This window comes from Gastrolobium bilobum, unplaced genomic scaffold (assembly GCF_033153095.1).
Source record: "Gastrolobium bilobum isolate Gb01-03AN ecotype WA unplaced genomic scaffold, APGP_CSIRO_Gbil_v1 utg23328, whole genome shotgun sequence".
Classification (NCBI taxonomy): domain Eukaryota; kingdom Viridiplantae; phylum Streptophyta; class Magnoliopsida; order Fabales; family Fabaceae; genus Gastrolobium; species Gastrolobium bilobum.
This window is the reverse complement of record NW_026899626.1, coordinates 22,604-88,205: the sequence shown is the minus strand read 5'-3', so window position 1 is coordinate 88,205 and position 65,602 is coordinate 22,604. Positions and strand designations below refer to the sequence as shown.

General features: G+C 38.9%; 1 protein-coding gene across 1 annotated transcript; it reads right to left on the bottom strand.

The window, feature by feature from the left end:
* Positions 1-22,322: 22,322 nt before the first annotated feature.
* On the bottom strand, positions 22,323-37,475 carry LOC133292092 (uncharacterized). Its single transcript, XM_061490466.1, has 2 exons — positions 37,419-37,475; positions 22,323-22,691 (listed from the first exon to the last, which is right to left on the bottom strand). The coding sequence occupies exons 1-2, from the start codon at positions 37,473-37,475 to the stop codon at positions 22,323-22,325; spliced, it is 426 nt and encodes a 141-aa protein (XP_061346450.1).
* Between the last annotated feature and the right edge of the window lie 28,127 nt (positions 37,476-65,602).

Here is a 65,602-nt window from a genome sequence, read left to right as displayed (position 1 = left end):
TGTTCCCAGCATTTATATAAACATTATTTCTATTTCTTGTTTAGAACAAGATAGTTTTTCTTTAACTATTAAGGATGGTACATTTTCTATCATTTTGAATGATATTGTTTTTGGTACTGCTTCTTTAATAAATGGCTTATATGTTTTGGAAATGGGAACTGAAGTGCTCAATGTAGATGTGAAACGACCTAAGACAGATAATCAATCTTATCTTTAGCGCTGTAGACTAGGGCACATAAACGAAACAAGATTGTCTAGGATGCATCATGCAAATGGATACCTAGGTTCCCCATGGATTTGGAATCCTATGGACAATGTGAATCTTGTCTAGCTGGGAAAATGACTCGTCACAAGCCCAAAGGGTTTGATAGTCATAGGGCTAGTGAGTTATTAGAACTCATTCACTCTGATGTTTGTGGCCCAATGTCTATAGAGGCTAGAGGAGGATACTCCTATTTCATTAGATTTACTGATGATAAATCGAGATTTGGGTACGTGTACCTAATGAGATATAAATCCGAAGCTTTTGAAAAATTCAAAGAGTTTAGAAATGAAGTAGAGAAACAACGTGGCAAGATGATTAAGACATTGCGATCAGATCATGGTGGTGAATATCTGAGCCATGAGTTTCAGGATTATCTGAGAGAAAATGGAATTCTCTCGCAGTTTACTGCACCTTACACACCACACCAAAATGGTGTCTCCAAAAGGAGAAACAGGACCTTGTTAGACATGGTCAGGTCTATGATGAGTGAGACTCAACTTCCAAAATCATTTTGGGGATATGCCTTAGACACAGCGGCATACCTTCTAAATAGGGTACCGTCTAAATTTGTTCAGACCACACCATATGAGATATGGAATGGTAAGAGACCCAACCTGAGTTACCTCAGGGTATGGGGATCGCCAGCATATGTCAAAGCATTGGCATCAGACAAGCTTAGTGCTAAGAGTACTAAATGTCTATTTGTGGGGTATCCCAAAGGTACTAAAGGATACTACTTTTACTCCATGGATGAACACAAGGTGTTTGTGTCCAAGAATACTGAGTTCCTTGAGAAGGATTTGATCTCTCAAGGAGCCAGTGAGAGTAAGATTGAACTTGAAGAAGTTCAAGGACCACAAGAACAGATTGAGGAACCCGATTCTGCTCCGCAGACGACGTCCTCCAATGGAGAAGTAAACACACAACTCCGTAGGTCTACTAGGGCCATCCATCCACCTGAGAGGTATGAGTTTGTGATTGAGAATCAACAAACCGTCGAGGATGATGAACCTAGTAACTATGAGGAGGCGGTCAAGGATGTTGACTCCTCTAAATGGCTTGAAGCCATGGAATCTGAAATAGATTCGATGCATCAAAACAAGGTATGGACCTTGGTTCCTAAACCGCAAGGAATAGTTCCTATCGGAAATAAATGGGTCTTTAAGAGAAAGACTGATGCAAATGACAACGTTCAAACCTACAAAGCTAGGTTGGTTGCAAAAGGGTATCGTCAAAGACAAGGAGTTGACTATGATGAGACTTTCTCACCAATTTCCATGATCTAATATGTTAGGATTGTGATATGCTGCTATTGCAAGCATCAAGGAGTTGGAATATTCATTTTGATGAAGTGGTTAGGAGTAACGGTTTCATCAAGAACGAGGATGAACCTTGTGTTTACAAGAAGGTTAGTGGGAGTAATGTCGTCTTCCTGGACTTTATGTAAATGACATATTGCTAATAGGAAATGACATCCCCACATTACAAACAACGAAAGACTGGCTTTCAGAAAGCTTTACCATGAAGGATTTGGGAGAAACAACCTTTATACTTGGTATAAAGATCTATAGAGATAGATCCAAGAGGCTGCTGGGTTTATCTCAATCCACATATGTTGACAAGATGCTAATGAGGTTTAGCATGGAAGGGTCGAAAAGGGGTTTTCTTTCCGTCAGTCATGGGGTACATCTTTCAAAGGCTATATGTCCTAAGTCACAGCCTGAAAAGGATCGCATGAGTGGAATTCCATACGCTTCGGCTATTGGATCCATCATGTATGCCATGATATGTACGAGACCAGATGTCTCATATGCTTTGAGCATTGCGAGCAGATACTAGTCTGACCCAAGAAGGGTCACTGGACAGCAATCAAGACCATCCTTAAGTACTTGAGAAGAACTAAGGATGTGTTTCTGATCTATGTTAGGGTTGATGAGCTTTCAGTGAAAGGATTCACTGATGCCAGCTTTCAGAGTGACAAAGATGACTACAAGTCACAATCAGAGTTCGTATTCACCTTAAATGGTGGGGCAGTATCTTGGAAATATTCCAAGCATGAGACTACAGCAGATTCAACGACAGAAGCTGAATACATAGCTGCTTCAGAAGCGGCTAAGGAGGCTGTGTGGATCAAGAAGTTCATATATGAACTAAGGGTGGTTCCAAGCATGGATGAGCCCATACAGTTGCTTTGCGACAACACTGGAGCCATTGCGCAGTCAAAGGAACCTAGGTCTCGTCAAAGATCTAAGCACGCGCTCCGCAGATATCACCTGATTAGAGTAATCATTGATAGGATGGATGTAAAGATGAATTATGTTCCCACAGATGATAACCTAGCCGATTATCTGACAAAGGCTGTTTCTCAGAGAAAACATGATAGTCATTATGAGGCTTTGGGTATAAGACTTAGGTCAGAATGGCTCTAGGCCAAGTGGGAGCTTGTTAGTATATGGATGTCCTAGATACAATCTTTTGATTAGATTAGGACATATACAGACCTTTTTATATTGTCACAAATAAATAATAAGCACTCTTTATCTTGTTTCATATTTTGTCTCAATATTATTGTTAATATATTATGAGTAACTGGATAAACCCCTTGGAATAAAATAGGTATCTATTGAGTATCTGTGATGAGATCACGATCATGAGGAGTTAAGGATACCAGATGTTTATTCTTAATTTTATGTTCCTAGTCTAGAGACACTGAGAATGGGGATCAGTAATCTCGGGTAAGACTAGCACGACTTATCTACTTGTATTCGGATACAAGGTAAAGACCTCATGAGCTACAGATATGGAGATGTCTTAGCTAAAGTCGTGGGTGGACCTATAAGGGTATAGCTCGCACGGAACAGAACCACAAAGAGAGTCTATGAAGAAATCTTATAAAAGTATCATTGGAGCAGTCTCTTAATATTTGGGTATGTCTTTCCTTAGACCATAAGTTGTCAGCTAGACTGTGTTCTAGAAGGCATGTTTTGATTGTATACCTCATCTGCCTGAAACATGGAGACTCATAGGTATACTTTTGGGCATGTCCTGAAAGAGCAGAGGCCTAGGGTGATAAGCTGGACGAATTCGTCAAATCTCTGTAAGGGATTAGGTTATTTGTAAACCAGAGAAATCGGGATGACATTTACAAGACTCGAGAATCTATGCATAGTAAAAGAGATCATGAGATGATCTGCCTTTAGAGTCCGTAAATTGAAGATTCCCTATTTCGAATTAAAGCTTACCCTAAACCGCAAGGGTTGATACGTAACCTCACCTTAGGTTTAATGGGAAGGTAACCGAGACGAAAGGAAATGCATACGGCAACCAAATATGTGTAATAGGATGATCAAGTCATTAATCTAACTAGTTCTGGGGCAATAAAACATTGTTAGTGCTCTGTGTTGTCATTAAATGGGTTGTGGGCTTGTTGGGTCTGAGTCTATTTATGCCAGTGGCTATATTGGACCTAATGGGTCACACACTAACACCTTATTGTCATGATGATCTAGCATTAAAGGTATTGGGCCTAATAATGGTTGTTAGCCCAAGAAAAAGTTTGGAAGCCCACCTAAAAGGGAAAAAGGCGCATGGATCGTGTAATGGGCTTGGATGGTCCAAGACATTACTAATTAATTTAATTAGTTAAATTAATTATCAAATATTTAAATTTTGAATTTTGAATTTGAAATTTGAATTTTGAAATTTGAAATTTGAATTTGAATTTTGAATTTTGAATTTTGAAGTTGAAATTTGAAATTTGAAATTTGAATTTAAATTTAGAATTTGAATTTAGTATTTAAAGATTTGAACGTTTGAATTTAAATGTTTGAATTTGAATTTGAATTGGCTATGAAAAGTTGTTTCATAACAAAAGGATAAGATAAGATCTTGTTGGAACAAATCCCTTGTATCAAGAGGAGATCTTTGGAGATCACCAAGAGCTGTTTGGGGCGCTGATTTGGTGTGATTATAAGTGTCATCTAGTCAACCAAATAAGCTCCAATCAGATTTGGTTGGTTTAGAGAATCAGTGAGTGAATTGGTTCAAATTTGAATGCAACTGCTCAACGTATTTGGACCCCTTTTGGGGCTGAATAGGGCGCATAGATGGCTGGCCATATGATGGCCATTAGGTCAGAATTTTGACTAGATAAAGATCTAGTCTCATGAGGATTGAATAGTAGGTTGTTGGGAATTTTGAATTGCAACAACTCCACCCTTTCTCTCCCTTTATGTGTGCCATTTGTGATCAGAATTTGGGGTAGAAAATCTGATTGCATCCTTGCTTCCTCTCATCATTTTGGTGCGCCACTTTTGTTAGGTTTTTCCTTAAGTGTTTTTGGAATTAACCTAGCCTTTTCTAAGAGCATCCATGCCCCACTTTTGTGAAGTTTTCATGCTGAAGACTTCATTCTTCTAAACACCTTTACCTATCCTTCACACATTGGACGCCTAGCAAGCTTTTGTGGTGATCAATTGGTGGCTTTTCAAGAAGAGTTCTTGCATCTTGACGTGGGGTGGTGTGGATCAACGTTAGAGGGTTTGAACCCTTCAAACCTGACACTGATCTCCTTGGTGTTTGAATCACAAACAAAGGTAACATCATGCTGTCTTAAAGCATGAATCTTGATTGCATGTGTTATTCCGCTTGAAAAATTTTGTTTTTCCCTCTCACATGCTTCGACCTTCAAGGTCATTTTTCTATCACAGTAATATGTCAAATGGGATATAATATGTGCGACGTCCTGAGAAGGTATTTTGAGGTATGATTTCAGAGCACTCGGTGGTGTGCATATGCATGTACCAAGTGTGGTGACGTGGATTTTGGGTTTCACGAAAATTGTGAAGTTGGTCGGGGGTTCTTGCCCTATGGGAAAGGATAACAAGTTGTAAATACTGATGATTGAGTAAATGTTTTGCTAGGAGGACTAGTGAGAAAGAAAAGTGGATTTAAGATGGTGGCCTGATGGTCCTTTCATAAGAAGTTAGTTGTGATGTAATTAGGTGAAAATGTTTAATAAGGATCAGTAACTTAAATGGTGATGACTAAAGAAATGTTGATAACTCAATGGAGTGACTTAGAGCACGGTATGTGATACATGCTAGGTGAGAGATATATATCCTTTGGAGATACACGGTATTGATAAAATTTTAGAAAATTGTTTAACGATGAAAGTAGTTCCAGGTGATAGAACGATTCTGTTTGGAAATTACCAATGTGAGGAGACTTATATGTGAGGATTACGATATAGTAAATTAAGTTGGACATCCATGATGAAAATATCGATAATGAGGAAATGGAGGTATAAATGAATGAAAAACATGTTGAATCTATACTATTATTACAGAATGATGAGTAAAAATGGTTAGTTGGTGAAAATCTTAGGCATAAGACCTTTGATGCAGAAGTCATTGATGGATTTTGTGTTTAGACTTGGAGATGGCTAATTTGATAGATAGACGAACAACCGGTGAAAATTTTTGATATGACGTTGTAGGTGGAAAATTTCATGAATGAGTTTGTGGTTGAAGGCCTTAAATGGCTAATCGAAAAAATAAACTATTATGAGAGTTGTTATTTTCGTATCACAAAGAGGAAAATATAGTTGAGAGAGCTAAGAAGAGGTGAAGACACGTGACAAAGTAAAGTAGATTATGTAGATATGGAAATTAATGTGAGTTGGGATTATAGGGTACTGTAAAGTGCCATTGAAACTAGAAGGTATGCGCTTGTGTGCAAGCTAAGGAAATATAACACCTCACAATTTTAAATTTAGTGTTTAAATTATTAAGTGTGTAATTAAGTGGAGATTCAGTGAAAATCCTAAAGATTAGGCCAAAATACAAAGAAAGGGCAAAACGGTAATTAGCCAACACGCAACCCTACGAAGATAAAAATTGAGTAGAAGGTCTCAGATGTTGAAAATAACCCTGGAAATGGATTCAGAACGAAGAATTTAGTGGACAAGCAAGTTTCAGAAAAATCAGTGAATAGTGTTTTTCGCGGGTAAAAATACTGCGGTACGATTGCACCGTAAAACGTGCCGATTGAGTTTTGAGCTCTAGGTTTCAAATATGAGTTATAAATGGTTTATTGAGTTAGGAAATATGATTTTTGATAAAATCTGATGGAATTAAGTCAGTTTGGGGAAGCGTTCTAACGGCGCGCGCAATAGCTTAAAACAGTGTTTTCTCCGAATGACCGGAAAACTCCGGATTCATCTGATCAAGTATAATTAAGGGAGAATGGTTAATGTTAAAAATTAGAGTTTCTAAATAGTTTTTGAATTTATGAACGTTTAGTGGAATCAGAGGGGAATTCAAATGAGTTTGAAATCGCGTGAGGTGGCGATGAGACCCACCCCACTTAAACCACTTAAGCCACATCACCCTACCACTATTCACCATCACTTTGCCTTCCCTTTTTCTTGCCAAAACCGTGAGCCCCTCCCCTTTTAGACATTTTAGGTTCAAATCTTCATTCCTTGATAAATCCTTCATTTCTCAACCGAATTGAGTGATTTTTGTGTTGAAATTTGTTGGAAACAACCTTCCAAACACATTGGTAGTATCCATTCACCTTGAAACCCTCTATTTGGTGAGATATTTTCCATTTACAGCCACGAAATTTTGGAGAAAAATGGATGTTCATGGAGCTTTTTGAGCTTCCATTGCTTGGAGGAGTCTTGGGGTAGCTTCTAGCCTTTGTTGTGAGTATGTTTCCATCCTATTTACATGGTTTAATTGTGATTGAATTTTTGGAAACCTAAAGCTTGATTTGATGATGTGTTGAGTTAGGGAGCTCAATTGGAAAATGTGTATTAGATGATAATGTGTTAGAATGATGTGTTAGAGCTAGAAATACGATGAAATTTATTGGTGAAAAATATGAATTTATAACTTAGAAATTTTGAGGATTGTTACGACTTGGATTTTTGGAAATGTGTTAGGATTGATTAATGAGTTGTTGTATGATCGTATGATGATAAAATAAGATGATAGAAGGTGTGGAATGGTTGAAATTGATTGGAAACTCCTTGGAGTGTCATAGGACACAATTCGACCCTTTGAGGAAAATGAGTGAATTGATGTTGAAAAATGATTTGAATGATGAATTGTGTAGTTATATGGTACTTAGATGGGTTGTGTGGTGGTTAGAAAGTGTTAGAATCAATGGAAAATAATAACTTGTGTTTAGGGACATAAATGAACCTAGAGTGAATTATTTAGCAAAACGATGAGTAAAAGACGTAAAACGGAAAAACGACACTTGAATTGGCCTCTTGGCAACCTAAGGAAGCATAATAAAATGAGAAAGAAAATTTAGAAAAATAAATCCTAAAATAACACTACAAGGGCCGAACCATCATGGTGATGGGAAGGATTTTTGTGTTTTTTCGCGTTTTGACGTAAATTGACGTATACTGACGGCTGTACATGGTTGTATAGGTTGCCGTACGTCGACTTGAATCCTGAACAGTGAATCAGTGCATTGCCCTTGGTCCTGGACCAAGTGGATTGAGGTAAGTGATTGTATTATGCATGTGAAATTGAGATTTGGCATGCATTTTGTGAACTTTGAGTAAGTGGGAACGTCCTATGTGTAGGCGTTCTGTTGAGTAGCAGACTTGGAACTTAAGCTGCTGCGGAGCTAAATGAGAAAACTATTTAAGGTAACCTCTTGGTACTGGGGCTTGTTCCCCTTTTCTGTTCCACCTTGCCAGTTGATGGCAACGGTAGGAAGTGGATATGAGTAGTGTAGAACACATGAGCATGCATGCATTATTACAGTGGTTACTTATGTACCGAGTCTCTGGCCAGTAGACAGTTTTTCTTAGCCTTCGGGCAGTTTTGGACTTCCACTGGATAGGTCTCCGAGAGGGAGTTCCAGTTGACCGAGGGTCATGGTGTGTGATCCGGGTAGGAGCACACTAGGAATGTCTCTGGCGTTTTGGATGGTTGGGGCATCATGGTTGTGGTTTTTGGAACGCACCTTGGATGATACCCATAGGCTTATATATGCCCAGGGCGTGCGTGGTATTGGTAGCTACCATCCCGTATCGTTGTAGTTTGTATCTCTATATTCTCCGTTTCTCTAAAACCCTTGCTATATCCCGTTTTAAAAAGTGGTTGTTGTATTCTATTCATATGCATCGAAGTGAACCATTGGGCGGAGTTTTCTCCAGAACCTCTGGGTTACTGAGATATATTCGTATATCTCACCCCGTCTCGGAGCATTTATTTCAGGATGTACCTGTGGCGTTGGAGCAGCAGGCAAGAGGCTCGCAGAGTGATAGAGGAGCATTTTCAGTATTTGACATATTGTTCATGTTGGCATGCCTAAGTCTAGTAGTTTGTATCATTTGAACTTATGTTTGAATTTGTAATTGAAGTAGTAATATTGTAAAGGGTAATTTGAAGTTGAAGTTGTAAGTTGTAATATTTAAGTATATGTTGTAAATGTAAAAGAGATGCATGATGTACCAGGATGGAAGGACTTTAGGCCTATGTTAGAGTTATGATTATATGCTTATATTGTGAAATTACATGTAAAGGGGACCTTTGTGATTGAAACAAGCAAGGATTATAATGTGAGTTATATAGTATAAACTGTGTAATAAATATAAACTGGATTGGGTTGTAAGTGCCCCAAGGCGTTGTTGGTCCTTGTGTGTGCCACCCATTGGATTATTACTATATTATTGTTGGATTATTAGGTACTTTGAGGCATTAGTGAGCTTGTACAAATTTGGGGATTATTGGAAAAACAAAGGAAATTCTGGCGAATTTTCTGTAGAATTGGCAGATTTTAGGCGAATTCGGGAGAACATATCTCCCTCTATAGAGATCCAATAGGGACGTGCCATACGCCATTTCGAAGCTTGAGATGTGCCCTATATGGTATTAAAATATGAGCTAGTTCTGGGTTGTACGTAGCCTGTGGAATTTATTGAGTTCGGACTGTCCAGGGACCTCTGATGCAGGGGCTGTTCTGGCCAGTTTTTGGGAATTTGATTCCCACTTCGTCTCTCAGTCAAATTGAGCGTGTGATACACCAAAATGAATTTTGAGATGTCTAGCTTGTAGGATAAAAATTTGAGAGCAATTGGATGAGTGGATTGTGCGCAGTAATTCGAGAAGTGTAAGTGGTTTTGGTGCTGTTTTGGGGTTGGTTGGCTGTTTTGCTTATCCAACTTCAAACGGCGATAACCGGAGCAAATGAGCTCCGAATTGAGCGTGTGATGGCTTGTTGAAAAGAAAATTAAGTAAGACAAAGATATAATCTGAAAAGAAGGTATGGTTGTGAGCGGTGTGTTCGCAGAAAATTGATGAGTGAACCATGTTCGAAAAGGTAAAAACGTAAAGTTTGGTAATTGGCTAAGTGGGTTTATGGGAATCCCTTAGTAACTTGTAATAAGTAAAGTAAGTTATAAAAATAGTTTAAATAAGTCTTCCGCAAGAGTTTACGGTTACGGTCACAACTTTAATTGTTACGCGTTTTATTGTTTTAAATGCTCGCGTAATAATCGGAAAAAGTTTATTCGTATTTTTATAAATGAATTGCTGTGATTGTAACTGCGCTTAATATCATAATTAATGTTAACAATACCGGTACGTAATGGGCTGTTACAGGAAACAACGAAATGGTAAGATAAGTAACATTAATGGAAAGGACTGGTATGTTGGGGAATTTTTGAAACAGTGGGGAAAACGAAAAGACTGAAGTACTAAAGAAGGTGTGAGTTGGAAATATTCCACGAACAATCAGTAAATATACATGAAAACGGTTAGAGGCTTTTGGGAACGACCTTGGGTCAGAAAGATAGATAAAGATGAAAATGAGGTAAAATTAGACAGACAAATTTGTAATATGGGTATATTATGACCTACAAATTAGCGAAAATGCAACCGTAGCCTATGGAAAAAGTGAAAATATAGTGAATTAAGAGGCCAGATCACCGAAATTGTCAAGTGTTTTTGAAGGATTGGGTAACGATGGATACCACAGAACGAGGTTATGCCAATGACGAAAGTGAAATGGTAAAGATGCACACCTGCGGAGGCTAGTTGAGAGTGGAAGGACGAGATTCTCTGACTATATCACGAGTCAGTGGACCAGTACGATGTAAATTTTGCTGACAAAATTCTAAAAGGTAGGGTGATTATAACACCTCGCAATTCTAAATTATATATTAAAAATATTAAATGAGGATTAAAAGGAAGGATTAGTGAAAATCCTAAAAATTAGGCCAAAATACAAAGAAAGGACAAAACGGTAATTAGCCAACACACAACCCTAGGAAGATAAAAAAAATTGAGTAGAAGGTCTCAGATGATAAAAAATAACCCTGGAAAAGGATTCAGAACGAAAAATTGAGTGGCTAGGCCAGTTTCAGAAAATTCAGTGAATAGTATTTTTACCGGGTAAAAATACCGCGGTACAGTTGCACCGTAAAGCGTGCCGATTGAGTTTTGAGCTCTAGGTTTTGAATACAAGTTATAAATGGTTTAAAGAACTAGGGAATATGATTTCTTACAAAATTGGATGGAAATAATTAAGTTTGGGGAAGAGTGCCAACGACACGCTCAACAACTTAAAACAGCATTTTCTTCGAACGATCGGAAAACTCTGGATTCATCTGATCAAGGGTAATTAGAGGACAATGGTTAATGTTAAAAATTAGAGTTTCTAAATAGGTTGTGAATTTATGGACGTTTAGTGGAATCAGAGGGAAATTCAAATAAGTTTGAAATCGTGTGAGGTGGCGGTGGGACCCACCCCACTTAAATCCACCTAAGCCACATAAGCCTCATCACTATTCATCATCTTTCCCTTCCCTCCTCTCTTGCAAAACCGTGCAACCCCCCTGTAACAGCCCGTTGTACACCGGTCTTGTTAACATTAATTATGATATTAAGTGCAGTTACAATCGCAACAATTCCTTTATTAAAAATGTGAGTAAACTTTTTCCGTTTATTACGCGAGCATTTAAAATCGTAAAAAGCGTAATAAATAAAAGCTGTGATCATAACTGTAAACTCTTGCGGAATACTTGTCTAAACTATTTTTATATCTTATTTTACTTAATACAAGTCACTAAGGGGTTCCCATAAACACACTTAGCTAATTACTCAATTTTACATTTCCTACCTATCCGGACATGGTTCGATCTTTATTTTTCTGCGGACAAACCACATTCTACAAGCCTCCCATCTTTTGATATGTTATTCTACACTCAATGGCCTTTCTAGGAAGCTATCACACGAGTTATTTCGATATCGTTTACTCCGGATATCGCCGTTTGAAGTTGAACAAGCAAAGCTGCCAGCCAACCCCAAAACAGCTCCAAATATCCCTCACTCCACGAATTACTGCAGAAAATCCACTCAACCAGTTGGTCTCAAATTTTTATACAACAAACTCAATCTTCAATTTGATATATCATACACCTAATTTGACCAAGTAATGAAGCGGGAATAAATTTCCCAAAACTGGTCCAGAACTGCCACATGTGCAGTGAGCACATGGGCAGTCTGAACTCTCTTCCTTCTCCAGGCCGGCTTTCAACCCAGAATTCTATCAAATTTTATCACAACATAGAGGATATCTCAACCTTCAAAATGGCGTATGGAACGTCCCTATAGGACCTCTGTGGAGGGAGATATGCTCTCCCAAAGTATGCCTAAATTCTGCCAATTCTACAGAAATTTGGTCAGAGTTTCCTTTATTTTTCCAAAAATCCCCAAATTTGCTAATGTGATTTAGAACCTCAAATGTACTTAATAAATAACCAATGGGTGGCACACATAAGGACCAACAATGCCTTGGGGCACTTACAACCCAACTCAGTTTATAGTTATTACACAATTCATACCATATTGCTCACTTTATTAATCCTTGACTTATTTCAATCACCAATGTCCATTTACATGCATTTTCTAAACATACATATAATCATAATCCTAAAATAGGCCTAAAGCCCTTCCATCATATTACATCAAGTATTCATTGTACAATTACAACATCTCAATTACATATTACAACTTACAAATTCATAACTTTAAATTACAACTTGAAACATAAAGCTTAAAATGACATATACAACATGTACCTAGACTTAGGCAAAAATAGCATGAACAAATATGACATAAAACTCATCCTACATACATATGGGATGTTCATGCCCTAAGTCTATCCTAGGCCCATTGGCCATCAAAATGCAAAAAGTAGAAATGCTCTCCAACACTCATCCTACGGGCCTCTTGCCCGCCGCTCCTGTGCCACTGCTACCTCCTGAAATACAGCCCCCAAGACGGGGTGAGATATACGAATATATCTCAGTAACCCAGAGGTTCTGGAGAAAACTCCGCCCAATGGCTCACTTCGATGCATATAAATAATATACAATAACATCTTTAAAAATGGGATATAGCAAGGGATTTAGAGAAACTGGAGAATATAGGGATACAAAATACAACGAAGCTGGAATGGTAGCTACCAATATCACGCAACGTCCTACCTAATGGCTCGGCATATAAGCCTACGGGTTTCATCCAAGGCGTGTTCCAAGAACATCCAACCAAGGTACCCCTCCCATCCGCATACACCCGAGACTTCCTAGTGTGCTCCTATCCGGATCACACACCACGACCCTGGGTCAACTGGAACTCCCTCTCGGAGACCTATCCAGTGGAAGTCCGAAACGCCCGAAGGTAAAACTGTCTACTGGCCAGAGACTCGGTACATCTAGTGTACCCACTAACATACATAATAAATGCATGATCATGTTATTCTACATTACTTACATACACTTCCTACCATCACCCTCAACGGTTATGGTGGAACACACAAGGGGAAACCAGCCCCAGTACCAAGAGGTTACCTTTATAAGTTCCTCCACTTAGCTCCACAGCAGTATACTATCCGAGCTCGTTACTCAACATAATGCCTACACAGAGGACATTCCCAATTACTCAAAACTCATACGAACACATGCCGGTTAACAATTACACAAGCATTGTTCCAAACAGTTACCTCAATTCCACTTGGTCCGGGACCAAGGGCAATCCACCGACTCACGGTTCGGGGTTCAAATCGACGTACGACAACCTACAATAACCATGTACGAATCGTCAGTACACGGCAATTCTATCAAAACGCGAAAAATGTCAAAAACCTCCCCTACACCCTTGTAGGTTCGGCCAAAGTAGTGAAATTTTGAGATTTATTTTTCTAAATTTTCTTTCTCATTTTCCTAAGCATCCTTAGGTTGCTAAAAGGCCATATCAAGTGTCGTTTTTTATTTTACGTCTTTTAAACGTCGTTTTGCTTAATATTTCACTCTAGGATCCTTTATGACTCTCAGCACCATTTATTATTTTTCATTGATTCTCCAACCTTCCAACCACCACACAACCCATCTAATTATCATATAACACATAATACATCATCCAATCAATTTCAACAACGTAAATTCCCCTCTTTTTGTCTAATGGCCGAATTGCACAATGGTGTAATCCCAAGGAATTTCCATCAATTCTAACTATTCCAAACCTCTTACAATCATATTACATCATCATATAATCATACAACAACTCACCAATTCAATCCTAACACATTTTCAAAACTCAAAGTCATGACACTTCTCCAATTTTTCTAAGTTAAAAATCATACTTTTCACCAATAATTTTCATTGCATTTATAGCTCTAACACATCATTCTAAGACGTTATCATCTAATACACATTTTCCAATTGAGCTCTCTAAACACATCAATCACAAGATTGAGTAGTTAAAATGCAATGAAACTCACCCAAATGCTTGGCACAAGACTCCTCCTAAACGTACTCCACCATTGGAGCACCTAGAAGCTCCATGGACACAAATCTACCTATGTGAGCCGCGGCCTTTGGGGAGAAATACCTCAAAATCTCGTCGTTTTCATGGTCCAAGGGTACCACCAATGGTTTTAGAAGACAATTTTCAACAAAATTCAAGTTAAACTTTGTTGGATTTGGTTAGGATTTGGTGGAGTTACAAGGAAAAGAAAATTGAAAGGGAAATGGGCAATGGGGAGGGGGAGCCGCGGGTTTGGCACAAGGAGGGGAGAGAAGGGTGATGATGAATAGTGGTAGCTTATGTGGCATAAGTGGGCTTAAGTGGGGTGGGTCTTACCGCCACCTCACGCGTTTTCAAACTGATTTAACTCTTGTTTAATCCACTAAACGTCCGTAAATTCACAACCTGTTTAGAAACTCTAGTATTTTAGATTAACCATTATCCTTTAATTATACTTGATCAGATGAATCCTGAGTTTTCCGGTTATTCGGAAATACTGCAGTTTTAAGTTGTTGCGCGCTGTTAGCACGCTTCCCCAAACTAACTTACTTCCATCAAATTTTATCAGAAATCATATTTCCTAGTTCTATAGACCATTTATAACTCATATTTAAAACCTAGAGCTCAAAACTCAATCGGCACGCTTTACGGTGCAACTGTAGCGCGATACTTTTACCAGGTAAAAATACTATTCACTGAATTTTTTGAAATTTGCCTAACCACTCAATTTTTCGCTCTGAATCCATTTCCAGGGTTATTTTTATCATCTGAGACCTTCTACTCAATTTTTATCTTCCTAGGGTTGCGTGTTGGCTAATTACCGTTTTGCCCTTTCTTTGTATTTTGGCCTTATTTTCAGGATTTTCACTAATCCTTCCCTTTAATTATCATTTAATATATTAGTATTTAAACTTAGAAATGCAAGGTGTTATACCCCCCTTGGACCATTTGGGTTTCAATTTTCTTTTCTTGCTAACTTCATCGATTTTTAACCGAATCGGACGATTCTTGTCTTGAAATTTGTTGGAAATCACCTTCCAAACACATTGGTGGTATCCATTAGCCTTGAAACTTTCTCACTTGTTAGAAATAAGCATAAATCAGTCACGAATTTCTTGAGAATTTTTGGGTTCATGGAGTTGTTTGGAGCTCCAATGGTTTAGGATGTCTTGGAGGAGCCTTGTGCCTAGCTTTTGAGTAAGTTTCTTCATCATTTTAATGGTTTAATCTTTGGATTTATTTCATGAATCCTAAAGGGGTTTTTGATGATTGGTGTTGTTAGAGAGCTCAAATGGAAAATGTTTGTACATGAATATGTCTTAGAATGATGTGTAGGAGCCATAAATGCAATAAAAAATATTGGTGAAAAATATGATTTTTAACTTAGAAAAATTTGATGGTGTCATGACTTTGTGTTTGAGTTAATGGGATTGGGGTATGGTTGTATGATGATATAATAGGATTGTATGAGGTGTGGAGTAGTTAAAATTGATTGAAATTCCTTGGAAGTACACCATTGTGAATTCGGCCATTAAGGTAGAAGAAAGGAAATGATGTTGTTGAAATTGCTTGGATGAGGTATTATGTGTTAAATGATAATTAGATGGGTTGTGTGGTGGTTGGAAGGTTGGGAAACCAATGGAAAAATATTTGGTAGTGTTGAGTTGGTGGTTAGACCTAGAGCAAAATATTAGGCAAAACGACGTTTGAATGACGAAAAATGAAAAGCGGCACTTGATATGGTCTTTTGGTAGCCTAAGGATGCCTAAGAAAATGAGAAAGAAAATTTAGAAAAATAAAATGTAAAATAAGACTATGTAGGCCCAACCTACCTTGTGTAGGTGAGGTTTTTTGACGTTTTCGTACTTTGATAGATTTGCCATGTATTGATGATTCGTACATGGTTGTTGTAGGTTGTCGTACGTTGATTTGAACCCCGAACTATGAGTTCGGTCGATTGCCCTTGGTCCCGAACCAAGTGGGATTGAGGTGAGTAATTGGAACCATGCTTGTATAATTGGTAACTTGTATGTGTTTGTATGAATTTTAAGTAATTGAGAATGTCCTCTGTGTAGGCATTTCTGCTGTATAACGAGCTCGGAGAATATATTACTGGGAGCTAAGTGAAGAGGAATATAGGTAACCTCTTGGTACTAGGGCTTGATCCCCTTGTGTGTTCCACCATGCCCGTTGAGGGTGATGGTAGGAAGTGTATGTAAATAATATAGAATAACATGATCATGCATTTAGTATGTATGTTGGTACATAGGATGTACCGAGTCTCTGGCCAGTAGACAGTTTGCCTTCAGGCGTTGCGGACTTCCACTGGATAGGTTTCCGAGAGGGAGTTCCAGTTGACCTAGGGTCGTGGTGTGTGATCTGGATAGGAGCACACTAGGAAGTCTCAGGTGTATATGGACGGAGGGTGCCTCGGTTGGTTGTTCTAGGAACACGCCTTGGTTGAGACCCGTAGGCTTATATGCCGATACAAAGGCAGGACGTTGCATGGTATTAACATCGACCATTCCAGCTTCGTCATATTTTGTATCCCTATGTTCCCCAGTTTCTCTAAATCCCTTGCTATATCCCATTTTCAAGATGTTATTTTATATTATTTATATGCATCGAAGTTAGCCATTGGACGGAGTTTTCTCCGGAACCTCTGGGTTACTCAGATATATTTGTATATCTCACCCCGTCTTGGGGGCTTTATTTCAGGAGGTAGCAGTGGTGCAGGAACGGCGGACAAGAAGCCCGTAGGATAATTAGCTGGAGTATTATTTATTTTGCATTTTGGTGGTCATTGGGCCTAGGCTAGACTTAGGGCATGAACATTGCATATGTAATCTAGGATGAGATTTATGGTCATATTTGTTCATGCCATTTTTGCCTAAGTCTAGTTGTATTTGGATTATGTCATTTTGAGGTTTCTTTATCATGTATTACTAGGAGATTAAAGTTGTAATTGTAATATGTCATGGGAATCCTTGTAAATTATACATGAGTTGATGTAACTATGAAGTACATGTAATGTGATGGAAGGGACTTAGGCCTATTTTAGGTTTATGATTAATTGTATGTTTAGAAAATGCATGCAAATGGACATTGGTGATTGCAATTTGTTAAGTGTCAATTAAGCAAGAAATGTGATATGAATTGAATAATATAATGTAAACTGTGAAGGGTTGTTGTGTGTGCCACCCTATGATTATTAGGTACATTTGATGTCTTAGAACACATTTGCAAATTTGGGAATTTTTGTAAAAACAAAGGAAACTCTGGCGAAATTTCTAGAAATTGGCATAATTTAGGCGAACTTCGAGAGAGCATATCTCCCTCCACAGAGGTTCGATAGGGACGTCCCATACTCCATTTTGAAGCTTGAGATGTCCTCTATTTTCTGGTAAAATTTGGTAAAAATATGAGTTGGATATCGTCCTATAGAAGGCAGGGAGCACAGACTGCCCATTTGCTTACTGCACATGTGGCAGTTCTGGACCGGTTTTGGAAAATTTATTCCCACTTCGTTTCTTGGTCAAATTAGGTGTATGATATATCAAATTGAAGCTTGAGGTGTCTAGTTTATGGTATAAAAGGTTGAGAGAAATTGGTTGGGTGGATTTTCTGGAGTAATTCGTTGAGTGAGGAATGTTGGGAGCTGTTTTTGGGTTGGTTGGCAGTTTTGCTTGTCCAACTTCAAACGGCGATATCCGGAGAAAACGAGCTCTAAATAACTCGTATGATAGCTTCCTAGAAAGGTAATTGAGTTTAGAATAACATATCAAAAGATGGGAGGCTTGTAGAATGCGGTTTGTCCGCAGAAAATTAAAGACCGAACCCTTTCGGATTGGTAGAAAACGTAAAAGTGAGGAATTAGCTAAGTGGGTTTATGGGAACCCTTTAGTGACTTGAGGCAAGTAAAATAAGTTATAAAAGTAATTTAAATAATTATTCCGCAAAGAGTTTACAGTTACGGTCACAACTTTTAATTATTACGTTTTATTGTTTTAAATGTTCGCGTAATAAACAGAAAAAGTTTACTCGCATTTTTATAAATGAATTGATGTGATTGTAACTGCGCTTAATATCATAATTAATGTTAACAATACCAGTGTACAACGGGCCGTTACAAATACCATAGCGGAAAACCCCTCTATAAATCTGCGATAATAACCAGCAAGATCCATAAAGCTCCTGATCTCAATCACAGTCTTAGGTCGTTCCCAGTCACTTACCGCTTCAATCTTACTTGGATCCACAACAACACCACTAGCAGAAATAACATGACCTAGAAATTGAACCTCAGATAGCCAGAATTTACACTTAGATGGCTTAGCATACAACTTTTTATCTTTCAACACCTGCAATACAGTCCTCAGATGCTCCGTATGCTCCTCTTTACTTTTGGAATAAATCAGAATGTCGTCAATAAACACTATCACGAACTGATTCAAATACGGTTTATAAATGCGGTTCATATAATCCATGAACACTGCAGGGACATTAGTAAGCCCAAAAGGAATCACCTGATACTCAAAGTGTCCATATCTGGATCGGAACGCCGTTTTAGGCACATCCTCCGGCTTAATCCGGATCTGGTGGTATCCGGACCGGAGATCAATCTTAGAAAATACATAGGAACCCCTCAACTAATCCAGCAAGTCATCAATACGTGGCAACATATACCTGTTCTTAATTGTAACCTTATTCAACTGCCTGTAGTCAGTACACAATCTCATGCTACCGTCCTTCTTTTTAACAAATATTACTGGTGCTCCCCATGGAGACACTCTTGGTGAAAGAAAATGGCCTTGAAGGCCGTAGGCATGTGAGGATGAAAACAAAATTTTTCAAGAGCGGAAACACACATGCAAATTAAGATACGTACTTAAGGACGTAATGACACCTTTGTTCGTGATTCAAAACTCCAAAGTGATCAGTGTAAGGTTTGAAGGTTCAAACCCTCTAATGTTGATCCACACCACCCTACGTCAAGATGCAAGAACTCTTCTTAAAAGCCACCAATCGAACACCACAAGGAAGGCTAGCTAGGCGTCCAATAGGAGAGAAAGAGGCTTAGTTTTCAAGGTGTTTAGTTGAGTGAATTTTCAGCATGAAGACTCACAAAGTGGCAAATGAAGTTCTATGAGAAGAGGCTAGGTGTTTTCGAAAAACCCTTAAGAGAACCTCACAAAAGGAAGCACACTTGGAGATGAGAGAATGATTGAATTGAATCAGATTTTTCTCCCAAAAATCTGACCTATGTAGCGCCCAATGGTGGAGGAATAAGTGGAGTTGTTGCAATTCAAATCTAGCCAACAACCTCCTATCATATCCTAATGAGACTAAGTCTATACCTAGACAAAAATCTGACTTAATAACCATCATATGGCCAGCCATTTGGTGCGCCCTTATTCAGCCCAAAAATAGTCCAAATACATTGAGTAGTTGCAATTCAAATTGAACCAACTCACTCACTTATTCTCTCAACAAACCAAATCTGATTGGAGCTTATTTGGTTGATCATATGACCATCATAAGACCCCAAAATCAGCGCCCCAAATCAGCCTTGGATGATGCCCAAAGACCTCCTCTTGATACTTGGGATTTGTTCCAACAAGATCTTATCTTATCCTTTTGTTATGAAACAACTTTTCATAGCCAATTCAAATTCGAATTCAAACATTTAAATTCAAACTTTCAAACATTTAAATTCAAAATTCAAATTCAAAATTTAAATATTTGATAATTAATTTAATTAACAATGTCTTGGACCATCCAAGCCCATTACATGTACCATGCGCCCTTTCCCTCTTAGGTGGGCTTCCAAACTTCTTCTTGGGCTAACAACCTTTATTAGGCCCAATACCTTTAATGCTATATTCATCAAGACAATAAGGTGTTAGTGTGTGACCCATTAGGCTCAACATAGCCACTGACATAAATGGGCTTGGGCCCAACAAGCCCACAACCCATTTAATGACAACACAGAGCACTAGCAATGCTTTGTTGCCCTAGAGCTAGTTTGGTTAATGACATGATCATCCTATTACATATATTTGGTTACCGTATGTATTTCCTTTCGTCTCGGTTACCTTCCCTTTAAACCTAGGGTGAGGATACGTATCAACCCTTGCGGTTTAGGGTAAGCTTTAATTCGAAATAGGGAATCTTCAATTTACTGACTCTAAAGGTAGATCATCTTATGATCTCTTTTAATATGCATAGATTCTCGAGTCCTGTAAATGTCATCCCTATTTCTCCGGTTTACAGATAACCTAATCCCTCACAGAGATTTGACAAATTCCTTCAGCTTATCACCCTAGGCATGTGCTCCTTCAGGACATGCCCAAAAGTATACGTATGAGTCTCCATGTTTCAGGCAGACGAGATATACAATCAAAACATGCCTTCTAGAACACAGTCTAGGTGACAACTTATGGTATGAGGAAAGACATACCCAAATATTAAGAGACTGCTCTAATGATATTTTTGTAAGATTTCCTCATAGATTCTCTTTGTGGATCTGTTCAGTGCGAGCTATACCCTTATAGGTCCACCCACGACTTTAGCTAAGACATCTCCATATTTGTAGCTCATGTGGTCTTTACCTTGTATCCGAATACAAGTAGATAAGTCGTGCTAGTCTTACCCGAGATTACTGATCCCCATTCTCAGTGTCTCTAGACTAGGAACATAAAATTAGGAATAAACATCTGGTATCCTTAAATCCTCATGATCGTGATCTCATCACAGATACTCAAGAGATACCTATTTTATTCCAATGGGTTTATCCAGTTACTCATATAATATATTAACAATAATATTGAGACAAAATATGAAACAGGATAAAGAGTGCTTATTATTTATTTGCGACAATATAAAAAGGTCCACATATGTCCTAATCTAATCAAAAGATTGTCTCTAGGACATCCATATACTAACACTTGGCCTGATAAAATTCTTTGCAGATAGCTCTTCAATATGCTTCCTCAGCTCAGCCAGCTCCAGTGGCGACATCCAGTATGGAGCCAAAGAGATAGGCCCCACACCAGGTAACAAGTCAATCGAGAACTCAATCTCCAGTTAGGTGAAAATTTCGGTATCTCATCAGGAAATACATCCGCAAATTCATTAACAACTGGAATACTTGAAATCTCTAACTCCATATCACTAACTAAACCACCCAAAAATACATAACCCAGATCACCAGCCTTCAAGGCTTTAATTGTTTAACAGACAGACATATCAGGAGACGGACAAACCGAGGGCTTCTCGTGAGATAGTATCAACCTCTTTCCGCAGCATTCAATCATTGCGCAGTTTTGAGACAACCAGTCCATACCCAAAATCAAATTAACAGAGGCCAGGGGCAAGATAATCAAATCAATAGTGTAACCCCTGCCTTCGTAGACAAACCCGACCTCTTTACAAATAAAGGAGGAATTACTAACCTCTCCTGTAGCAGTAGTAATACGCATAGGGGGAATCATCCGTGTTACTCTTAAACCCAACCCCTTAGCAACATATTTCGCCACGAACGAATATGTCGCTCCCGAGTCAAACAAAACAAAAAAATCAATATTAGAGATGAAAATTATACCTTTAACCAGATTCGGTGCCTTCTCTGTCTGCTGCGCATTAGTAGTGTATACGCGTCTAACCGTAGGAGCAGATGGCAAGGACTGCTGATTCGCAGCCTGCCCAGTATTACTATAGCACTCCCTGACAAAATGGCCAACCTTACCACATTTGAAACATGAGTTCGAAGCCGCAGTACAAGGACCCCGATGGTACCTCTTACACTTATCACATTGCGGAGCAGAATTTCTGTCATTAAAACCACTCCTCTGATCACCACCCCTTTTGAATTGACCAGGAGGCTGCCTTACCTGCAACCCCATACCCCTGTTGTTATTATGATGGTAGCCACCCCTATTATTATTCCCAGAAGGACCAGATGTCCTCTTAATTTCCTGCTCCCTTGAAGAACTAGACTTCGGATACCTGTCGTAAACAGTTTCAACCCTTTTACACTGGGTCACCAGATCAGCAAAATTTCTAACAGCAGTATTAGACATCATCTTTGTAATTTTCTCATTTAATCCTCGTTGAAATTTGGCAGATAAAAACTCAGGAGTCGGCAGCACACCACCGTAATTTGCAAACTTGACTAACTCATTAAACTTGGCCAAATATGCATCAACAGTCATAGTCCCCTACACCAATTTTTCAAATTCACCCTGCTTGGCTTCCCGGACATCTCTGGGAAAGTACCCTTCATGAAACAACCTTTCAAATAAAGCCCAAGTTAATTCCTCTCCCTGAATAGTGAATGGGCGAGATGTGTTGCACCACCACTCGTGGGCATCTCCCTCAAGCATATAAAAAGAATACATCAGTCTCTGGGGATCCTGGCACCTCATTACCTGAAATATTTTATCCATCCCCATCAACCAGGTAGTAACTACCTTCGGGTCCCTTGACCCCTGAAATGCTGGCGGCTTATGTTTCCTGAATGATATGAGTCTCTGTTCATCAGTACCAGCAACTACCTGCTCAGCAACCCCAGAGGACTGAGCAACAACCTGATATAATCCCCAATAGGAATGGAGGAATGGATCTACTAGGAATGGAATTCTAACCCCAAATTCATCCACCAACACGACCTGTTAAGAACAGAGCGTATCTCACGCTACAGACCTCGGATTTGGGTGATTCCAAAACGAGGTGAAAGATGGCTTCCTGAATCACGATTTTGGCACAAGAATCACTGGAAAAGGATAAGGAATTCGAGAGATATGAATCCAAGATAATATAGAACGAAATTGGAGTTTAAGGATTATAGGTAGGCGCCACAATTCGAAAGAATTGATAAGCCCAAGAACGCCACAAGGATTGATGCCCTTGATAAGTTCAGAGATTCTCAAAAGAACCCAAGAGAACTAGTCTCACCAAAATAGGTTAACTTGATATTCCAAATCTGTCTTCAAAAGCCATGGTGTTCCCTTATATAGTGGGCAACAACCATATTGAGTTTAACCTAAAAGTACTTACACATAAAAGAAGATAGACAACCCAATAATCCAGCCCAATAAGCCTTATTACAAAAAGTTTAACTAAATATAAGAAAATAAAAAATTAAGTGCAGAATTTGGGCCAAGTAAAATAAAGCCTTCATGCATATCCATTGAGGCTTATTCTTCAAGGTCTTCAATTTTAATTAAGTGTATCATTTTGGGCTCTTCTTCCTTTAGACTTGGGCTTGTCTCAAGTAAAGTGGTCACCAAGAGATTTAGAGCCTCTTTAGCCTTTTTAGCTTTTGCTCTTGTCATTGGGCCTCCAAGACCTTGTATGTCCTCCAAGTTTATTGTCTTGGTCATGCCACCTCCTATGTCCTCATCATTCCCTCCTTCTTTAGAAGAATTTGTCCTCAAATTGTAATCCTCGTCTCCCCATAATGTCCTCCAAAAATGGCTTAAGAATTTAGTATCACGATCAGAGACAATGCTTCTTGGAAGTCCATGGAGTCTTACCACTTCCTTGAAGAACAAATCAGCAATATGGATTGCATCATCAACTTTTTTGCACGGAATAAAATGTGCCATCTTAGAAAACCTGTCCACCACAACAAAAATAGAATCTTTACCATTTTTAGACCGAGGTAGTCCTAACACAAAATCCATAGAAATATCAATCCAAGGGCAATCTGGAATAGGTAAAGGAGTATACAACCCATGAGGCAATAATTTAGACTTAGATTGCTTACATACAATGCATCTTTCACACAATTTATGTACATCACGCTTCATGTGTGGCCAATAAAAATGTTCATGCAGCATGTCTAGAGTCTTTTGGATTCCAAAATGTCCCATTAATCCCCCCGCATGTGCCTCTTTCACAAGTAATTCCCTAATAGAACCTTTAGGAACACACAATCTCTTTTCTTTAAATAAGTAATCATTATGCCTAAAGAATCCATTTTGAGCAGCATCCACACAAGTTTCATAGATTTGTGCAAAGTCTGGATCATGCTCATACAATGCCTTAATATGATCAAAACCAATAAACTTAGTTTCAAGAGTAGAGAACAAAGCATACCTTCTTGAAAGTGCATCTGCAACTACATTAGACTTACCTTTCTTGTGCTTGATCACATAGGGAAACTGCTCCAAGAACTCTACCCATTTGGCATGCCTTTTGTTAAGCTTGCCTTGTCCTTTTAAGTACTTTAAGGACTCATGGTCACTGTTGATGACAAACTCTTTGGGCAAGAGATAGTGTTGCCATGTTTGCAAAGCCCTTACCAATGCATACAATTCCTTATCATATGTGGAATAATTAAGAGTAGCCCCATTCAGTTTTTCACTAAAATAGGCAATGGGATGCCCCTCTTGCATCAAAACAGCCCCTATCCCCACATTAGATGCATCACATTCAATCTCAAAAGATTTAGAAAAATTAGGCAATACAAGAATAGGTGCATGAGTTAATTTATCTTTGAGGGCAGCAAAGGCTTTCTCTTGTTTTTCACCCCATTTAAAACCAACATGCCTTTTAATCACTTCATTCAAGGGTGCAGCTATGGTACTGAAATCTTTAACAAATCTCCTATAGAAACTAGCTAAGCCATGAAAGCTTCTCACCACTTACATTCTTAGGAGTTGGCCACTCTTGAATAGATTTCACCTTCTCTTGATCAACTTGCACTCCTTGTGAGCTAACAACAAAACCAAGAAAAACAACATGGTCTATACAAAACACACATTTTTCCATGTTAGCATACAATTTCTCATGCCTTAGTGCTTCCACAACATACCTCAAGTGCACAAGATGATCATCATAGGATTTGCTATAAATCAGAATATCATCAAAATAAACCACAACAAACTTTCCTAGAAACTCCCTTAACACATGATTCATTAGTCTCATGAAGGTACTAGGAGCATTGGTTAAACCAAAGGGCATAACCAACCATTCATACAGCCCATATTTAGTTTTAAAAGCTGTTTTCCATTCATCCCCTTCTCTAATCCTAATTTGATGGTATCCACTTTTTAAATCAATTTTAGAGAAGAAACAAGCACCATGCAATTCATCCAATAAATCATCCAATCTAGGAATAGGATGTCTATACTTTACCGTGATGTTATTGATGGCTCTACAGTCAGTGCACATTCTCCAGGTTCCATCTTTCTTAGGCACTAAAAGGACTGGGACTGCACATGGACTTAAGCTTTCTTGCACCCATCCTCTTTTCATCAAGTCTTCAACTTGTCTCTGAATCTCCTTGGTCTCTTGGGGGTTACTCCTATAGGCTGGCCTATTAGGCAATGCAGCTCCCGGCACGAGATCAATTTGATGTTCAATGCCTCTTAGAGGAGGCAGTCCATGAGGCACCTCTTTGGGAAAGACATCTTCAAATTCCTGCAACAAAGAAGAAACCTCATTTGGAAGAGAATTAGTAGGACTGGCATCTTTGATATTATTACACTCTTTACTCAAAAGTAAGAGCATTGGCTTTTTCAATTGTATAGCCTTTTTCACCTCTTTTTCTTTTATAAACAAATTTTGTGTTTTTCTCTCTTTTTTGCTCTCTCTCTCTCTTTCCCCTTTTTCTCTCCACTTTCTTTTCTCTCTTGCTTTCTTTTATCTCTCATTTTCAAATGATCCTCACTAACTTCTCTTGGAGTCAAAGGTGCAAGAATAGTCTTGCGTTCTTCATGCACAAAAGAGAATTTGTTGGTGTAACCATCATGCATAACTTTCTTATCATATTGCCAAGGTCTCCCAAGAAGCAAATGACAAGCCTCCATTGGTACCACATCACATAAAACTGTATCATCATACTTTCCTATGGAGAAGTTCACCTCCACTTGTTTGCTTACGGTCACTTCACCATCCTCACTAAGCCATTGAAGCTTATATGGCAGCGGGTGAGGTTTGGTTTCCATGCCCAATTTAGACACCATTCTAGCACTTGCAACATTGGTACAACTCCCTCCATCAATAATTAAAGAACATACCTTTCCTTGGATAAGGCATCTAGTATGAAAAATGTTCTCTCTTTGACTATCATCCATGTCTTTTACTTGGCTACCCAACATCCTTCTTACCATAAACAAATCTCCTTCCGGTATAATTTCCTCGTCATACTCATCTTCATCATCATGTGAGGCAGAATCTGAAGAAGACTCACTAGTAATCTCTCCATCCTCTTTAAGTAACATAGTCTTCTTAGTTGGACATTCTGAAGCTATGTGACCTCTTCCCAAACACTTGAAACATTTTATTTCACTATTCCTTGTCTTCTTAGGGGTCTCATTGGACTTAATTTGAGTCCTTTGAGGTGCAGCAGTGGGGTTGCTTGATGAAGTACCTCCCTCCTTCTTATTTCTGTCCTTCCAACTTGAAGAATTAAAATTAGAAGAGTTTTTCCTCATGACACCCTTTCTCTTGAGTTGTTGTTCTACCTTACTAGCTTGATGCACTAAATCCTCCAACTCCACATAATTTTGCAACTCCACAACATCCCTTATGTCACTATTCAGTCCATGCAAGAAACGTGCCATAGTAGCCTCCCGTTCTTCACTAACATTTGCTCTAATCAAGGAAACCTCCATCTCTTTATAATACTCATCTACACTCTTGTTACCTTGTGTAAGCCGTTGAAGTTTATTGTGAAGGTCTCTATGATAATGGGAAGGAACAAATCTTCTTCTCATTAGCCTTTTCATCTCCATCCAACTATCCACCAATGGTTCTTCATATCTTACCCTCTCCTTTTGCAATTGGTCCCACCAAATAAGAGCATAATCACTAAACTCCATGGCTGCCACCTTCATTTTCTTTTCTTCAGTATAGTTGTGACATGAAAATAAATGCTCAATCTTCATTTCCCACTCCAAATAGGCCTCCGGATCACTTTTTCCTTTAAAAGATGGTATATTAAGCTTCACCCCCTTAATTATATCCTCTCTAGCAACATCCTCATTATCTCTTCTCCTTCTATCAACCCTTCTTCTACCTCCATCATCATCATGAGTCCCTTGATTTTCTAAGTGCTCAATTCTCTCATATAAGTCCTCTGTTTGCTCCCTCATCATCGTTTGCATTCGATCCATAATGGCATCGATTAGCAACCTGTTTTCTCTCTCACGAGGAGGGCTACCTTCACCACCTGCACCTGCCATAATTCAAGGAAAAGAACAAGAATAAAAGAAATTGGACCTCACCACTCGCTCACGTGTTTACACTCTTAAAATGTATCACTCGTGTTTGTTGCTCTCTATTAGGCTTTTGTGTAATGTGCTCTCTTGCCTTTTTCCTCTCAATAGCTCTCTTTAAGTTCTTAACAGAATCTCCAAGAACACTCAAGAGTACAATCCCAAACTCAAGAATTCGTAATGACAAATTGGAAATATGTCAAAGAAGGCAAAACAAAGAAAACCAAAACAAATTGAAGGAATTATTCAAGGAAGACACTTTGGACCTGATTTGAGAGTAGTAGTGTGTAACAAGTAGCTGTATAGCATATATATATTTTTTTTTCAACTCTTTTTTTTTTTTTTTTTTATAAAACCTGATGCTTCAATAAAATGGAATTTTTAATTTTGGAATGAAAAATTCAGATTGCAGTAATGCTAAACTGAATTTGATTGAATTCTCCACAAAACAAGCTATTATTTAACACACTAACAGCATACTACTCAAGGAACAAGGATTGAAAGGATTAAAAATCAAGAACAATGATGAACATAGGACGAACCTTAAGAACACAAGTGCAGAAATTATGAACACAACAAGAAATTGAAACAAACAGAATATCAAAGGAACAAATTAGGAACCAACAACAAAGGCTAAAACAGAATTGCACAATTCAAAATTAAAAACACAAATACTAGGGATTAGGGTTACCAAATGTGTGATCAGAATTGATGGAAACAATGGAGAAAAATCAAACCCAATTCCAATCCTAGAACTGAGCTCTGATACCACATGATATGATCCCCAATAGGAATGGAGGAATGGATCTACTAGGAATGGAAATTCTAACCCCAAATTCATCCACCAACACGACCTGTTAAGAACAGAGCGTATCTCACGCTACAGACCTCGGATTTGGGTGATTCCAAAACGAGGTGAAAGATGGCTTCCTGAATCACGATTTTGGCACAAGAATCACCGGAAAAGGATAAGGAATTCGAGAGATATGAATCCAAGATAATATAGAACGAAATTGGAGTTTAAGGATTATAGGTAGGCGCCACAATTCGAAAGAATTGATAAGCCCAAGAACGCCACAAGGATTGATGCCCTTGATAAGTTCAGAGATTCTCAAAAGAACCCAAGAGAACTAGTCTCACCAAAATAGGTTAACTTGATATTCCAAAAATCTGTCTTCAAAAGCCATGGTGTTCCCTTATATAGTGGGCAACAACCATATTGAGTTTAACCTAAAAGTACTTACACATAAAAGAAGATAGACAACCCAATAATCCAGCCCAATAAGCCTTATTACAAAAAGTTTAACTAAATATAAGAAAATAAAAAATTAAGTGCAGAATTTGGGCCAAGTAAAATAAAGCCTTCATGCATATCCATTGAGGCTTATTCTTCAAGGTCTTCAATTTTAATTAAGTGTATCATTTTGGGCTCTTCTTCCTTTAGACTTGGGCTTGTCTCAAGTAAAGTGGTCACCAAGAGATTTAGAGCCTCTTTAGCCTTTTTAGCTTTTGCTCTTGTCATTGGGCCTCCAAGACCTTGTATGTCCTCCAAGTTTGTTGTCTTGGTCATGCCACCTCCTATGTCCACGTCAAGTTGGGAATACTTGCATAGAGGTAACGTCCAAACCACAAGTTTCTCCTCCATTTTTTTGTTTCAGTTCACATGAATATTTTAGGGGAATAATTGTGTTGCCTCACTGTTTCGGTTCACACTAGTATTTTAGAGGAATAATTGTATTGTCATTATTATTCCGTGCCCTCTTGATTCGGTCCCCACATGTTTGTAGGAGGATATGTTATTTTGGCCACCTCTTTTCTTTTAATTCTTACCCCCCTTTGAGCAACTCTAGGACTGGATGCTTGTGAGCTTAAAATGATTTTTTTTGTAAATAGATAAATTGTATGCCCCTAGCTTCTGGTCAAAACCGAGCTTGCAATTGTATACTAAGGAGTAGCCTTATGTCCCTTTCATTCTATTATTTCTGCCATGTTGGAACCAGTTGGGTCTTGTGGTTAACCGTACAAAGAATCAATTTTTAGCTTGGAATATAGTTCCTCTGTGAACATTCTGTTTTGTCAATATTAGGATAAGTACCTAGTGTTGGAATATATTGTGTATTAAACCTTGCATGAACTAAAAGTAATTGGACAGCATGTGTAGAGACGCTCTTAGCACACCATAGGACTATAATGTTGAAAATATGAATAAAATGTCATGAATCTCTTGTTATTGCTGGAACCGAATTGGTACATATGGGAAGAACCTTTGGATTCCTTGTTGTTGAAAAGTGGGTAAGCTCAGTTAAAGTCTGGAATTTGTTAGAAAAAGGGGACCTGGAAAACCGGTTGTAAATCAAGGGCCTAGGGGTATAAAACGTCATATAACATAGAGAAAAAAAAATTGTGGTATGTGATTCTGACTTGTCATATTTTGCTTAGGTGCGCATAACTCCTAGGGCGCATAACTCCTAGGAGTTGATTGGTGGTAAGCTTTCTTCTCCAATCTTTGATTTTGAATTGGATTGAATATTGAGACCTAGAGCATGTGTATATGAATTGATGTAGTTAGAGAGCTCAAATTAAAAATGTGTATTAGATAAAAGTTGCTTAAAATGATGTGTTCGAGTGATTAAACTCATAAAAGTTATTGGTCAAATTGTTGGATAACTTAGGAAATTTTGTGATGAGATTTCAATACTTTGTGAAATTGGTATGTTGTGTAATTGGGTAATTGAGTTGTGGAGTAATGGTAAGGGTTAATAATAGGATTGTATGATATGTGTAAGTGTTGAATTGGATAGAAAACCATGGAGCATGAGTTCATGGGTAATTCGACCTATTGTGGTCATGGATGGTTTGATGATGTGAAAATGGTATAGTTAATGTTGTATGGTGGTAAATGGTGTTTAAATGGATGGTAATATATTGTGATATAGTGGAATTGGAAGGAAGAATGTCAGATGTATTGTGTATGTGGTAATTCGACCTATAAGGGAAATTAAGGAAAAATGATGAGAAAAATGTTGTACAATTAATGGTGGATGTTTTGATGCATAGAATAGTGGATGATGAGTTAGTTGATGATTAAAATGATGGAGGTAGTGAATTAATTGGAAGTCGGCCTATAGGCCTAGGTGGTTATGTTAAGTATTATTGTTGTGAATTGTGTTGATGATCATTGTACTTTGATCGTTATAGGTTCCCTCTCACGGATTCGATAGAGGAGGAATAAGCTTGGAGCTTACGTTGAAGAGAATTGTCTTTGGAGTTGAGGTAAACTCTTGGTACTTGGATTTTATCCCTTGTGTTTTCTGCCACACCTAGTGGAAGGTCGTGATTGGATTTTATCCTCTTTGACATTGTGTAAAATTGTATGTTCATGCATCATTGCTTGATTGTGTGACATGCTTGGAGCATGTTGTGTGACATATCTGTGATCTCTGGCCAGTAGATGTGTGTGGTTTGGGCTTCCGCTGGAGATATCCCTTTGGGGGATTCCGGTTGAGTTTTTCCGTGGGGCGTCTCTGGGAGCAGCACCAGGATGATCCAAATGTAGGACTTCCGCTGGATAGGGATCATGAGTAGTTCCAGTTGGGTTTTGCCATGGGGTCGTCTCATCCATGAAAGAGGCACCAGGAAGCTTCTCAGGAGTTATATGATGGGTTCCTTGAACGAAATTCTTGTGTGGTGTTAGTATATGGATGTCCTAGAGACAATCTTTTGATTAGATTAGGACATATATGGACCTTTTTATATTGTCGCAAATAAATAATAAGTACTCTTTATCCTGTTTCATATTTTGTCTCAATATTATTGTTAATAATATGAGTAACTGGATAAACTCCTTAGAATAAAATAGGTATCTCTTGAGTATCTGTGATGAGATCACGATCATGAGGATTTAAGGATATCGGATGTTTATTCCTAATTTTATGTTCCTAGTCTAGAGACACTGAGAATGGGGATCAGTAATCTTGGGTAAGACTAGCACGACTTATCAACTTGTATTCGGATACAAGGTAAAGACCTCATGAGCTACAGATATAGAGATGTCTTAGCTAAAGTTGTGGGTGGACCTATAAGGGTATAGCTCGCACTGAACAGACCCACAAAGAGACTCTATGAGGAAATCTTACAAAAGTATCATTAGAGCAGTCTCTTAATATTTGGGTATGTCTTTCCTTAGACCATAAGTTGTCACCTAGACTGTCTTCTAGAAGGCCTGTTTTGATTGTATACCTCGTCTGCCTGAAACATGGAGAATCATAGGTATACTTTTGGGCATGTCCTGAAAGAGCACAGGCCTAGGGTTAGGAATTCGGTTCTTTCAAAAATAGCTGGAATAGTGAATTACACAAAAAAGTCTTTTTTTTTCACGAGGTACGTACCAATAAAAATTAATATATATTTGTTACCCACTGCTGCCTCCCGTAGGAGTCTGGGCCGTGTCTCAGTCCCAGTGTGGCTGATCATCCTCTCGGACCAGCTACTGATCATCGCCTTGGTAAGCTATTGCCTCACCAACTAGCTAATCAGACGTGAGCCCCTCCTCGGGCGGATTCCTCATTTTGCTCCTCAGCCTATGGGGTATTAGCAGCCGTTTCCAGCTGTTGTTCCCCTCCCAAGGGCAGGTTCTTACGCGTTACTCACCCGTCCGCCACTGGAAACACCACTTCATGTCCGACTTGCATGTGTAAAGCATGCCGCCAGCGTTCATCCTGAGCCAGGTTCGTATCTGTAAATCGGAGAAATCGGGATGAAATTTATAGGACTCGGGAATCTATGCATAGTAAAAGAGATCATGAGATGATCTGCCTTTAGAGTCAGTAAATTGAAGATTCCCTATTTCGAACTAAAGCTTACCCTAAACCGCAAGGGTTGATACATTTCCTCACCCTAGGTTTAAAGGGAAGGTAACCTAGACGAAAGGAAATACATACGGTAACCAAATATATGTAATAGGATGATCATATCATTAACCTAACTAGCTCTGGGGCAACAAAGCATAAATGGGTTGTGGGCTTGTTGGGCCCAAACCCATTTATGTCAGTGGCTATGTTAGGCCTAATGGGTCACACACTAACACCTTATTGTCTTGATGAATATAGCATTAAAGGTATTGGGCCTAATAAAGGTTGTTAGCCCAAGAAGAAGTTTGGAAGCCTACCTAAGAGGGAAAGGGCGCATGGTACATGTAATGGGCTTGGATGGTCCAAGACATTATTAATAAATTTAATTAGTTAAATTAATTATCAAATATTTTGAATTTTGAATTTGAATTTTGAATTTAAATGTTTGAACGTTTGAATTTAAATGTATGAATTCGAATTTGAATTGGCTATGAAAAGTTGTTTCATAACAAAAGGATAAGATAAGATCTTGTTGGAACAAATCCCAAGTATCAAGAGGAGATCTTTGGGCATCATCCAAGGCTGATTTGGGGCGCTGATTTTGGGGTCTTATGATGGTCATATGATCAACCAAATAAGCTCCAATCAGATTTGGTTGATTGAGAGAATAAGTGAGTGAGTTGGTTCAAATTTGAATGCAACTACTCAATGTATTTGGACTCTTTTTGGGCTGAATAAGGGCGCACCATATGGCTGGCCATATGATGGTTATTAAGTCAGATTTTTTACTAGGTATAGACTTAGTCTCATGAGGATGATAGGAGGTTGTTGGCTAGATTTGAATTGCAACAACTCCATTTATTCCTCCACCATTGGGCGCTACATAGGTCATATTTTTTGGAGAAAAATCTGATTCAATTCAATTATTCTCTCATCTCCAAGTGTCCTTCCTTTTGTGAGGTTCTCTTTAAGGTTTTTTCGAAAATTACCTAGCCTTTTCTCATAGAATCCATGCGCCACTTTGTGAGTTTTTCATGCTGAAAAATTCACTCATCTAAATACATTAACCTTGCCTCCTTCTTCTCTTATTGGGACGCCTAAAGTGCCTTCCTTGTGGTGCTCGTTTGGTGGCTTTTCAAGAAGGGAGGGTTCTTGCATCTTGACGTAGGGTGGTGTGGATCAATGTTAGAAGGTTTGAACCTTCAAACCTAACACTGATCATCTTAGAGTTTTGAATCACGAGCAAGGTACATCATATTGTCTTAAAGCATGTATCTTGATTAGCATGTGTGATTCCGCTTTGAAAATTTTTTGTTTTCATCCTCACATGCCATCGGCCTTCAAGGCCATTTTCTTTCATGTGGATGTTCTTGGAAGTGAGCCCAGTGTTATGTGATTTTGTATGTTATGCATTTTATATGATGATCATTGTATGTACATTGAGTGAACCATGGGGTGGAGTGATTGTAAGAACCCAAAAATCATGTACTCGAAATTAGCCTGATGAAATGAAATCAAAGGGGCAAAGCCCATATTCAGTGAACGATTAGCTTTTGAAAAAAGCAAAACTAGTCCTAAGTTAGAACGACCTTGAACTCACGCTAACTAAGATAAGTAAGAACCCAACTCAATAAAGTTTAAAGCCCAACCAATATCATAGCCTAATCGGCTTAAGAATGTAAATAAGTTAAGACCAAGTGAGAAAGGATTTAAGCCCAAGCAATGCAAGCCCATTTTATTGAATAAGATTTGGCCCGAATAGTATACACATAAAGACCCAAGCCCACATCAATTATACAAAAGCCTTGGCCCAATCACTAATGATCCAACTTCTAGTAACTTAATGGGCTGAAAACACCCACCAAGCCCAACCCAATTCAAAAGATAAACCCTTGATGAGGTGTCACCACATGATTGGAGGAATTTGAATGAGCTCCACCCCCCTCAAATATCAAACTCGGCCATGATAAGAAGAAAAGGGAGTGGGGTTGCTTTCCACACTCCCTAGGCGCCACTTAAGGAAAGAATGGACAAGTAAGAGATTGTGTAAGATACACTCCAAGCCTTAACCATGCATGTGATCTTCTTTCTCCAAAAAGCAACTCTCCTTTCCCATCCTACATTGGACGACGCAAACAAGAAGGAAGAAGGAGGATTGCTTCTTCCACACTCCAAACCTAACCAATGCATGTGACTTACCTTAACCAAAAGCAACACTACTTTCCCTTAAGCTACCTTAGAGGACGCACACATGACAAGAAAAAGAAGCTTTCTTCTTACACACTCAAGCCATGCATGACACACCACAAGGAACCAAGAAACCTTATCACACTCAAACCCTCCTTGAATCAAGCGCCTATGACATGAAAAGAGTTGAATAAAAAATTAAGAAAAGGTTTCCCTTTCCCCCACATGTCACGGCCATGCTCACCAAGACAAGAAAGTGTTCTTCTTTCACTCAAACACTCCACACTCAAGCACCATCCTTCCCCAATGCATGTTAGAAGCTTCCTTCACACTCCCAAGTAACACTCAAGTACACTTCACCAAAACCCTAAAGAAAATGATGACAAAGCCTAAATAAAAGAAAGGGCAAAAAGCTTTTCCCCCTCCCCCACAAGGCCGTGCAATACCAAGACATAAGGCAAAGGACTTCTCTTCTCCTCACACCTTGGCTTCGGCCATCTCTCCCTCTCAACAAGCCAAGCAAGCAAAAACACTTGAACACATCATCTTCCCTTGCTCCTATGCCTCGGCCATATCAAGTTAAAGGACCTAAGATCACCTCAATACTCTTCTAAGCTCTCCAAACTCCCTTGTCTTCACCCACAAAGAGAAAGTCCAAGAGGTTGTTGGAAGCAACTCTCAATCCTAGAAGACTACTTGAAGATCAAGTGTGAAACATTGGTTAAGAACTCACGATCATCATTAAGGTAAGATCTTATGAGCCCTTCATCTCTTCAAGCTAGTAGAATGAACCCTAACGAATTTACATGACTAGATCTCAGACTAATAAAGCCATCCATGCATCTATCACCCTTGAAATCACCTCCTAAGTATATCATCTCTAAATGGCCGAACCTAAATGGTATGCATGCACCATCTAAATCTTCACAATGTTTACTAAGCAAACATAACCCTAAATGGCCGAATCTATATGTACCCTACTAGATATTGAATATGTTCTTTAAGGTAACATGAAAAGTGTTGAAGTAAATGTTTTAAACAAACATATAGGAAAGCATTATTTGAAGAATCACCACCTAAATGGCATTAACCCTAAATGGCCGAACTTGATGAGTATTAAACCCATGAACATGTTATCAAAATTATCCCTAGGTATGCACCCTCTAAATGGCCGAACCCTAATAAGCCTCAAAGGGAAATGTGTGAATGTTTTCTTAGTACCATGATGTATGGCCGAAATGTATGCCATAGAATATGACCTAGGCATGAAAACAACTAGTAAAAATTATCTCCTAGGCATTTTCATCCTTAAAGGGCCGAACCTATGACATGAAGGATATTAAGTTTAGATCTTTTAATTTTAGAACCATGTACTAAGGTTGATTATGTGACTAGGACAAACCAAAGCTTGAAAAGAGATCCAAGATACTAGGACCTTCATTTGGTCGAATCCATCACCTACGGGAAGAATTTACAAAGCGAAAAAGTGTAAGTGATTTACGGTTGTTGTAGTGGTTTCCCTATGGTTGCCACCCCTTTATGTTAAAGTGTGGTCTGACTGCAATTTGTTGTATGATGTTGTACATGATATGTTTGGCTGTCTGGAACTAATGTTTTGTTCATGCAAGTTGTATTATGATGGCCTGTGCACTAATACCACAGAGGCAACCTGACGAGGACCCTGGGTATTCGTCCGTAAGACCATGGAGAGTAATTGCCATGGCAGGTTTGGTATGATGAAATGAAAGCATGATTATTTTCCAAACTATGTTTCAAATGTTTTCCATTCTATTATTGTATATGTTATTATGACAGTTGCAGGAGTAAGCATCATGGTTTGGAGGTTGCTCCAACTGTGAGTCCTTACTGAGACCCCCAATCTCACCCCTCTTTGGGGATCCCACTTTCAGGTAAAAATGACCAAATGGGTAAGGGAAGGCAAGAGGCTGGTACGCCTTGAAGAGGACGAAAGGCAGCAACTTACGAATAAACTTAATGAACTTTATAAGGAAGGAAAGATTTTGCAAGCCATGTATACCGTATGGTTTGAGTTATTTGGACATTATGACTACACTGAATCCTTGTGGATTGAGGATGCCCCTTACTAATGGTGTACTTAACTTATATTTTGGATGATTGTAATATGTTATTCCTATTACCTTAGACATTTAAACTGCGGATAAGGTGCCAGAAAGTAAAGATTGAACATCAGCAACCGGCAGGCACCCTTCAACCCTTGAGCATCCCAGAGTGGAAATGGCAGAGCATATCGATGGACTTCGTAACAAGTTTACCCAGAACTCAAGCAGGCTACGATGCCATCTGGATAGTGGTCGACAGACTGACCAAATAAGCACACTTCATACCGGTAAAGGGGACTTACACGATAGAGAAGCTGGCTCAGATTTATGTGAAAGAAATAGTAAGGTTGCACGGTGTTCCTGAAAGCATAATCAGTGATTGGGATCCTAAGTTTACATCCCGATTCTGGTCTTCATTGCAGCAGGCGCTCGGGACCCAACTGCGATTGAGCACGGCTTATCACCCCCAGACAGATGGCCAGACTGAAAGGACAATACAAACACTCGAAGACATGTTGCGGGCCTGCGCCTTAGAGAAGGAAGGATGTTGGGATCAGTATCTGCCGTTGGCAGAATTTTCTTACAACAACAGTCATCATGCTAGTATCGACATGGCTCCATACGAAGTACTCTATGGAAGGAGGTGTCGCACACCTGTATGTTGGGAAGAAGTTGGCGACAAAGAGTTGTTCGAACCAGACATGATCAGAGAAACGACAGAACAGATCAAGATGATCCGCGACAGGCTGCGAAAAGCCCAAGATCGACAGAAAAGTTACTATGACTTGAAGCACCGACCCCTAGAATTTGAAGTAGGGGATCATGTATTCATCAAACTCTCCCCTGTCACTGGTGTTGGGAGAGCTCTTGGTGTAAGGAAGTTAAGTCCACGCTATATCGGTCCCTATCAGATTCTGAAAAGGGTAGGACCGGTAGCCTATCAATTGGCATTACCACCAAATCTGGCAAACCTTCATGTTGTATTCCATGTAAGCCAGTTGAAGAAGTACTTGGCGGATCCCTCCCATGTTGTATTACTAGATACTGTGGAAGTAAGACCCAACCTGAAGATCCCGGTGGTACCCTACAAGATTCTAGACAAGGAAGAGAAGCGCCTTCGTAGCAAAGTGATACAAATGGTGAAGGTGCAATGGCAAGGAAGGACTCCTGAAGAAGCAACTTGGGAGCGAGTAGACGAGATCCGACAGAAGTATCCCGACTTAGAATGTTTGTAATTTTCGGGACGAAAATTTTATTAGGTAGGGTGGATGTAAGAACCCAAAAATCATGTACTCGAAATTAGTCTGATGAAATGAAATCAAAGGGGCAAAGCCTATATTCAGTGAACGATTAGCTTTTGAAAAAAGCAAAACTAGTCCTAAGTTAGAACGACCTTGAACCCACGCTAACTAAGATAAGTAAGAACCCAACTCAATAAGGTTTAAAGCCCAACCAATATCATAGCCTAATCGGCTTAAGAATGTAAATAAGTTAAGACCAAGTGAGAAAGGATTTAAGCCCAAGCAATGCAAGCCCATTTTATTGAAAAAGATTTGGCCCGAATAGTATACACATAAAGACCCAAGCCCACATCAATTATACAAAAGCCTTGGCCCAATCACTAATGATGTGATCCCCAATAGGAATGGAGGAATGGATCTACTAGGAATGGAATTCTAACCCCAAATTCATCCACCAACATGACCTGTTAAGAACAGAGCGTATCTCATGCTACAGACCTCGGATTTGGGTGATTCCAAAACGAGGTGAAAGATGGCTTCCTGAATCACGATTTTGGCACAACAATCACCGGAAAAGGATAAGGAATTCGAGAGATATGAATCCAAGATAATATAGAACGAAATTGGAGTTTAAGGATTATAGGTAGGCGCCACAATTCAAAGGAATTGATAAGCCCAAGAACGCCACAAGGATTGATGCCCTTGATAAGTTCAGAGATTCTCAAAAGAACCCAAGAGAACTAGTCTCACCAAAATAGGTTAACTTGATATTCCAAATCTGTCTTCAAAAGCCATGGTGTTCCCTTATATAGTGGGCAACAACCATATTGAGTTTAACCTAAAAGTACTTACACATAAAAGAAGATAGACAACCCAATAATCCAGCCCAATAAGCCTTATTACAAAAAGTTTAACTAAATATAAGAAAATAAAAAATTAAGTGCAGAATTTGGGCCAAGTAAAATAAAGCCTTCATGCATATCCATTGAGGCTTATTCTTCAAGGTCTTCAATTTTAATTAAGTGTATCATTTTGGGCTCTTCTTCCTTTAGACTTGGGCTTGTCTCAAGTAAAGTGGTCACCAAGAGATTTAGAGCCTCTTTAGCCTTTTTAGCTTTTGCTCTTGTCATTGGGCCTCCAAGACCTTGTATGTCCTCCAAGTTTGTTGTCTTGGTCATGCCACCTCCTATGTCCTCATCATTCCCTCCTTCTTTAGAAGAATTTGTCCTCAAATTGTAATCCTCGTCTCCTGCATCAAAAAGGGACAAATCAGCCACATTAAAAGTAGCACTTACACCATACTCACCAGGAAGGTCTATTTTGTAGGCATTATCATTAATTTTGGACAGCACTTGGAAAGGGCCATCTCCTCTTGTTGAAGCTTAGATTTCCTTTGGGAAGGGAACCTCTCTTTTCGCAAATGAACCCAAACCCAATCACCTGGTTCAAAAATTACCTTCTTCCTTCCTTTATTTGCCTGCTTAGCATAGCTCTCTACCTTTTTCTCAATGTTTGCTTTTACCCTTTCATGTAGTTTTCGCACATATTCAGCCTTACTCTTACCATCTTTATGTTGAAAAATAGAGTTGTTAGGCAAAGGTAGCAAATTAAGAGGAGTGAGAGGGTTAAAGCCATAAACAATTTCAAAAGGAGAATAATGAGTAGCACTATGAACTGCCCGGTTATATGCAAACTCAACATGGGGCAAACATTGTTCCCATGACTTGATGTTCTTTTTAATTACACCCCTCAAAAGAGAAGAAAGAGTTCTATTCACTACCTCAGTTTGGCCATCAGTTTGTGGATGACAAGTAGTAGAAAAGAGAAGTTTAGTCCCCAACTTACTCCATAATGTCCTCCAAAAATGGCTTAAGAATTTAGTATCACGATCAGAGACAATGCTTCTTGGAAGTCCATGGAGTCTTACCACTTCCTTGAAGAACAAATCAGCAATATGGATTGCATCATCAACTTTTTTGCACGGAATAAAATGTGCCATCTTAGAATACCTGTCCACCACAACAAAAATAGAATCTTTACCATTTTTAGACCGAGGTAGTCCTAACACAAAATCCATAGAAATATCAATCCAAGGGCAATCTGGAATAGGTAAAGGAGTATACAACCCATGAGGCAATAATTTAGACTTAGATTGCTTACATACAATGCATCTTTCACACAATTTATGTACATCACGCTTCATGTGTGGCCAATAAAAATGTTCATGCAGCATGTCTAGAGTCTTTTGGATTCCAAAATGTCCCATTAATCCCCCCGCATGTGCCTCTTTCACAAGTAATTCCCTAATAGAACCTTTAGGAACACAATCTCTTTTCTTTAAATAAGTAATCATTATGCCTAAAGAATCCATTTTGAGCAGCATCCACACAAGTTTCATAGATTTGTGCAAAGTCTGGATCATGCTCATACAATGCCTTAATATAATCAAAATCAATAAACTTAGTTTCAAGAGTAGAGAACAAAGCATACCTTCTTGAAAGTGCATCTGCAACTACATTAGACTTACCTTTCTTGTGCTTGATCACATAGGGAAACTGCTCCAAGAACTCTACCCATTTGGCATGCCTTTTGTTAAGCTTGCCTTGTCCTTTTAAGTACTTTAAGGACTCATGGTCACTGTTGATGACAAACTCTTTGGGCAAGAGATAGTGTTGCCATGTTTGCAAAGCCCTTACCAATGCATACAATTCCTTATCATATGTGGAATAATTAAGAGCAGCCCCATTCAGTTTTTCACTAAAATAGGCAATGGGATGCCCCTCTTGCATCAAAACAGCCCCTATCCCCACATTAGATGCATCACATTCAATCTCAAAAGATTTAGAAAAATTAGGCAATACAAGAATAGGTGCATGAGTTAATTTATCTTTGAGGGCAGCAAAGGCTTTCTCTTGTTTTTCACCCCATTTAAAACCAACATGCCTTTTAATCACTTCATTCAAGGGTGCAGCTATGGTACTGAAATCTTTAACAAATCTCCTATAGAAACTAGCTAAGCCATGAAAGCTTCTCACCTCACTTACATTCTTAGGAGTTGGCCACTCTTGAATAGATTTCACCTTCTCTTGATCAACTTGCACTCCTTGTGAGCTAACAACAAAACCAAGAAAAACAACATGGTCTATACAAAACACACATTTTTCCATGTTAGCATACAATTTCTCATGCCTTAGTGCTTCCACAACATACCTCAAGTGCACAAGATGATCATCATAGGATTTGCTATAAATCATAATATCATCAAAATAAACCACAACAAACTTTCCTAGAAACTCCCTTAACACATGATTCATTAGTCTCATGAAGGTACTAGGAGCATTGGTTAAACCAAAGGGCATAACCAACCATTCATACAGCCCATATTTAGTTTTAAAAGCTGTTTTCCATTCATCCCCTTCTCTAATCCTAATTTGATGGTATCCACTTTTTAAATCAATTTTAGAGAAGAAACAAGCACCATGCAATTCATCCAATAAATCATCCAATCTAGGAATAGGATGTCTATACTTTACCGTGATGTTATTGATGGCTCTACAGTCAGTGCACATTCTCCAGGTTCCATCTTTCTTAGGCACTAAAAGGACTGGGACTGCACATGGACTTAAGCTTTCTTGCACCCATCCTCTTTTCATCAAGTCTTCAACTTGTCTCTGAATCTCCTTGGTCTCTTGGGGGTTACTCCTATAGGCTGGCCTATTAGGAAATGCAACTCCCGGCACGAGATCAATTTGATGTTCAATGCCTCTTAGAGGAGGCAGTCCATGAGGCACCTCTTTGGGAAAGACATCTTCAAATTCCTGCAACAAAGAAGAAACCTCATTTGGAAGAGAGTTAGTAGGACTGGCATCTTTGATATTATTACACTCTTTACTCAAAAGTAAGAGCATTGGCTTTTTCAATTGTATAGCCTTTTTCACCTCTTTTTCTTTTATAAACAAATTTTGTGTTTTTCTCTCTTTTTTTCTCTCTCTTTTCTTGCTCTCTTCCACTCTCTTTCCCCTTTTTCTCTCCACTTTCTTTTCTCTCTTGCTTTCTTTTATCTCTCATTTTCAAATGATCCTCACTAACTTCTCTTGGAGTCAAAGGTGCAAGAATAGTCTTGCGTTCTTCATGCACAAAAGAGAATTTGTTGGTGTAACCATCATGCATAACTTTCTTATCATATTACCAAGGTCTCCCAAGAAGCAAATGACAAGCCTCCATTGGTACCACATCACATAAAACTGTATCATCATACTTTCCTATGGAGAAGTTCACCTCCACTTGTTTGCTTACGGTCACTTCACCATCCTCACTAAGCCATTGAAGCTTATATGGCAGCGGGTGAGGTTTGGTTTCCATGCCCAATTTAGACACCATTCTAGCACTTGCAACATTGGTACAACTCCCTCCATCAATAATTAAAGAACATATCTTTCCTTGGATAAGGCATCTAGTATGAAAAATGTTCTCTCTTTGACTATCATCCATGTCTTTTACTTGGCTACCCAACATCCTTCTTACCATAAATAAATCTCCTTCCGGTATAATTTCCTCCTCATACTCATCTTCATCATCATGTGAGGCAGAATCTGAAGAAGACTCACTAGTAATCTCTCCATCCTCTTTAAGTAACATAGTCTTCTTAGTTGGACATTCTGAAGCTATGTGACCTCTTCCCAAACACTTGAAACATTTTATTTCACTATTCCTTATCCTTTTCCGGTGATTCTTGTGCCAAAATCGTGATTCAGGAAGCCATCTTTCACCTCGTTTTGGAATCACCCAAATCCGAGGTCTGTAGCGTGAGATACGCTCTGTTCTTAACAGGTCGTGTTGGTGGATGAATTTGGGGTTAGAATTCCATTCCTAGTAGATCCATTCCTCCATTCCTATTGGGGATCACATCATGTGGTATCAGAGCTCAGTTCTAGGATTGGAATTGGGTTTGATTTTTCTCCATTGTTTCCATCAATTCTGATCACACATTTGGTAACCCTAATCACTAGTATTTGTGTTTTTAATTTTGAATTGTGCAATTCTGTTTTAGCCTTTGTTGTTGGTTCCTAATTTGTTCCTTTGATATTCTGTTTGTTTCAATTTCTTGTTGTGTTCATAATTTCTGCACTTGTGTTCTTAAGGTTCGTCCTATGTTCATCATTGTTCTTGATTTTTAATCCTTTCAATCCTTGTTCCTTGAGTAGTATGCTGTTAGTGTGTTAAATAATAGCTTGTTTTGTGGAGAATTCAATCAAATTCAGTTTAGCATTACTGCAATCTGAATTTTTCATTCCAAAATTACAAATTCCATTTTATTGAAGCATCAGGTTTTATAAAAAAAAAAAAGAGTTGGAAAAAATAAATATATATATGCTATACAGCTACTTGTTACACACTACTACTCTCAAATCAGGTCCAAAGTGTCTTCCTTGAATAATTCCTTCAATTTGTTTTGGTTTTCTTTGTTTTGCCTTCTTTGACATATTTCCAATTTGTCATTACGAATTCCTGAGTTTGGGATTGTACTCTTGAGTGTTCTTGGAGATTCTGTTAAGAACTTAAAGAGAGCTATTGAGAGGAAAAAGGCAAGAGAGCACATTACACAAAAGCCTAATAGAGAGCAACAAACACGAGTGATACATTTTAAGAGTGTAAACACGTGAGCGAGTGGTGAGGTCCAATTTCTTTTATTCTTGTTCTTTTCCTTGAATTATGGCAGGTGCAGGTGGTGAAGGTAGCCCTCCTCGTGAGAGAGAAAACAGGTTGCTAATCGATGCCATTATGGATCGAATGCAAACGATGATGAGGGAGCAAACAGAGGACTTATATGAGAGAATTGAGCACTTAGAAAATCAAGGGACTCATGATGATGATGGAGGTAGAAGAAGGGTTGATAGAAGGGGGTGAAGCTTAATATACCATCTGTTAAAGGAAAAAGTGATCCGGAGGACTATTTGGAGTGGGAAATGAAGATTGAGCATTTATTTTCATGTCACAACTATACTGAAGAAAAGAAAATGAAGGTGGCAGCCATGGAGTTTAGTGATTATGCTCTTATTTGGTGGGACCAATTGCAAAAGGAGAGGGTAAGATATGAAGAACCATTGGTGGATAGTTGGATGGAGATGAAAAGGCTAATGAGAAGAAGATTTGTTCCTTCCCATTATCATAGAGACCTTCACAATAAACTTCAACGGCTTACACAAGGTAACAAGAGTGTAGATGAGTATTATAAAGAGATGGAGGTTTCCTTGATTAGAGCAAATGTTAGTGAAGAACGTGAGGCTACTATGGCATGTTTCTTGCATGGACTGAATAGTGACATAAGGGATGTTGTGGAGTTGCAAAATTATGTGGAGTTGGAGGATTTAGTGCATCAAGCTAGTAAGGTAGAACAACAACTCAAGAGAAAGGGTGTCATGAGGAAAAACTCTTCTAATTTTAATTCTTCAAGTTGGAAGGACAGAAATAAGAAGGAGGGAGGTACTTCATCAAGCAACCCCACTGCTGCACCTCAAAGGACTCAAATTAAGTCCAATGAGACCCCCTAAGAAGATTTGGAATATCAAGTTAACCTATTTTGGTGAGACTAGTTCTCTTGGGTTCTTTTGAGAATCTCTGAACTTATCAAGGGCATCAATCCTTGTGGCGTTCTTGGGCTTATCAATTCCTTCGAATTGTGGCGCCTACCTATAATCCTTAAACTCCAATTTCGTTCTATATTATCTTGGATTCATATCTCTCGAATTCCTTATCCTTTTCCGGTGATTCTTGTGCCAAAATCGTGATTCAGGAAGCCATATTTCACCTCGTTTTGGAATCACCCAAATCCGAGGTCTGTAGCGTGAGATACGCTCTGTTCTTAACAGGTCGTGTTGGTGGATGAATTTGGGGTTAGAATTCCATTCCTAGTAGATCCATTCCTCCATTCCTATTGGGGATCACATCAACTAATGATCCAACTTCTAGTAACTTAATGGGCTGAAAACACCCACCAAGCCCAACCCAATTCAAAAGATAAACCCTTGATGAGGTGTCACCACATGATTGGAGGAATTTGAATGAGCTCCACCCCCCCTCAAATATCAAACTCGGCCATGATAAGAAGAAAAGGGAGTGGGGTTGCTTTCCACACTCCCTAGGCGCCACTTAAGGAAAGAATGGACAAGTAAGAGATTGTGTAAGATACACTCCAAGCCTTAACCATGCATGTGATCTTCTTTCTCCAAAAAGCAACTCTCCTTTCCCATCCTACATTGGACGACGCAAACAAGAAGGAAGAAGGAGGATTGCTTCTTCCACACTCCAAACCTAACCAATGCATGTGACTTACCTTAACCAAAAGCAACACTACTTTCCCTTAAGCTACCTTGGAGGACGCACACATGACATGAAAAGGAAGCTTTCTTCTTACACACTCAAGCCATGCATGACACACCACAAGGAACTAAGAAACCTTATCACACTCAAACCCTCCTTGAATCAAGCGCCTATGACATGAAAAGAGTTGAATAAAAAATTAAGAAAAGGTTTCCCTTTCCCCCACATGTCACGGCCATGCTCACCAAGACAAGAAAGTGTTCTTCTTTCACTCAAACACTCCACACTCAAGCACCATCCTTCCCCAATGCATGTTAGAAGCTTCATTCACACTCTCAAGTAACACTCAAGTACACCTCACTAAAACCCTAAAGCAAATGATGACAAAGCCTAAATAAAAGAAAGGGCAAAAAGCTTTTCCCCCTCCCCAACAAGGCCGTGCAATACCAAGACATAAGGCAAAGGACTTCTCTTCTCCTCACACCTTGGCTTCGGCCATCTCTCCCTCTCAACAAGCCAAGCAAGCAAAAACACTTGAACACATCATCTTCCCTTGCTCCTAAGCCTCGGCCATATCAAGTTAAAGGACCTAATATCACCTCAATACTCTTCTAAGCTCTCCAAACTCCCTTGTCTTCACCCACAGAGAGAAAGTCCAAGAGGTTGTTGGAAGCAACTCTCAATCCTAGAAGACTACTTGAAGATCAAGTGTGAAACATTGGTTAAGAACTCACGATCATCATTAAGGTAAGATCTTATGAGCCCTTCATCTCTTCAAGCTAGTAGAATGAACCCTAACGAATTTACATGACTAGAACTCGGACTAATAAAGCCATCCATGCATCTATCACCCTTGAAATCACCTCCTAAGTATATCATCTCTAAATGGCCGAACCTAAATGGTATGCATGCACCCTGGGTATTCGTCCGTAAGACCATGGAGAGTAATTGCCATGGCAGGTTTGGTATGATGAAATGAAAGCATGATTATTTTCCAAACTATGTTTCAAATGTTTTCCATTCTATTATTGTATATGTTATTATATGACAGTTGCAGGAGGAAGCATCATGGTTTGGAGGTTGCTCCAACTGTGAGTCCTTACAGAGACCCCCAATCTCACCCCTCTTTGGGGATCCCCCTTTCAGGTAAAAATGACCAAATGGGTAAGGGAAGGCAAGAGGCTGGTACGCCTTGAAGAGGACGAAAGGCAGCAACTTACGAATAAACTTAATGAACTTTATAAGGAAGGAAAGATTTTGCAAGCCATGTATACCGTATGGTTTGAGTTATTTGGACATTATGACTACACTGAATCCTTGTGGATTGAGGATGTGCCTTACTAATGGTGTACTTAACTTATATTTTGGATGATTGTAATATGTTATTCCTATTACCTTAGACATTTAAACTGCGGATAAGGTGCTTTATTTTGGGATATTTATGCTTGAAATTTATGTTTTATGGACTATGAAGTTAAGTAAGTAAATAAGTAACGCGAGTTACCATCCGCATAAGATACTTAAGTAACCATCTACTTGGTAGTTGTCGAAACGAAATTTATTCCGCTGTGATTAAGCTCCCGAAGTGACATATAAGTACAAGCAATGTAACACAACGTCTAGTAAAGTTAGGGTGTTACATTTAATGGTATCAGGGCAATTTTCCGATCTTTGGAATGAGAACTATTCTCTAACTCCGATGGCTAGGAACGGACCAGGGAGAGGGAAGAACGGAGGCAGATCGTGGCAGCCCAGGCGTGATGATAAAGAGTTCAAGAGGCCCGAAAATCCTCGAGGAAATGGCAACAGGGCTCCCAATTGCCCCAAATGTAGGAAGGCACATTTCGGAAATTGTTTGAGCGGATCGATGAAATGCTTCAAGTGCGGCCAAGATGGACACTTCATCAAAGATTGTCCGCAATGGAATGAACAACAACCAGCAGCGGAGGCACCAAGGATGGGCAGAGTCTACACGCTAGACCAACATGTGGCGGACCAGGCGGCCGAACTAGTTAAAGGTACGATTAATATATGTGGTGAGGAACTATCTGTGTTATTTGACTCTGGACCAACCAATTCCTTCATTGCCGACTATGTGGCAAAAGCCTTTAACTTAACCATGAGCCCAATGCAATCCCCAATGCAAGTTACCTCTGCGACGGGGGAAGTGACAATGTCTCACTTTGCATGCAAAAATGTAGAATTCAAATATAAAGGAAAGAAGTACAACCAAGACTTCATAATCCTCCCCTTAGCCAAACTGAACCTGATACTAGGAATGGATTGGCTGGCCAAACAGCACGTAGTAATTGATTGTAGCAGCCGAAGTATAATAGTCGACGGGGACATGATGGAGACCCCACTCCCCAATACTGCACCGGTCGAATCAGGAGATTGCACTTTCATGCTAATAGCTGGTCTAGTAGGTGCAAGCGAGACACCGTTGATGAACATTCCCGTGGTCAAAGAATTCGAGGATGTATTTCCTGACGACATTACCACCTTTCCCCCTGAAAGGGAAGTGGAGTTTTCTATTGAACTTATTCCCGGGACTGGACCAATCTCAATTGCACCCTACCGTATGTCTCCCCTTGAATTGGTAGAATTGAAGAAGCAACTAGAAGACCTGCTAGGGAAGAATTTCATCCGACCCAGTGTATCCCCGTGGGGAGCACCAGTTCTATTTGTAAAGAAGAAGGACGGATCAATGAGACTTTGCACGGACTATCGGCAACTCAACAAGGTGACTGTCAAGAACAGGTACCCCTTGCCTTGTATCGAGGACTTAATTGATCAGTTAAGAGGTGCAAAGGTGTTTTCAAGATCGACCTCCGATCAGGATACCATCAGATCCGGATTAGGCCGGAAGACATCCCTAAGACAGCCTTCAGATCAAGATACGGACACTACGAGTACCTGGTCATCCCCTTTGGATTGACTAATGCTCCGGCAGTGTTCATGGGCTACATGAATCAGATCTTCCAACCTTACTTGGATCGATTCGTGGTCGTATTCATCGACGACATACTAATCTACTCGAAGAGCAAGGAAGAGCATGAAGAACATTTGAGAGCTGTGCTACAAATATTGCGGGAGAAACAACTATATGCAAAACCATCGAAGTGTGAATTCTGGCTGCCAGAGATCCAATTTCTTGGACATGTAATCTCAGATGAAGGAGTAGCAGTTGACCCTAGTAAGATTGAAGTAGTAGTAAACTGGGAACGACCAAAGACTGTCACGGAAATAAGAAGCTTCCTTGGGCTAGCAGGATATTATCGAAGATTCATAGAAGGATTCTCGAAGAGGGTGTTGCCATTCACCCGATTAACAAGAAAGGAAGTCCCCTTCGTATGGACTCAAGAATGTGAAGCCTGTTTCCAAGAGTTGAAAAGAATGCTGACAACAGCTCCAGTACTGACACTGCCAGACCCGGAGGAACCATTCGAGGTATATTGTGATGCCTCCAAGATAGGCTTGGGATGTGTACTTATGCAACACGGAAGACCAGTAGTGTATGCATCCCGACAACTGAAGCCGCACGAAGAAAACTACCCCACACACGATCTGGAACTAGCTGCGATCGTGTTTGCCTTGAAGATATGGCGTCATCACTTGTACGACGCAACTGTAACAGTGTACAGTGATCACAAGAGCCTCAAGTATTTATTCGATCAAAAGGAGCTGAACATGAGACAGCGCCGTTGGATGGAGTTCATAAACGACTACAACTTCGAATTGCAATACCATCCTGGCAAGGCGAATGTAGTCGCAGATGCCTTGAGCAGAAAAACCAGAGGAGTTGCAAGCATGATGATAGCCGAGCATCGACTGATAGAGGAATTTCGGAACTTGGACTTAGCAGTGGCAAATAGCGAATGCAAAGCCGAATATTGGGCGGTGCAGATCTTGGACGAACTACTAGAAAGAATCAAGCAAGCTCAGCAAGCCGTCGACTGCTTGAAGAGGCTGAGGAATGAATCTGGTGTTAGCCTGAACCTTCAAGGCATAATTACCTTCCAAGGGATGATAGTTGTCCCTACAAAACTCCTGGGAGAGGAAGTCATGGAGCTAGCGCATAAGGGTCAATATTTAATACACCCAGGAGCCACCAAGATTTACGCAGACTTGAAGAAGAACTTTTGGTGGAAAGGAATGAAAAGAGACGTGGGAAGGTACGTGAGCAAATGCATGGTGTGCCAGAAACTAAAGATTGAGCATCAGCGACCGGCAGGCACCCTACAACCCTTGAGCATTCCGGAGTGGAAATGGCAAAGTGTATCTATGGACTTCGTAACAAGTCTACCCAGAACTCAAGCAGGCTACGATGCCATCTGGGTAGTGGTCGACAGACTGATTAAATCAGCACACTTCATACTGGTGAAAGGGACTTACACGACAGAGAAGTTGGCTCAGATCTATGTGAAGGAAATTGTAAGGTTGCACGGCGTCCCTGAGAGCATAATCAGTGATCGGGATCCTAAGTTCACATCCCGATTCTGATCTTCATTGCAACAGGCGTTTGGGACCCAACTATGATTAAGCACGGCTTATCACCCCCAGACCGACCGGTAGACAAAGAGGACAATACAAACACTTGAGGACATGTTACGGGCCTGTGCTTTAGAGAAGGAAGGCTGTTGAGATCAGTACTTGCCATTGGCAGAATTCTCTTACAATAACAGCCATCATGCCAGTATCGGTATGGCTCCGTATGAGGCACTTTATGGAAGAAGGTGCCGTACACCTGTATGCTGGGAAGAAGTTGGCGACAGAGAATTGTTTGGACCAGACATGATCAGAGAAACGACGGAGCAGATCATGATGATCCGCGACAGGCTACGGAAAGCCCAAGACCGACAGAAAAGTTACTATGACTTGAAGCACCGACCCCTGGAATTCGAAGTAGGGGATCATGTATTCATCAAACTCTCCCCTGTTACGGGTGTGGGCAGAGCTCTTGGTGTAAGGAAGTTAAGTCCACGCTATATCGGTCCTTATCAAATTCTAAAAAGGGTAGGACCGGTAGCCTATCAGTTAGCATTACCACCCAATCTGGCAAATCTTCACGATGTATTCCATGTAAGCCAGTTGAAAAAGTATTTGGCATATCCCTCCCATGTTGTACTACCGGATACTGTGGAAGTAAGACCCAACCTGAAGATTCCGGTGGTACCCTACAAGATTTTAGACAAAGAAGAAAAGCGCCTTCATAGCAAAGTAATACCCATGGTGAAGGTACAATGGCAAGGAAGGACTACCGAAGAAGCAACCTGGGAGCGAGAAGACGAGATCCGATAGAAGTATCCCGACCTAGAATGTTTGTAATTTTTGGGACGAAAATTTTATTAGGTAGGGTGGATGTAATAACCCAAAAATCATGTAATCAAAATTAATTTAATGAAAAGGAATCAAAGAGGGTCAAGCCCATATTCAGTGAACGATTAGCTTTGAAAAGCAAAAATTAGTTCTAAGTTAGAACCCACTCTAATTAAGATAAGTAGTAACTTAACCCAATGTGGTTTAAAGCCCAAACAATGTCATAGCCCAATCCACTTAAGAATATACATAAGCTAAGACCAAGTAAGAAAGGATCTAAGCCCAAGAAAATGCAAGCCCATTTTATGAATAAGACATAGCCCAAATAGTATTCACATAAAGACCCAAGCCCACATCACTTATACCAAGCCTTGGCCCAATCACTAATGATCCAACATCTACTACCTCAATGGGCCGAAAACAACCACCAAGCCCAACCCAATTCAAAGGAACAACCCTAGATGAGGTGTCATCACATGATTGGAGGAATTTGAATGAGCTCCACCTCCCCTCAAATATCAAACTCAGCCATGACAAGAAGAAAAGGGAGTGGTGTTGCTTTCCACATTCCCTAGGCGCCACTTAAGGAAAGAATGGACAAGTAATAGATTGTGTAAGATACGCTCCATGCCTTAACCATGCATGTGATCATCTTTCTCCAAAAAGCAACTCTCCTTTCTCTTCACACCTTGGACGATGCAAACATGATGAAAAAAAGGAATAATTCTTCTTCCACACTCCAAGCCCTGCATGACACAAGAACCAAGTCTTTCCATCTCCCAAGGTAACACATCAAGGGAACATAAACCAAGATTTCCTTCATAAAAGTAGGCTCACTTTCCCTCTCCCCTAGGCGCACAAATCTTCCCAATGCATGATTAAAAAGGTGAATCCATCTTTCTCCATATTCCTAGGCGCTATAATGAGCATGAAAAGGGAAGACTTGATCTACACATTTCATGATGAGTGTGATACACTCAAGGTGACCCCAACCACATGCATTGGGAAGCCACAAAGACACATTCTTCTAGGACTTCAACAATAAAAAAATTAAAAGGCAAAAGCCTTACACATTAACCAACCTTTTCCAAGTAATGATTAAAGTGTCTAACCTTGGTACACGCAAAGGACCCCCCTCCCCATGCGCCCCAAATAATGAAGAATATCTCTAACCAAGACCAAGTCAAATGCCAAGTGGATTACATGCAATGGTCACATAAGAGGTTGTAAGAACCATCACCTCTTACCTTGCATGTTCGGCCCTTCCTCCCAACTAAGACCAAGGAAGACTTGTCACACTCCACACTCAAGCATCATACGACCTCCAATGCATGTGAGTAGCTTCCTTCACACTCACAAGTAATACTCAAGTACACCTCACCAAAACCCTAAAGCAAATGATGACAAAACCTAAATAAAAGAAAGGGCAAAGAGCTCCCCCCTCCCCCACAAGGCCGTGCAATACCAAGACATAAGGCAAAGGACTTCTCTTCTCCTCACACCTTGGCTTCGACCATCTCTCCCTCCCAACAAGCCAAGCAAGCAAAAACACTTGAACACATCATCTTTCCTTGCACCTAAGCCTCGGCCATATCAAGTTAAAGGACCTAAAATCACCTCAATACTCTTCTAAGCTCTCCAAACTCCCTTGTCCTCACCCACAGAGGTAAGGTAAAAGGTCTCATCTCATTTCGTTTGGTGTAGACTAAGGATTTCTAAGTTTCCACTCTCCTTGTGTAGAGAAAGTCCAAGAGGTTGTTGGAAGCAACTCTCAATCCTAGAAGACTACTTGAAGATCAAGTGTGAAACATTGGTTAAGAACTCACTATCATCATTAAGGTAAGATCTTATGAGCCCTTCATCTCTTCAAGCTAGTAGAATGAACCCTAACAAATTTACATGACTAGATCTTGGACTAATAAAGCCAAGCATGCATCTATCATCCTTGAAATCACCTCCTAAGTATATCATCTCTAAGTGGCCGAACCTCAATGGTATGCATGCACCCTCTAAATATTCATAATATTTACTAAGCAACCTAACCCTAAATGGCCGAATCTATATGTACCCTACTAGATATTGAATATGTTCTTTAAGGTAACATGAAAAGTGTTGAAGTAAATGTTTTTAAACAACATGTAGGAAAGCATTATTTGAAGAATCACCACCTAAATGGCATTAACCCTAAATGGCCGAATTTGATGAGTATTAAACCCATGAACATGTTATCAAAATTATCCCTATGTATGCACCCTCTAAATGGCCGAACCCTAATAAGCCTAAAAGGGAAATATGTTAATGTTTTCTTAGTACCATGATGTATGGCCGAAATGTATGCCATAGAATATGACCTATGCATGAAAACAATTAGTAAAAATTATCTCCTAGGCATTTTCATCCTTAAAGGGCCGAACCTATGACATAAAGGATATTAAGTTTAGATCTTTTAATTTTAGAACCATGTACTAAGGTTGCATATGTGACTAGGACAAACCAAAGCTTGAAAAGAGATCCAAGATACTAGGACCTTCCTTTGGCCGAATCCATCACCTACGGGAAGAATTTACAAAGAGAAAAAGTGTAAATGATTTACGGTTGTTGTAGTGGTTTCCCTATGGTTGCCACCCCTTTATGTTAAAGTGTGATCTGACTGCAATTTGTTCTATGATGCTGTACATGATATGTTTGGTTGTTTGGACTTAATGCTTTGTTCATGCAAGTTGTAATGTGATGGTCTGTGCACTAATACCACAGAGGCAACCTGACGAGGACCCTGAGTATTCGTCCGTAAGACCATGGAGAGTAATTGCCATGGCAGGATTGGTATGATGAAATGAAAGCATGATTATTTTCCAAACTATGTTTCAAATGTGTTCCATTCTATTATTGTATATGTTATTATATGACAGTTGCAGGAGGAAGCATCATGGTTTGGAGGTTGCTCAAACTGTGAGTCCTTACTGAGACCCCCAATCTCACCCCTATTTGGGGATCCCCCTTTCAGGTAAAAATGACCAAATGGGCAAGGGAAGGCAAGAGGCTGGTACGTCTTGAAGAGGACGAAGGGCAGCAATTTACGAATAAACTTAATGGACTTTATAAGGAAGGAAAGATTTTGCAAGCCATGTATACCGTATGGTTTGAGTTATTTGGACATTATGACTACACTGAATCCTTGTGGATTGAGGATGCACCTTACTAATGGTGTACTTAACTTATATTTTGGATGATTGTAATATGTTATTCCTATTATCTTAGACATTTAAACTGCGGATAAGGTGCTTTATTTTGGGATATTTATGCTTGAAATTTATGTTTTATGGACTATGAAGTTAAGTAAGTAAATAAGTAACACGAGTTACCATCAGCATAAGATACTTAAGTAACCATCTACTTGGTAGTAGTCAAAACGAAATTTATTTCGCTGTGATTAAGCTCCCGAAGTAACATATAAGTACAAGCAATGTAACACAACGTCTATGAAAGTTAGGGTGTTACATATGTAACAGCCCCAAACCCTGTAGTAGGATATTGTCCGCTTTGCCCCGCGCACAAGCACCGTCGAGCTCACGGTTTTACGTTTCGGGTTTCTCCCAAAAGGCCTCCTACTAGGAAAGGTATCCACACCCTTATATAAGGCATGCTTCGTTCCCCTCTCCAACCGATGTGGGACATTACATCCTCCCCCACTGGGAATACAGCGTCCCCGCTGTACACACCGGTCCAGGACCAGGCTCTGATACCAAATGTAACAGCCCCAAACCCTGTAGTAGGATATTGTCCGCTTTGCCCCGCACACAAGCACCGTCGAGCTCACGGTTTTACGTTTCGGGTTACCCCCAAAAGGCCTCCTACAAGGAAAGGTATCCACACCCTTATATAAGGCATGCTTCGTTCCCCTCTCCAACCGATGTGGGACATTACATCTTGTCTTCCTTAAATGAGACAAACATGATAAAAATTTCAAATGATGATATGAAAGCATGATTATTTTTCAAACTATGTTTCAACGTTTCTCCCACTCTATTATTGTATATGTTATTATATGACAGTTGCAGGAGTAAGCATCATGGTTTGGAGGTTGCTCCAACTGTGAGTCCTTACTGAGACCCCCAATCTCACCCTTCTTTGGGGAATCCCCCTTTCAGGTAAAAATGACCAAATGGGTAAGACCGTGCAAGAGGTTGGTGCGACTTGAAGAGGATACTGCGCAGTCATGTGCAGATAAAGTTGATACTACGCCGTCATTTGTGGATAGAATTATGAAACTATATTATGAAGGACAGTTTGAGCAGGCCGACTATATTATATGGCAGGAAATTTTTGGAGGCTATGATCGCTCTGAATCCTTATGGATTGAGTGATGCACTTAAGTTATATTTTGGATGACTGTAATAGATTATGTATTTTGATTACTTTAGACATTTAACCTGCGGTTAAGGTACTATATTTTGGGTGTTTTACTTGAAGGGTTTATGTTTATTGGACTATGCAAGTAAGTAGTAAGATTAAAATGTTTTTAGCCATGTATGGATAATTGACTAAGTTTCTATATCAGAGAGGATTAAGAGGTAGATAAGAGATTAGGACTCCACCCTGGTGCCTACGACTTTAGAAGGGAACCAAGAGGAGATTAACTTGTAGGAACTGTTTTGTTTTCTCTTTAAGGTAAGAATGGATAGGAGTTAGATCCCAAGATGTAACACCCTCCCTTGTATGCATCCAAGAGAGTTGTTTGCTAAGCGGATTAGAGACTTAACGTTAACGTGTGAAATTCTCGTTTAGTAAAAACTTTTTCATTTAATATCAATTAGAAAAGCTTGCTTAGACACTGACTTGGAGAAATAAAACAACAAGAAAATACAAAAAGGCTTTCGCTGCGAAACTCTGATTTTTCCCGAAAATGATTTGTCTTGAAAATATTATAAAAAAATTCGAGTACAAAAATTTACAAAAAATCTTCTTTGCTACTAAGAAACTAGACATCTGGGGCTTCACGTACATATAAATTATACGCGAATCAGAGGTCTCTAGCCCCACGAAACAGAACTCGCAAGTTCCTCAAAAATTCAGTGTATTTTCCAAAAACCTCCTGACTGGTAAAATTTATAATAGTTCGAGTTTTCAAAATTTCATTGTAAGGGTTACATAATCTAAAAGTAAATAGTATTCTGCCATAATGGATGAATTATTCTGCCTATGGAAATGTTATGATTATGGAAATTCTGTTATGAAAAGAAAGTATGGCTTGGCAGTATGATATCCCATATACATGAAATATATGTTATGACAATGATGATATAAGCATGCACCTTGCATTATACCGTATTTGTTTCTGTTTGTGTGTGACAGCATAGCATGGCATGCATACTCCGAATTCATGTTAGCCTTGAAAATTTAGAATAGTTATATACAGGATCATGTGACTGAGCACGCATCATATAGGCATCCCTTGATATCAGGGTATTGGGACAGTTGGCGTCAGTCCACATAGGCCACAGTGGAATTCCCCAAATGATGGTGTCGTGCATGGAATTTCCACTGTGTATGCACGCGCACGACGGTGCTACGAGCGTGAAGAAGGCGTTATATACGCCATATGATATATGATGAAAAGGAACTATGATAAAAAGGATTTAATGTTTGTAGCGACTGTTTATAATTTTGTGCCTAGTTTAATATTGTTGCATTATTGGTTTTGTTGCCACACTACTGGGATTTTTCTCACCCCTTTGGGGCTGCTATTTTTACAAAATGGCAGGAGGACGGAAGAGCATTTGAAGACATGTTTAATTGGATATTTGTTGTTATTTGCTGCTGTATGGACTATTGTTGTTGCTGATGTTTGATGGATGACTGTATTCAATTGAGTAGCTTGGATTACAGTTGGATTATGATTTTGTTTCTGTTTTTAAGACCTTTATGATCAGTTGGTAACATTGGAAAAAATTCTGAAATGTGTGCGAAAGTAATCTCTGAACATTTTATTATATGCTGATTTTTAAAACGATTTGCGAGCACTTTGCGAGTTGTCGTTCTGGGGCTACGGACCTCCGATTGAGGTATATTTTATATGGATGCAATCGGTGAAATTTCACTGAGGAACTGTTAAGGTTTCAAACTGATACTTAATGTGGACTAAGATATTTAGAAACTTGGGTTGTATATCAAAGTAAGGCTATCTGATTAATGAGACTCAAACGGAATTGATGGCAAAAGTGCTAGAGTTCGCAGAATTAAAACTCAATTAAAGATACTTGCTGGTTGAAATGTGCCAGAGAGTGATATGCACCTGTGAGGTAGAGATTGAACGTTAGGAAAATGATGGAGTGAATTGCCCTGGATTTAGACTGGATATAATCCTATGTGGATATTTGTTGATAAGCTAACTAGGTTAGCACACCTTCCAAAAGAAATTACGGGCTTTATCGGTAAGATAACCCAACTAGCGAAAATGGAATGGTCAATCAGAGAAAGTTCACAACTGCTACGTTACGTTCCGGATGATCACATGTGGTGATACTGGATGATATTGAAATATTGGACCACAGTGAAATGAGGCGGAGAAGCAAGATAATTGCAATGTTAAAGAATCAGTAGGAAGGATGTACACCTGTGGGGGGCTACTTGGGAACGGGACGATGAGATTCTCCGGCTGTATCCTGAGTTAGTAGACAAGTATGACTTAATTTTGCGGATAAAATTTTAAAAAGGAAGGGTGAATATAACACCTCATATTTCTAAATGTATAATTATATGTGAAATATGGATTAAAAGGATAGGATTAGTGAAAATCCTGAAATTAGGGTCAAAATACGTAAAATGGCAAAATGTTAATTTACCAAAAACGTGACCCTAGGCATGAAAAATTGAGTAGAAGGTCTCAAATGGTAAAAATAATGTCGAAAATAGATTCAGGACAAAAAATCGAGTGGATAGGCAAGTTTCGAAAAATTTGATGAATAGTGATTTTTCCGGTGTAAAATATTGCGGTGTAATTCTACCGATAAGCGTGACAATATGATCAGTATTTTTAGGAAATAAAAATATGACGTGAACGAGAAAAATACGTAGGTTATGAATATATGAGTTAAAATGGATGGTTTAAGAAAGTTAAGTGACGTGTGGGACCTACTTAAGAGATTTAAGTGCCTAAAGGGTCTCAAATTTCTGATTTTCTCTCTCCTCCCTTTCTCCTTCCCGTCGTGTATCATCACCATTGGAGAGGGTTTTGATGCTTTGAGTTTCCATCTCTTTTTCTAGCCATTTTTAGGAGAAACTTCCAACTACAAAGTTGTTCCCTTGAGATTGTGAGTGACTTTCATGTAGAGTGCACCTTGTGGGGAGCTTTGTGGAGGGAGATAATGCCCTATTTCAACCACGAAATTTTGTGTATTTGGAGAATTTCTGGTGACTTTTGAGTTGATCCATTGGTTGAAGATCACTCCCTTGGACCCTAGGAGGCTATTGGTGGTAAGATTTCTCACTCTCATTATGTTTTCTATGAGATCATAAAATTAGTAAAGGTTTTGGTTATGTATGTTGAGTTGTGGTAGTTAGGAGCATTAAATGGTATGTCTCATTTGGAATTAAATGCTTTGAATGATAAATGATGATGATTGATGCAACAAAAATTATTGTGATTTGTAAATTTATAACTTAGTGAAATTTATGGTTGGATGTGTTAGAATTTCAATACTTTGTGAGATGGCATGATGATAGGATTGTGTAATTGAGTTGTGGAGTAATTGTATGAGTGAATTATAAGATTGTATGATGTGTTGAAGTGTTGGAATGGATTGAAAATCCTTTGGGACCTGATAACTCTCTAAAAGAGAGTTATTTTTGGGCTTAATTGTGATGTTTTGGTGCTATGATTACATATAATTCTCTTGATTTTATATGATTAATGCATGAATTCTATGATTTCATGATTTAATTGAGAATTATGTTAATTATGTGTATTTGGATATAAATTGAGGTATTGGAAACATTTAAATGCATTTGTTATTTTACTGCAGGTCAATGTTGTAGCATCAGAAAGCAGTGTTGTAGCAATGCAGATGAGGTCAGCGGTGCATATTGTTGACATCATCACCAGCAAGCTATGGATCCAAGCCCAATTTGATGGAAGAATCTTTTGAACGTGTACATAAAGACCTGATCTGGATACACGCTCAAAAACGTCAAGAAATCACAAGCTAATCCTCATTAAATCAATGATAACAAATCTGATTCAAATCGGAATTACAAATCTGGAAAGAATCTGAGAGGATATGCAGCATTATGCTCTGTCCCTAATCAGCGCTGCAGCAAATAAGGAAAGAATCTTTAGCGCTGCAGCAATACAGAACTGTATCTTCAATCATATCTGCAGCAAATAAGGAAAGAATCTTCAGCGCTGCAACAATACAGAGCTATATCTTCAATCATATCTGCAGCAAATAAGGAAAGAATCTCCAATCAGTACTGCGGCAAAACAGAGCAGATTTGAACATGATTTGTAATGGATTTGAAGAGCTAATTGGAGCCCAATTCATCAAAGTCTATAAAAAGAAGAAGCCTACACACGTCAAACAGGTTTGGTGAGCCTCTCTTTGAGGCTGGTCACCCTCTCTTTTAGAGAGAGAAAGTGGGGAAACACTTGGAAGGGATTTGAGGGTTCGTTGAGAGAAATCCAGCGGATCAAAGGAATGAGCTAGGGTTCAATTGAGAGATCATTGAACCCAGTAACTTGCTGCAGTATTTCGGCGGCTGAGGCAAGGTTGATGGTGGTGGAGTTCAATACAGAGCTATATCTTCAATCATATCTGCAGCAAATAAGGAAATAATCTCCAATCAGTGCTGCGGCAAAACAGAGCAGATTTGAACATGATTTGTAATGGATTTGAAGAGCTAATTGGAGCCCAATTCATCAAAGTCCATAAAAAGAAGAAGCCTATACACATCAAACAGGTTTGGTGAGCCTCTCTTTGAGGCTGGTCACCCTCTCTTTTAGAGAGAGAAAGTGGGGAAACACTTGGAAGGGATTTGATGGTTCGTTGAGAGAAATCCAGCGGATCAAAGGAAGGAGCTAGGGTTCAATTAAGAGATCATTAAACCCAGTAACTTGCTGCATTATTTCGGCGGCTAAGGCAAGGTTGATGGTGGTGGAGTTCATGGTTGCTGCGAGAGCAGTGCTACAGCAACGTCCCTGCTTTCTTTACTTTAGCTTTATGAAATCCTTTTCTTTCTTTGTTGTTTCTTGCCACCCAAGTATGAGCTAAATTGTTATGATTGGGTGATAAAGTACCCTTATTGTGATGTAATCAGTTTGCCTAAACTTTGCTATATGATTGTCCTTTTAGTTGTTTAATAAAGTGCTTAAATTGTCTCTATTCTTGTTGACTTATCGAGAGAGAGCTGCAAGATACTTAGGGTTTGGGCTATAGAGATATAGGTAAACTCAGAATATTATTAAGCATTGTGGTTTAACTAATTTAATTGGTTAATTGTGGGTAGAGAGATCATTCACACCACAAAGTCATATGGAGCTTGAACTTAATAATTTATAACTATGTTGGCCATAAAGATGTGGGACTTAGTATACATGTATTGTTGGTGAGAGCTCTTGCATGCATTAGTGTTCTGATTACTGGTTGGATAATTGCTATAGCATTTTTACTGCATTCTGATGAAATTGCAATATTGCGGAAATTGATCCCAATCTACTTTGTTACTTGACTTTTCTGTTCTTGAGTGCACTCTTAGTCTATTTTTACTTTGGTTCTAGTTATTAGTCAGTAGTTAGTATTTCTTTAGTCTCTAGTTCTTAATTTACAAAACTTTCATAATATTGTCACCTTCATTGCTTCACATTGATCCTAATTTTATAGTTTTCTTCGTGGGAACGATATTTGGACTCACACTTCCACTTTATTACTTGTTGACACGTGCACTTGCGTGATGTGTGATTGATAAAAGGGGTACACAATTGCACAACAGGACCCTAGCATGAAGAATTCGACCTATTGAGGTCATAAATGGCTTGATGATATAAAAGTGGTATAAATGGTGTTGTATGTTTGTGATTGGTGTTTAAATGGATGGTAGGTTGGTGTGATGTGTGGATTTGGATGGAAGAGCATTGGATATATATGTGTATGTGGGAATTCAACCTATAAAGGAAAATGGAGGGAAATGGTGAGAAAAATATTGTAAAATCAATGGTTGGTGCCTTGGTGCATACATGATTATGATGATGAGTTAGTTCATGGATTAAAATGATTAAGATGGTTGAAGAAATGAAAAATAGCCTTTAGGCTTAAGAGGTTATGTTGGTTAATATTATTGCGAAGTAATTGATTATATACAATTGGTTGTTGATCATTGTTGTTTGATCAATATAGGTTGCCTCTCACGGACGCTATAGAAACGAACTAAGCTTGGAGCTTACGTCTGGAGCATTGCTCTTGGAGTTGAGGTAAACCTTTGGAACTTGGGTTTTAATCCCTTGTGTGCTCCACCACACCTAGTGGAAGGTTGTGGTTGGATTTTGTTCTTTTGGCATTGTGTGAATATGTATGTTCATGCATTATTGCTTGATTGTGTGACATGCTTGGAGCATGTTGTGTGTGAAATTTTGTGATCTCTGGCCAGTAGATGTGTGTGGTTTGGACTTCCGTTGGAGATATCCTCTGGGGATTCCGGTCGGGTTTTGCCGTGGGGCTGACTCTGGGAGCGGCACCAGGATGATCCAAACGTGGGACTTCCGCTGGATAGGGCTCATGAGGAGTTCCAGTTGGGTTTTGCCATGGGGTCGTCTCATCCATGAGAGAGGCACCAGGAAGCTTTTCGGGAGTAATATGATGGGGTCCTTGAACGAAATCCTTATGTGGATGTTCTTGGATTTGTGCCCAGTTGTTTGTGATTCTGTATGTTATGCATTTTACATTATGTTATTGTTGCACATTGAGTGAGCTATGGGGTGGAGTGATCCTCTAGTACCACTGGTTTACTGAGATATATTTGTATATCTCACCCTGCGTTTGGGGACATCATTTCAGGCTATAGCGAGCATGGAGGAGCTTCAGGCAAGAGGCTCACTTAGTGGAGGAGTTAGATCATGATGTGCATATGGATAGCATGGCATTTTGGAGGAGTTTATTTGATGCACATAGTATGACATTTAGCATATTGGACTTAGATCACGAACATATTGCATGTTGAGATTTCGATACTTTTGTGGTTTCATGACTAGATTCTAAGTCTATGTAGTTGATGTACATTTATGTCTCTTGTTTATATTGGTATTTTGGGTGAGCATGAGACTTATCCATGGCCACATATGTTGTATTTTGAGGCATTTCGAGTCTTATGATGTAAAGTGACCATTTGATGTTTAAATGGCTTTGGAATTGAGAAATATTGTAATTGATGCATTACATAGTGAATATACATGATGGAAGGGCCTAGAGCCTACATTAGTAATGGTACATGGGTTATAGTAAGAATTAAAGTGATAGGAATTAAATGATGGATCCCTTTTTAAGTGAAAAAAGCTGTCAAAACTGGTTTTTCACAGTAGGGAATCGATTCCCTGAAACAGAACACTCAAATTTTAGCCACTGTGAAGGCTGGGAATCGATTCCTAAAAACAGGGGAGCAAAAATTAAGCTTTTGTGTGTTACTGTAGCTGCTGGGAATCGATTCCCACTGGGCAAAAATTGAAAATATGGTTCCGCGATTCCTAATGGTATTGCTTAGTGGGGTTATAATAAATAAGTTTTATGCTTCCGCGAGTTTTGCATTACAATTATGGTGTTGTTTTTAATTGATTATGGAAATGCTTAATGTTTAAGAAAAAAAAGTAATAAAAGAAAAAGTTTACCTGTAATTTAATTAACTCAATTTCTGTGATTGTAAATGCGCTTAATACCATATGCAATGATAACATTACCGGTACGTAACAGGCTGTTACATTACACCTAGGGTTATTCAATCTAATTCAACATTCCCACACATCATACAATCATACTATTAACTCATACAAACACTCAACAACTCAATTACACAATCCTACAAACACATCAATTTCACAAAGTCATGAAACCATACTCAAAATTCACTAAGTTAAAATCCCAAATTTACCAATAATTTTTATCACATCAATCACTCTAAAACATCATTCTAAGTCACAATTATCTAATGCACAATTTTAATTTGAGCTCTCTAACTACATCAATCAAACAATTTATCTCTAGGTTTTCAAATTTTAGATTCATGAATCAAGCCACAAAATGTGTTGAAATATACTCACAAGCTTGGCCTAGGACCCCTCCAAGTGATCCCCAAGCAATGGCTTGAACACACAACTCCAAAACACCAAAAACTCTTCCAATTTTCGTGGCTGGTTTTGCCCATTTTCTCCCAAATGAGTGAGTTTCAACGAAAACTAATAGGTGGGATGTGTTCGAATGATGATTTCCAACAACTTTGGTGACAAACTTTGCTTGATTTCAGGTAGTATTGATGGAGTTATGATAGAAAGAAGATTTGGAAGCAAATAGCCATGGTGGGGGGGGTGCTTCACGGTTTTGAGGAGAGAGAGGGAGGAAAAGGATGATGAATAGTGGATGGTGACATGTTGTCATCTTATCACTTAAGTGGGGTGGGCCCCATCGCCACCTCACGTGATTCAAATTAATTCAAATCTCCTGCCTATTTCACAAAGCTGGAGAAAAATGTGACTACATGCTAGGATCTTCCTCTCTATGACCTATTCTGAAAGTGGCAGCCTCAGCAATGGGATCATGATGGCTCATGAGACTTTATCCCAATATAAATAGGCTAGAGAGGGGACCTAGCAAAACCCTAATCAACAGTGTGTCTGATGGGTCCACCCATCACATAAGCCCAATCAGACACTAATGCCTACACTATGTTGTCCAACTAGGCCCAATACCAAAAGATGCCAAAAGTCCAACTCAACATGATCACAATGGGCTTACCACAATAGATTAAATTGGAATATCCATTAACCCGATTATTTTAGAAAATACAAAAACATTAATTAATATTGCCCACATAAAAAATTTCTAACATTCTCTCACTTGGGCTATATTAATTAATTTATTTTATTTTAAAATACTTTTATTTGAAAACGACTTTATCGGGTTAATAACAAAGAGAAAATATTTTACGTGGCCACGATTTTGAAAAACAATATTCCAATTTCAATACCAGCATCTCAACACAATTCAATCCAACATAACCCCATCATAGGAACATGGCAATCAATATACCGAAAATATCATAGTATGTGACCTTCCATACTCACATACAATGAGTATTATATCTTCATGAATCAAGGCCTAGCAGTGTAGTAAGAATTAGTGCCAAAATATGATCAACAATGTAACACACTAATTCTTATCAGTCCTCAATGAGATTTCTCAACAACATTAAATTACATTAGTGCAATTTCCAAGCAACAAGAAATTACACTCCATAATGCAATTTCTTAACAACATGAAATTGCATTACCGCAATTTCTAAGCAACATGAAATTGCCTTACCGCAATTTCTAAACAACATGAAATTGCCTTACCACAATTTCTAAACAACATGAAATTGCATTACTGCAATTTCTAAACAACATGAAATTGCCTTTTTTAAATCCAATTTCTCAACAACATGAAATTGAATTAACACAATTTCCAAACGAAATGAAATTGTTTAGTTTAAATAAACCAACATGTCACAGTACAACATGAGATCTCAAAACTTGTGACATCCAATCATCTTTAAGCTCACAACATGCTTAAAGATACCATTCATACATATATTTCTCAGTCGACAGGAGAAATAACAATAATGATGATCATCAATAAAAATTCAAATAAAAATCACAAAAATCATCATCAGTTTACATGACCAAAAAAGCAAACTGGATATAACTCCCACTAATCAAGAGAATCAAAAGAATTTAAAATATTCAAAAGAAAGCCTTGAGTACAACTCCCACTAATTAAGGAAATTTAAAGTACTCATATATACAAAGGAGACTACTTCAAGGTATTTCCTATAAAAGCTTTTTAGATAAAAAAAAACTTTTATTTCATTCAGTAAATCATCATTTTACTGAAAAATAAAATGTCATCTACATAAAGTACTAAGAACATACATCTACTCCCACCTACTTTCATGTAGATGCACTTGTCAAATATATTTAAATTAATTCAAGGAATTAACAAAAATTCACTGTCAAGGCAAAAGGAATGCATCCAAATAAACTATAGGGCAAAATACAACTTCAATTAAGGCAAGTTATTACAACGAGGCCAACAAAATAGTACATTTCCTTTTGGGCAAAATGCACATCCCAAGGTTAAAGCCATAGATGAATCAATTAATGAGTATACACTAGCTTCAGAGATCTGTCCCCTTTGGGCAGACAAATCACCTAGACCAATGCTCCCCCAATAACTTTATTACTGACAAGCTTCTAATTAAAACACACAATAACCCCTTTGGGCAGGAAATTGCATGAAATAACCAGAAGCATTCCTCAAATTTACAAAAAAATTACATGACAAATAAATCAACCCCACTTTAGTGGTAATACATATAGTAATTCATAGAAACTTACAAATCGTGCCCAAAATCATGATGCATTCCACAGGAAGGTGTAACACCTTCATTAAACAATAAGCATTCTCAAAAAGATTTTGCACTTAAACAGTTCAAGCGGAAGCATATAACTTAATAAATAAAAATATTCTATAAATTACACATCTTCATTTCTTATAATTTGAAATAGTAATAACTCAACAGTAGCATGTTGTTGTTGATGGCAAAAAATAACTGATTGACATACACAATGCAATAAGATTAAATTTGGGCAACAACAAAATAATTTATATACCATAAACCCCCATTTGGGCAGGGAATATAATATACAAATATTTTCTATCACGTGAAGATCTGAACAACAAGGAGAATTACATACAATTATAAAAATTCATCCCCTTTGGGCAGATAAAATTTTAAATTATACATATTTCTCCATAATACCACATGCAATTTAAAAATAGTTTATCCCCTTTGGGCAAATAAATACTTTTAAATCACATAATCTAATCAATAATTTCTTCATGTAATTTTCCAAATTATTATATGTAACAACCCCCTTTGAGCAGGTAATTAACATATAATAATTCAAAATATTATATCAATAATAATGCCCAACAACATGAAACACTTAAGAATATGAAACACTTCACAACATGTGTTTC

What these genes read in the sequence shown, in the direction of transcription:
- LOC133292092 (XM_061490466.1), bottom strand. Translation starts at nt 37,475, where the DNA reads ATGGGAGGGATCCGCCAAGTACTTCTTCAACTGGCTTACATGGAATAC. An exon ending in ACATGGAATACAACATGAAG is followed by an intron (nt 22,692 to 37,418) that starts GTTTGCCAGATT and finishes GGATTATATCAG; the next exon opens with GTTGTTGCTCAGTCCTCTGG.